Source organism: Magnolia sinica, chromosome 17 (genome assembly GCF_029962835.1).
Source record: "Magnolia sinica isolate HGM2019 chromosome 17, MsV1, whole genome shotgun sequence".
Classification (NCBI taxonomy): Eukaryota; Viridiplantae; Streptophyta; class Magnoliopsida; order Magnoliales; family Magnoliaceae; genus Magnolia; species Magnolia sinica.
Window position 1 is genome coordinate 9,012,549 of NC_080589.1, and position 72,089 is coordinate 9,084,637.

Below are 72,089 nucleotides of genomic sequence, written 5' to 3' on the forward strand. Positions count from 1 at the left end.
AAAAAGAAGCTAGGGGCAGTTTGTTTTCATATTTACCATTGTAAATGGTGCTAAATAGGTAATTATATCGTATTTCCATAGTTTGGAAGAGAGGAAATACAAAAGGTAACTCCACACTAATTTTTGGAATTTACTTTTTGAAAATATCGGTGGGATTCCCACCGAGTGAAATTTGCGGATCTCACCATGATGTATGTGATCGATCCACGCCATCTATCTATTTTATCGGATCATTTTAGGGCTTATGCTAAAACATTAGGTAGATTATAAGCTCAAGTGAACCGCATCGTAGCAAACAAGGGAATATTAACATCCATGGTTGAAATGTAAAGTCATTTGTGGGTCCCACACTGATTTATATCTGTGATCCAACCAATTCATATGATCACACGGACATGGATGAAGGGAGTACACAAATATCAGCGGGATACAAAACTCCCATGGACCACAAGAAGTTTTCAATGGTGTGTGTTTAATCCCCGAGTTTCTTGTGTTGTGGTCCACTTGCACTTTGGATTTTCCTTGATTTTCAGTTTATGCTCTAAAACGAGCTTTTAAAATGAATGGACAACTTGGATCAAACACATATCATGGTGGGCCCTGTAAAATTTGTAATTTTTCCTTGATATTAGTGTCAAGTAAAATCAAAGGTCACTGTGTATGGGCAGCTAATAATTGTTTATTTATTTTTATTTTCTATAATTTTCTGGATTTTCAGTATTTTGAATTTTCAGAAATCTTTGAGCTTATACATGGGTGGTATTAGTAAAGAACTGCATAAATTTGATTAATCAACTGTAGGAAGCCAATAAATTTGCCTGATCACTTAAACCTCAAGTCTAGCCTCATGAATTGTTCACATAGGGCCCAAATCTAGCTGACCTACCACTGACTAATCAAGTTGACCACAACTAAATTAAAGATCTACTCAAAGCCGAGGCAACTAGGGGTTAAATCTCAATTAATAGAACAAAGTGACACAATTATCCATTTAGCCTATGAACTAACAGTTTAGAGTGATTATGACTGAATTGTCCTTGTCACTAATCACAAATAGGCCAAATTATGAACATAGTTAATCTAAACTCTAATAATTGCACACAAGAAATTTTGATACCTAATTCATTCCAGAAATGCTCCGATTATCTGAACAAGTTATAGACCACTAGTTAGTGGGCTACTAGTTTCGAAACTATATAATAATATCTGTCTCACTGGGCTAGATGTCCATCATGGGATGGTGGGACACTTATCCTCTGGTACGGATGAGCCTGTGGGCCTCTGTTGAGGCCTTGTAAGTCTGAAACACCCTCCCCCAGGACAAGTCTAATGGAAAAAGGGGCACCGGGGCTATTCGTGCACATTCTAGCACTATAAATAGCCCTCAATTCTCACCATTTCACTCTCATACGAATTTTCATTTGCAACAAGAGAGAGAGGAGAAGAAGCATAAGAGAGGAGATGTTTGGAGAATTTTCCCACTATCGCTAGCCTGCAACGTAGCCGTAACCACCCCCCACCATAGAGAGTGGCCCGACGATGATAGAGAGGTAATCCCCTAGCCCCCTTTGAAATTTGAGCATTGTGGGCTATTGCATGCGCCCTTACAAGCTAACATATGCGACGCAGGGCGTCAATCTGTCAAATACTTGGCTTGAATCGTAGGAGTGATGTTAGGAAAATCAACGAGCTACTCCTAAGTGCGGACCATTACCTTTAAGTTATCAATTATCGAACCTATGTCACAAATAATGATTGTGTAGTGAAAATTGTGAATTGCATGCTGACTAGTAACTAATCCTTAAGCTTATTGTCCTCCATGAAGTGAAATTTTTGTTTATGGCTGCCTATTATTGATTGCATGCTAGAATAGACCGGATTCACAGAAATTCCATGCCCACATGTTCCATATTTTCCCCCTAATACATGCACCTAATTAGATGATTGTGGTAAATGTGCAATGATTGAATAATGCACTTGTATGCCTATTTGTTTGGCCATATTAGCTAAAATATCCTGAAATATTGTTGAGTTGATTGCCTATTCCTAAATAGAATTGTTTGTGGCATGCTGTAGAATTTTAGTCTATTGGTAATTGGGTTGGTTAGCAAACAGGAAAAATTCACAAGGGCAACCTTACTGGATCGGCTTCCCTAGGCCAATCCAACTGATTTAGGCCGAAGACGGACAACCCACGGTAGTTGGACTACACGGGATGCTTGCGCCTAATGCCGGTTGCGTCGTAGTTTGCATAAGTTAGCCGAATTAGTTCACTAGTTGGCCAACCATAGGTGTTCACCATATATGATTACTCCTGTTTAAACCTGAGACACCCTATGCCCCTGGAACACCTACTTACAACCGTTATAATATAATCCACAAGTCTTGTAAGTCGAGCATGGTGGTATGGGATACTATGCTCGAGCTGTTGGCCTGTGCTGGGGTGATGAGCTTCTCCGTAGTGATCACGAGCAATCAAGTTTACAAACCCGCCTTTCGTATGAGTTCAGTTGGGAGTGACGAACCCAAACGGATTAAGGATCGCAGGCACGAGGCCGCTATGGCCACCCTGGGCCCCATGATCGGATTACGGCCTTTATTTCGTGGAGTGCCTCAGTTTCCTCAATCTTGCTGGACCAACGAACATAACTAAACACTTGGCTAACATAATCACTGTCACATTGCATTAGTTAATTAGGTTAGCGACTCAGCAGTTGAGGTCGCATTGAGGGAGGGTTGGTCATATGCGAACGTTTAGACGGAGTCGCTTGAGAGAGTATTGGATGGCGAGGGCATGCATCATATAATAATACCATGTACATGCATTAACAAAAGTATTTATGGTCTGTATGTTTAAAATTATTTTTCATTAATTGTGCACGTAGATTTGATAGCTTATGTAACTTGTTGTTAATGGAACCACTAAGTTGATTACTCACTCCTACTCTATGACGGTGTTTTAAAATACCAACCAGACCCTATTTTAGATATAGGTATCACAGAGTTTGACGCACTGGATGAGGCGTCCATAGACTCGGAGGAAGAACTCTTGTATTTTCAGCTCCTGGGCGGGCCATTGTAGTTGCCCTATGGCCAGTGATGGGACCGTAGGGTAGGGCTATTATGTACATTTTTTAGACTATATGTATTTTGCCGGGACGCGGTCCAGTACACTATGCATATGCACATCATTTTGTTAGTCATGCTCTAATTCAATTAGTTAGTTTCAGTTTACGCCGCATGATCCATTTATTTTTTTTCAAATGCTCATACACCAATCAAATGAAACACAAATTAGTTAAATCTGCAAAACATAAGCGGCACCCGAAAATTTGGGAGTCGGGTATTACTTGACCCTCGAAATTCAGGACATTACAGGTTGATATCAGAGCAATAGTTTGGAATTAAACTGGGTCGTGGGCTGTGGAATCATCATAACGCATTCATTAACATAGATGGGGGCATTAAAACTTAGCGACGTTAAACCCTAAGACCGAACCCTTAGTCATCTTGAGTAATCGGGCTTTAGCTTTCAGGGATTTGAACTTGGAAAGGATTAAATTGAAGGAGAGTAGCTACAATAGTATTAGAGGCAGGGTCTTGGAACACTAAAATGTGTTTCGACCCGCAATCGGGCAAGAATTCGCAAATCTAGTGTGCGCAACCCGGTGTAGCGGGTTTAGGTGGCTAAAGTAGCTCGCCCTACCCTAAAATCATATTTGATGCGTTCGATAACCCATCCCGGGATACGAGTTATGTGCGTTTTAAAATCCGAAGGCCCGGATCACCTACGCCTTGAAGTGGGCCCCGTCGGTCCATCTTAGCCTTAGAATCACCCACTCCCTGCCCTACACCCATCCCCGAAGAAGAACGGTGCCACCGCCAAATAAAATAAAAATTCAACGTAGATAATAAGATCAAATTTACAATCCTTTAAATAGCAATACCAAACCTTGTAAGAAGTTTCAAAATCCAACTCTAACTCAAACTCCCTAAATTTCGTAACTTAATATAAATAGCGAATTTTTATTTATAGTAAATGTCCTATCTGGCTTGACCATGTTATGCTCCTAATTTTTATAAGCACTTTTCATTTTGGACACAACTCATAAAGCTCAAAGGATGAAAAGTTATAATCAAATTAAAACTTACTATAAATAGTAAAAATAGATTTTCGACCGTCAACCTGATGGAATCTCACCAAATGACTAGGTTTGTTGGCTAAAGTAGCTTCTCCTACCCGAAAATCATATATGGTATGTCGAGTAACTCATTCTAGTTTGCGAGATACACCTATTGTAAGGTTCTGACGGTCCGGATCGCCAAAATGGCGTGCCCACACTGAAAAATCGGTAGTGCCCGGCATCTGTCCAGGGGGTGTGGCCACACCAAAATGGGCATAGACCGGTGCCTCCATGGCCAAAATGACGTGGACATGCCCCAGGAATCCCCACCGAGCAACAACTCCTGGCATATAACCGCAGTTGATCGGTGGTCCAAGAATAAAGAGTGAATTGCAATATCCAGAATCTGGGAGGGAGCTGAGCATGCATGATGTCAGAAGTGAATGACGACTTAGTTTCCACCAACATAGCCTCTATTGAAGTTGGAGTATATACGTGGTAGGCCTGCTGCATGTCACCGATCTGATCTTATAGTTTGTTGAGCTCAACCTCCCAGGAGTCTTCGTTCTCGGCTATTGTCTTGGACTCGACTTCGGCAGCTTTACCACGCCTCTTCTTCCCCAACTCATAGCGTAAGTCGGAGGCAGCCAACGTGGCTGTGCCCGAAGCGAGGGAGGGTGCTCGTCCTGGTGCTTCGTCGACTTATCTATTCCTCTAGGAGCCGGCAGGTGTCTGAGATGGTGGAGAAACTTCAGTGGTTTCTCGAGCGACAACTTCCTCAGTCCCCTGGTCGAGGGGAGAAATTTGTCGTTCTAGCATTCGCCTTATCTGATCGAGGTTACTAGTCAAGACTTTAACTCGATGTTCAAGAGAGAAGAGCTGACCTCCCCAATTTTGAGATTGTTGTGCTGGGCCCATGAGCGTAGAATCAGCCTAAGGTTGGGAAGATTAGTCTTGGTGATCCACAGACTGTTCTGACAGCATAGGGTTGGGCATTGCGGTGGTGGGTTGGACTTTCTTCCTCCCCTTCGCCATTGTTAAACCCCTGTAGGTGATGAGAATGACTTTCTATGTCGTTTCCATAGATGACGCTAAAATGTTGATGCAGAAATTTGCTCGTCCTTCTTAAATCACTTGAGACCTGCAAAAAGGGACAAGAATGGAGACTCTGTCTGCTGCAGGGGACCCTTCGATGCCAAAGTCAGATAGGCAAGATAGGTCTAGTAGAATAAGGTTTTGGGATATTTTCTGGGTTGAATTGTGCATACCTTTCACCATTAGGGATGCTCCTATTTATACGTGAGAGAAGGTGGTCGTATGAAGGGAGATCTCCCTAATTTGTAAGAACATATTATAGAGGGATTCGGATCCTCGACGTATCGCAATGATCTTCCGAGATCTTCGACGGAGATCTTGGACATACCCATGTTGCAGTCGTCTCCCTAAATCCTCGGTTAGGATCTCGGATGGGTAAGTCGAGTAAGACCTGGATTGTCAGCCCCTGGTCGGAGCTAGTAGAAGCGCGCAGTGGGAGACCGAGATAAAGAATTGTTCCGAGGAGGAGCTCAACTGACCTGGGTCCTTCTGTCGAGTAACTACCGAGCTCCTTTTGGTGTCGGGTAGATTAGTGATCTACCAACCTGCCTCTGGAGACCTTGTTGGAAGGCCGAGGCCGATCTCCTTTCTTGCTCAGATTGGGGATGGAGCTGAGCTCTTCGTCGTATCAGTTGTTGGCCAACCTCATGATGCATACGGATGTCCGACTTGACCTTATCTCATTAGTTAGTCCATTTTTACCCATAACAATTACTACTAATAATAATACTAATAAAAATAACTAATAATTAACAAATCTAAGTTTTGCAAAACATGGAAGCCGACGCTGGAGGTGGTGGAATGACTAGACTCAGCAAGTCGACTCAGGTCCAACAATGGATGTCAGACCTGACGTTCTTCTTGGTTCGTTATCTAATGAGCATACTGGATATCGAATCGGGACCCGGAAGGAATGCACGGTTACAAGTTTTCGGTGAGGAAGACGACAAATCTTGGTTCGTTAGTCGTTTCTTCGATCTAAGACGGTCCAGATTCATCAAGAGATGTAGGCACTGTCTTTCGGAGCTTCAATGACGTTCGATCGGTGGGTTCGAACTTGGAAACTCTCGGCTTCTGCTGTTGCAACTAGCCAAGATTCTTGGCGGAATACTAGTCGAATTCAGTCTCTTGCTCCTTCTTACGCTGTAAGATTTCAAAACGAGCGGTCTGGATGAATCTAGGATGGTTCCTTGGATTTGTGGCTGTGTTGGGTTTCTAAAATGGGAAAAATGGAAAATAATTGCGGCGATTTCTTATTGAATTCCATCTCTGCATGAAAACAGAAGTTTCGGTTTCTGTTTACGCAGATTGCGCGTGGGAAGATGATGTCTCGGTTTTTTACATACATACATATATGTTAAAAAATTTACAGAATAATATTTTTTCTGTAAAATATGGAATCCGAAAAAATCCAAGATATGAAATAAGGACAAGCTGAAGTACGTCTAGGACATTGTCCTTAAAGCGTCATTTGTCCCTACTCAAGTGAATTGAGTATGCTGATAGGTTACAAGCAAACCACTGCTAGGATACAATGAGCCTGATGTGGGTCTGCGTTCAGCAAACACGAAGGCCCACTAATGGAACTCTGTTACACACGGTCAGGCAAAACTACAATAAAAGAAAAATCCCAAAAAGAGAAGAGAAGAGAAGAGAATTTGTGATTTAGACCACTGCACTGGTCTGTTCTTCAGCTACTAGTTCAGTTGAATCGTTCTACACCATATGGCTGGTCTGTTCTTCAAGCAATAGTTCAACCTTGTTGTCTTGTTGGAGTTACTAGAGTATATGAGAGGAGTGGTTGTCTCAGTTCGTATGGGTCTGCTGGAGTGGGTTGAGAGATGATTTGGAAACCCACCCAGGCCCTGTTTATATAGGAAGCGGATTGCGTACTGAGTAAACTCTGTGGGGTCCACCCTGATTTATGTATTTTATCCAGTCTGTCCATCCATTTTACAAGATAATTTTAGGGCCATAGATCAAAATCGAAGGATATATAAGGCTAAAATGGACCATACCACAGGAAATAATGTGAATTGAAGTTATACCGTTGAAAAATTCTTGGGGGCCATAGAAGTTTTGGATTAAGATTATATTTGTTTTTTCCTTTCATCCATGTTTGTTTGATCTTATGAACAGTTTGGATGACAAATAAACATCAATGTGGGGCATAGAAAGGTTTCAACAGTGGAAATCATTATTTCCACTGTTTCCTGTGGTATGGTCCACTTGAGATTTGTATAAGCTTCAATTTTGGGATCAACGCCTAAAATGAGATGAAAAAAATGGATGGAAGGTGTAGAAAAACCACATAAATTCACAGTGGGCCCAACTGAGTTTACTTAGTACGATAAGAGCGTACTATGTAACTTAGTACGTAATCTGATTTCGTTTATATAGGGGCTGGATGGGTTGAGAGATGAGAGGAGTGGCTGTCTCAGTTCGTATGGGTCTGTTGGAGTGGGTCGAGAGATGATTTGGAAACCCATCAAGGCCCTGTTTATATAGGCTGTGGTGGCTAGGGGTTATGGTCCAGGGAAATAAATCTCATTGACTGTTTTCTAGCCGTCGGAGAAAACTAGCCATTTATGGCCATTTTCTGACTGTTGTGCATGGGTCATTAAGCTGCTGCATACTGACTGTTGTGAGACAATGGCTAACCATTTATAGCTGTTGGGCTAGCCACATGCAACAGTTTCTGCATTGTCTGTAATGAATTGCAGGAGTTACACCTCTGCTGCAACAGCTCCATTCCAGCCTTTATGTACACTGAGAGACCCTCATTCGGTCTTTTAGTCTTTCTTCCAACCGGCCACAAGTGCGCCACTAGCGCCTCTACAGCCACACTGCCTCACATGCCCACGCCCTCGCACCGAGCCTGTGACCGAGCACGTATGCACTAGAACACGCAAGTCATATGGTCCATAGACTATGTGGGCAAATAATAAGGTACTCCACACTTTTCATTTAAACCTCAAAATCTTCTCTTCCCTTTCCCATATGTGACTATTCAAAAACCCCATAAAAATACTTTTTACAAACATTTTTAATATATATTATTATATTTTATTTAAAATATATATTTTATAACAATATACACGTGCGGATTTAGTGGCACATGATCGGTTTGATGGATCCCACAATATGGACAGTTCAGATCGATTAAAGGTGGGCTCCTCTGATCATAGTTGGATCAATCTCGGACTCCATACCGCTCCTGCGATGAAGAAGACGGGCTCGAGTCAGGCCGTTTTTCGCAGGGGTCGGGATTTTAAAATCCCCTGTCTAGTGCCACATGGGTGCATGTGCATTAGTGCACACGCACACTATTCAGCTATGAACTCTGGGCCGATCAACGATCAAGACACTTCATTGCCCACAGTGGATGGGTTGATGGCCAATCTCTCCGTTAGATTGGTTAAAATTCTAAATCAACTGTTGATTTTAAGATCCAATGGATAATCTCGAATTTCAAAGGCTAGATTACTTCAGAACCGATCATCAACCGTCCTAGGCTTCAGGACTGTTCGTCAGCGGTCCTAGGAGTCCTTTTTAGAGTGTCTGAATAGATTTTATATGTTGATCTTACAATCGCATTGTCAAATTCATGCTTAGTATTGGATCATCCAACTGTATATTGTGGACACGATGAATAGTGGATTTTACTATTCAGGTCCCGACATCGATACCGTACGGCCCAATTCACTCTTAGAATGGTTCAGGTCCTGCCACGAGATTTTCTAAGATTCGGAGTTATATCGAGATGTGTACACATAAAAAAATTATGGATGATGAACGTTGTATTTCCAACCCTTCGAATTTGATTTCAACCGTACAAATCATTCAGGATCATGATGTAATACTTGAATCCATTGATGATCGGGTCAAAGTGCTTAAATTGCATATAGGATTGATTTTTGATGATGTGATGGTCCATTCTAAGAATCAATGGTCGAATGGTTTTCTCTATTGATGAAAAGTACCATTGACGGTTAGATTTATGTTAGAGGCTAGATGAACGGTTAAAATTAGCTAGATTGATAGACTTACACACATATGATTGTAAGCGTGTATACACGCACCAAACTACCCTGTCATTACATTCTAAATTAAATTCAAACGGTAATATCATGGGACTTTTAATACTTGAGTATTTAATTGTAAAGCTGTGATTATCCATTCATGCTTATTTTTGTGTCAGATGAAAATAACGGCGGATTCATAGTATCCAACAATATAGGCCCATCAAAGGTGGGCCCAAATACAAAATTTGTACGGTAATAAGGGACAACTGATACCCTGCCCGTACGTAGTGGGATGCCTTGCTCAATAGAAGGGCTTTGGTTCATCTCGATTGATGATTAATGTAGATCGCAAAGGCTATCAATGAATCCAGACCGTCAATTCAAAGATCTTAATGTGGATCATAGTTGCCGAGTTGTACTTGGCTTGGAACACGCTGGGTCACCAGGTGGATTAAAAATCAAATATTTTATTATTTTTATTGTAAAATAAATTAATAAAAATACAAAATAGGAGGTTTGCTCATGTTTAAAAGGAAAATGCACGAGAGAAGGAAATTTAGGACTACAGCATTCAAAGGGTTGCATTCGTTTATATATATATATATATATATATATATATATATATATATATATATATAATAATAATAATAATAAATGAAAAATAAAAACCCTTTATACGCGGAGTAACTCATCCCGGTTGTGAGATATGCCTATTTTAAGGTGGTAAGATATGTCTCTTTTAAGTTTCTCACGGTCTTGATGACTTCCACCTTGGCTCGAGCCTTCCCTGGTCCATCTAGAAAATGAAATTGTCTGCAACCCACTCTATATCATAACCATTAATAACCATCAGCTTAATCCAAAACTTTTATGGCCCATAAAAGGTTTTTAATGACTAATAACCATTATTTCCTATGGTGTGGTCCACTTGAAATTTGTATCTAATTCAATTTTGGAAACATGTCCTAAAATAATATGAAAAAGCGGAAGAACAGCATTGATACACAATGCATGCATCGAGGTGGGTCCCACGGTCTGGGTCCCATTGTTCCCTTAAAAATATTAGCCATGCAAAATAAATAAAGATATATATATATATATGTTCACCTAGTTGTGCAATAAATGTCAATGAGAAATTTAGTTGCCTCATTTAAGGAGAATTTAATGTCAGTAAATGCCCCAATTAAAGTTATTTCAAGGAGAAAATTGAATCATTGGCTTAGATGAGCCTGCAATGACATTAATGTGAAATCCACCCAAGCATCTGATGCGTCACCCCATGATAAACCTATGGTTTGAAAATCAGCCACATCAGTGGACCACACGACTGGAAATAGTATATGGAAAAAAAAAAAACAAACAAACAAAATAAATACATAAAAATTACCCACCAAGCTATTTCCCTTGGTGTGGCCTAGTTTGAATCATGTTTGGGCCTGATTTTTGGGTGTTGGGCCAATGTTTTGATGCAGCATCTAATGGTTCAAATGGATTTCACATTATCATAATGATGGGCCACGTGAAAATCAAGGGTGGACGTCTCTCCCTATTGTTTTCAATAGTATGACCTACTTCAACCACATATCAGCGTGATTTTTTTGGTTCTCTCATAAAATGAAGGGCGGACCACAGCACAGCGGATGTTAGTTCCCGTAAAAGTGTCACCTTCCCGAGGATAATGGAGAGGATCAGGTTTTAATTGGGTGCACCCTATTGAAAGTTTCTCTAACTGTGAGGCCCACCTTAATGTATGTGAAGCATATTCACTCCCTTCATCCACTCAACGAGTTCACGAGGTCACACAGCCGGAAATGAAGGGAAAACACAAATATCAGTTTGATTCAAAACTTCTATTGCACCCAAAATATTTTCAATGGTAAGCGTTAAATCCTCATTAATGTGGTGTGGCACATTTGAGCTTTGGATCTTTCTAGTTTTTGGGCTCATGCCCTAAAATGATGTTAACAAGATAGGCAGCATGAATGTAACACATATATTATAATGGGGCTCACAACAGTTAGCTACGTTAACACAGGACCCTGCATCCCGGAGACTCTTTTTTTAAACACCAAACATGCTCAACGATCAGAGTCCCTAGATTTTCTGGGATTCTATCATGGACAGAAGGAAGGCTCCTTTTATTTTTAACAAGGATCGTATTGTGGACGTGAGATCTACTCCAACCATTAAATGTGGAACTCTTTACTTGTCCTAGTGGGAAAAAATTTCAGTTTGATCCGTTATTCAAGTGGGCCATACCCGTGGAAACGGTTGAAAGAGAGACATCCACCATTGATTTCTACTAGGCTCACCGTAATGAACATGTGAAATCCACTCTAACTATTAAATTCTAAACAAAAAATCTATGCCTAAGGCCCAAAACGTAGGTCCATACATGATTTAATGGGCCACATCATAAGAAATAATTTGAAGGGTGTGCTTTCTATGTATATTGTGTTTAATCTTGTAATCTACCTGAGGGCTGATATTTGGACCCTAGGGCTAAAATGTAGTTCCACACTTGATGGTTGGGGTGGATTAAACATTAACACCATAATGGGGGCTACTCAAGTGGAAAACTCATTTTCTTTTGAAATATCTATTGCCTAGGCAACATATACTATTATTAAGTGGCATTGAAATTAGGTTGGTAGTGGGACCTCCAACTAGTTATGTATGAGCGAACTCTTAGAAATCTATTTCAAAATTAAATGTGTGCCTCTAATAGTAATAACCATTTACTAATTTTTAGTACATCAAATTTTATTGATAGGCCTTATTTGATGAAGGAATTGGATGTGTCACATAATTCCGATCGTACTTATATGAGAATCAATGTCACATTTCTTACACGTGGTACATCATATACTGATAAAAGTAAAAATCCTTCACATTTAACGCACAGCTAGTTGGGCTAATTTAAGTGGTCCAACTACTTGTGTGTGGGCATCTCTCTCTCTCTATATATATATATATATAATGGAAAAGGTACTATGCGCTTGACCTCACGAGTCGATCCCATGAGGTCTAGCTGTGTGGGCCCCACCGTGATGCGTTTCAAACATCTACCCCATCAATTAGATGCACCATTCCATCGTGGGCCTCGGTCTCAAAAATCAAGTCAATTCGTGACTTGTTGGGCCACACCACATATAGAAGTGGAGAGGGGCTGTGCATCATTAAAACATTCATAATCATTTTTTGAGCCCACCGAGATGTGGTTTGCAAATCCAGCCCATCCTTTATGTGTGTCCCACTTGGATGAGGGTTCAGACCAAGTTTTAGCAGTATTCAAAACTGAGGTAGGCCCCACCAAGTGCTTTTATATGTTTTGACGGTGTCTTCACATGATTTTAGATGGTATGGCCCACCTAAGTTCTGTATATGGCTGATTTTTGGTATCTCATAATTTAGAGGGAACCCATCAAATGCACGGTGTTGATGGTTGACACGCATCACGGTGGGGCTCACACAGCTCGACCTCACACAGCTCGACCTCACGGGAGCTTACCGGGAGGTCGAGCACATAGTACCTTTTCCTTATATATATATATATATATATATATATATACCTGCTTTAAAAATTCCAAAAGAATACTAGACGGACCCAAAACTTCTACATCCCTGCTCTTTTTTCGTGTGATCCATTTTGAGCTTTGATCTCCCACTTTTTGGCTGGCGAATGGATGGCTGGAGTGGATATGACCGAAAAATAAAAAATCAAAGTGGACCCACAGAGCTTGGGGTAACGTGGGATACTGGGAAACCGGGTCACATGCAAGTCGCATGCGTTCCGAGCCATTTACCAGGTGGGCCCGCTCGACGTAACATACACTGTCCAAGAAGCCTGGCTAATCCCCTCATGAGATGGGCGCACGCTACCGTTTGAACACGTGCATTAGGTTTCTTTCTTTCTGACAATCACTTTTCTCATACAAGTGTGGCCCACCTGATGGATGGATTGCCCTGATCTGGCACACGTATTCCACGCTCGCACGCGTGCAGCGATTCACCTCTTCACACGAATCACACTCATGAGATTTGGGGAAAGCATTTTCCAACTTCCGACTCAATCAACCGAGTCAAAATCATCGGGTTACATCCAGTTAAAAACTCAAACCCGATTACAAACCCGAAAACAGAAAAATACAAAATCACTACAAGAAGATCCTAAATTTCAAACGAAACTATCCGAAAATGCCATCTTTCTCTTTCAAATCTCAGAAAGGAGGCAAAATAAAAAACCTACATCAGAAAAATCTAAGTAACCAAGTAAATGGGCATCGAAGAAATCGAAATCCGCTGATGATGATGCTCCAGATTCAGTTCTCTCAAGCTCAGATAAGGGATATCAACATCCCCATTCCGAGTCGGAGTCAAAGTCCCAGCGAGTGGGCCCGAAGTCGGCCGACTCCGACTCGGCGTACCCAAGCCGCTCTCTCCAACAACATACACGGGGCTGGAAATCGCCCTGTAACATGACTCGCTCGCTCGACTCGTTTCAAAATGGTTGCGATTTTGCTGCCTTTCGTTGTCTTCTCTCGACTTGGATCTCCAGAACAGAAGCGCGTTTTTCCACCATTTTCGCTTCTTCGTCTTCTTTGAATCTTCCTTCGAGATGGGTTTTTGGAGCTTGAAATGGAGTGCGTCAATTGATCGGGACTCGCGCTTGTGCTTCCGTGCTTCTTCCAGGATCTGGAAGATGGAGAGAAAGGGTAGAATGGAAATATGAAAAGGAGAAGAGGGAAAAATGGGTATATGATATCATACCTGGAAATAGTCGATTTGAGGGTCGAAGCCGTAGTCGCTGAAATGCTGCGGTTCTGGCATTGGAAATATGGGAGATCTGCTCGTCATTGTTGAGAAGTTTTGAGTCTGTTTTCCCGTTTTGCCCCTCTCGCTGCTGTAGTTACTGCTCAGAGAGAGAGAGAGAGAGTCTCTGTTTTCCCCTTTTGCCCCTCAATGCTGTAGTTGCTGCAGAGTGAGAGAGTCTCTCTTTTCCCCTTTTGCCCCTCTCGATGCTGTAGTTGCTGCAGAGAGATAGAGAGTCTCTGTTTTCCTCTTTTGTCCTTCTCGCTGCTGTCGTTGCTGCAGTGAATAGAAGAAGAGAGCGGCAGAGAGAGGTGAGGGAGAAAAGGGTGCCTCTGTACTCCTGGGAGAAAATGAAATCCCTAAAATGCCCTTTTATTGCGGGGTTCCAATCCAGTGCTTCTGGAGGCATGGGAGGTAGCGTGCTTCCGTGTCTTTTCTACACATGTCGATTGTATTGACTGGATCGGAACCGTTCATCTTATCTATTAAATATTTTATGTGCGAATAGAGAAAATAATCCTACCGTTTATTTAATTTTAGAATATAAATCAACACCAAAATATTTAAATAATCTATGGGTCACATGATAGAAGATACCAATTTATTAGATGAATAGGATAATTTTGTTATATAAAATTCGTGTTATGAGCCATCGGTAGCTGAAGAAAGAGGATGGATGGCTCGGATTATCGTAAAAATATGTCAAGTATGTTATATATGATCAAACAGCACGAAAGTTCCGTAGTCCCGACGCGGTGGATCAGCTTCGCTTTCTCACCTGCCTAATAAAGGGTACTCGCAAGTGTGCGACTCCCGATACTACGCGCCGTATATAGAGATTTGGCATGTGCGTACAGTATCCGTGCCGTTTAGCACGTGGGTTACGCTCTTTACTTTATCTAGAAATTAGAATAGTTTGGTTATGTTATATGGATGTGAAAAATTAAGTGCGGGTCACGTTTCCTGATCGTCCATTTGATTTTCCTACAACGTCTCTCGCCATATGATACACTGATGAACGGACAGGATAAAATTATCTAGGAATGGTATAGATATGGGTCCCCACTATTACCGGCCCAGATCTCTCACTTACAGTAACGAGGATCTACCCTCGCGAGTAGCCTTCGCAAAACTCGTTTCGATGAGTTCTGAATCCCATGTTGCGCTGCGGGTCAGGTTGGTTTCTAGGGTTAATGAAGGAGTTAATTTTGCCTCTGTCGCGACTGACAAATCGTCACGAACCGGGGCCCACGCACTCAAATGGTCCAATCTTTCGAACCGTCCATACTCATGTACTCCAATGGTAAATAATGTTTTTGAATACTTCCGTATTCTATTGATGATTCTAACCTTTGATTTTTTTTAGTTAAATGCGAGCCATTGAAAATTCTCTGTTCATTGTTCGAAATTCATCTACAAATGGTTATGGTCTAAATCATCCTCTCACTGTAAGTTTCTTACCGTATGTCTTGTAGCATAGATTCCACTATATGGACAATTATGATCGTCGGATCACTCAGCATGTGGACCCCATTGTGGGCGACATACGCACAAAATTTCAATCGCGACGTACGCGAAACGAACGCTTAATTACAGGTGCAGAGCTTTGAGTTCGTGGGACCCACCCTGACTCGTTTTTTGATCCGTTGGAAATGCGCTGTTGACTGTCACGTGGTGTTCTCGTCGAAGCAGGTGACACGCGGGCCTCCATATCGCACTATCGCACGTGGCCTTATAACTGATGGTAACCTTTCATTTGGTGGCCCATCGAGTTCGTCTGAGCCGAAGACGTTGGTTGGTGAGAATTACACATCACGGCTAACATTGATACTCTGGAAGAGCATGACCGTCTATACGCTGCTCATATTCAACGGACATATGGCGGCATATATTTACCAATCGCTCATAATTCCTGTCTGGGTGGAAACTGGAGAGTTACAGCCACAGGTGTTTTGGCTAATTCCAAAGGCCACCATTTTCAAGCCGCCCAATACAAACCAAATCAGATTGCGTAATGAGTACTGAATGTGCTTTCATCGCACTGAGTAAACTCTGTTGGGCCTACCATGAATATATGTGTTTATGCATGCCAATCATCCATCATGCTATCTCATTTTAGGGGTTGAGGCCAAAATTCCTGGACCCCACTGCAGGAAACAGTGTGAATAATGATTGTAATGATTTCCACCGTTGAAATCATCTTAAGGCCCACCCATTGATAAGATCACACAGACATCGATAAAGGTTAAACACAAATATCAACTTCATATGTAATTCACACCATTTTTTGTGGTGTAGTCTACTTGAAATTTGGATATACTTAGTTTTTGAGCTCGAGTCCTAAAATTATCCAGTAAAATGGATGGATGAAATGGATAAAATACCGTGAATGAAACACATACATCATGGTGGGGCCCAAGAGCGCCGCTGGTGGGAGGGAGAGTAGCAATCTGTTTCCTGCCCAAATGGGCTACTCGGATAGCTGATGCCTGAAGCTATTCAAGGGACACTTTTGTCATCTTATGCTTAAGAAGGTTATTTTGTTTTGATGAAGATGTTTTTATAATAAAAGTAAATATTAATAGGGAAAAGGAGTGAACTTCTATTTTATATAAGCATTTTGACGGTTTTGTCCTAACTTTTATTCGACCGTTGCAACAATTAAAGGAAGAAGAAGAGGAATGCAGTTGTACACACGCATGCATGGACACACGTGGCAGAAGAGTGTAGGATATAGGCTGATCATCTGATGGGCCGCTCCATTTATGAATCATAGTTCAAAAATCAGGATTGTCAGATGAATTTATGGAATTGATTGAAAAATGGAGTTAATGTGGGCCGTGATATTTTATTTGATCCAATTGAGTAGTTACAGTTGTCCTACAATCCTGATTTTTGGCCATAACCCCAGAAGTAGTGGATTTGGTTAGATTAACGGTCTGGATCTTATATAGAGGTGCTGGCATTCTCACGTAACTCGTGTATGAAATAAGTCCTGTGAAAGAGGTGGTCGCGTACAGGAACTTATTCGAACACGGGCCGAAGAACAAGGACGTGGATTGCCCGTACAGAGAAGTTTCTGCTGTTAGAAGGTAGGTGGGCCCACTGCAATGTTCGGGAGAAATCCACAGGATCGATCTGTTTTTTCTATGTCCCAAAAAATGAAGGAGGTCCAAAATGTTGTGAAAAATATTGATTAAAAATATTTTAAAATAAAAAATATATATATTTATGGTAAAAGATTTTATTTGGAAGAAAATTTCTTACTGCTTTCACGTTTTCCAGAATAGTCCCATTCACCGGGAAGAATAGAAGGAAAAAAATTGTGTTTATATGTGAGGGTGTGAAGTACCTTATCATTTGCTTGGTAGATTCGAGGATTATTGGGACTTGCTTTTTGCACTGGAACACTCACGCCGGGTTCAGTATGAAGGCATGGGCATGTGAGGCAGTGTGAATGTAGAGACACTAGTGATATACTTTGCACTTCGCACGTGCACATTGTGTCGTAAATGAGTCGCTCGTTCGTGAACCGGTACGATATGGAATATGAGTTAGGTGACTGGAATGAGCAAGTGGTCTACAGCCATAAAATGACTAGCCAATGAATCTAAACGGCTAACATGCAGTAGTAATTATCCTACATGCATAACGGGCAGAAACTGCCAATAACAACTAGTTTCTCACCAACAGCCATACAATAGTTCTATTGAGTTATGACATTGGACCAAAACCATCAACACTGACTTATATAAACAATGCCTGAATAGTTCAACAAACCATCACCAACATCGAACCACTCTCACTTGCAACCCAACAAGTAGAGCAACTACAAAGGTGGCATGACAAGAAACATTGAGGATTAGATGTTGAATGTTTTGTATGGTGACAAGGAACAGGCTAATGTTTTTGTATTTTCAGTTCATCCTATTAGAATGACCTTATGACAATTAATTAGAAGAGTATATTTCTCAAAAACATCATAGTAGGCCTCACCTAGGTTCTGAAGCTCCTGCCATAAGTCTTGTGGGGTCCACCATGTGTATGAGTTTTATCCACACCGTGGATCCATTTTTACAGATCCTTTTTAAGGCATGAAACCAACATGAGGAAGTTCCAAGGCTCAAGTCGACCACGTGGTGGAGATTGAACACCCACCATTAAAAACTTTTCAGAAGCTGTAGAAGTTTCGATCAACTTATATTTTTGTTTTAACTTGCTTCAAGTCTATGTGGACTTATGGATGGCAAATAAACATCACGTATCATTATAACCTCTACTTCCTTGGTGTGGTCCACAAATCTACTAAGCATATATATATATATATTTCCATGGCCTTAATAAGGTTTCAATAGTAAGTTTTCAATCCCCACTGCTTCTTATGGTGTGGCCTATTTGAAATTTGAATTTGCCTCATTTTTTATTTCATGCATTATGTAATATGAAAAAATAATAATAATAATAAAATAAATTGAATGGACAGCATGGATAAAGCACGTACATCATTGTTTGGCCCACGTAATTTTGCCACGCATACACAATACTAACATCCGAGCTGTGGTGTATTCTACGGTCCTCAATCCGAGTCCAGCTTCGTTGTAGTTTCGGATTTGTCACCAGGAGCGGATTTGGTGTTACCCGGCACTTATCATGTGAGTTCCACCTTGATAAATGTCATGTATATCCACATTGTACATCTTGTTTTTGAAGTTCACCACGGCTTTGAGATCAAGACCATCCAGTTCGTGGGGCAGATTGTGGATGAAGCACATCTTAAAAATAAAACTCAGCAAATGATTTTAACCATCCAATATCGGAGGATTATGAAATCAACGGTTGAAAGTAAGATAGTGGGTGGCCCAAATTTTAAGGGCAGAACAGCCGCTACGTATCATCTTTTCGGTGTAGTTTTTAGCTTACGCACATTTTCATACAAGTTATAACGACACCGTGTGTGCTGTGGAAGAGTCGTCACCATTTCTAAAATGGTAGTAAACTAAGAGCGTAACCGTGAGACTGAGCTGTTGAAAGGGAAATCTGATTGTGTACTGAGATAATCAGTACGCTCTCATCGTATCCTTAAATGTATGCGGTCTATCCACGCCGTCCATCCGTTTTTCCAGTTCATTTTAGTGGTTGAGACCAAAAAAACTCATATCCAAATCTCAAGTGGACCATAACACATGAAACAGTGAGAATAATGATTTCTACCGTTGGACCTTGCTAGGCCCCACAGTGATGTTTATTTGTCATCCAACCTATTCATGCGATCACACAGGCATGAATGAAAGGGAAAACACAAATATAAGCTTGATCCAAAACTTCTGTACCCCTGAGAATTTTTCAACGGTAGAAATTCAATCCACATTATTTCATGTGGTGTGGTCCATTTAAGCTTTGGAGTTTGGATACGCTTCATTTTTGTGCTCAGGCCCTAAAATACATAAATAAGGGTGGACCCTACAGTTTTACTCAGTACTAACTCAGTACGCAATCTGCTTCCGTTGAAAGGAAGTGTAATCAAGGGACCGGAATCGCAGCGCGTAAAACACCCAAGCTCCGTGGGGTCCTTCATGTTGTATGTATAGTATCCACTCCATCCATCAGTGGGGTCCATCATTTTATATATGTAATATCCACTCCATCCATCAGTGGGGTCCATCATGTTATATATGTAATATCCACTCCATCCATCAGGTGAGACGTCTTATATTAACTGTACATACAATAGATCAGCCCGATGGTGAACTCAGGTGGACCACATCATACGACACCTGTATCAGGTTGATTTTTGTTTCTACTCTTTTTATTACTGTTTTGAACATTGTCTGAAAACTCGACGAGTCAACCAGGGACTCGCCCGAGTTGACTCGGGTCAGCCAAACTGGCCGATCCGGTGTATGATCATTTTGCTACAAAACTGAACCGAGTTGATCCATCTCGGAATTATTTTTTTTTAAAAAAAAAACCTAAATTAAGTAATCAATATTCAAATAGTATAATCTTTGATTGATTTTATTTTCTTTAATTGTAATATTACTCCATGGTCGACTGAGCACATTTCCTTGTTTTTAGAGAGAGTAAATGAGCTTGTAAATGAAATTCTCCCTAAATTTTGGAAGTAAATTGGATGAAATGCCTTTTTTAACTACTTTGGAGAGTGTTGTGGGTAAACAAAGGTGACGTTGCGCACGTGTCCACCATACACATGATATGTTAGTGATGCTCCAAAATCATTCAAATACTTGCTGCATCACTAAAATCACACCAATAAAATGATCTAAACCATCTAAAGAGTGTTCATCTAACTAGTCGGTTAAAACACATTGGCAAATTGCTTGTTTTGTATTCCTTATGTTTATAGCCCACTTGTGGCTCAAGATTTTTATTTTTATTTTTGGCTAAATTATATATTACAATGAGCTTATTATAGTGAATGCAGTGATCATAATAACGAGAGACAACAAAGCACATCCAAGATCAAGTGTAGATTACCAATAGTTGGGTCCCACCTCTATTGCGCTTAACATAAAAATACAATTTGTTTCAATCCGAACAGGCAACCGTTGGAAATAAATCAACAATTGATCTACATTGATGTTTTTGTGGTATGTACAACCGAAAACTTGAATAAATACAATTGAGAGGGATTTGATAAAGGGTAGTTTGCCTCCAAGTGCAAAAGTTCGTAAGTAATATCCAGTGAATATAGTGTCGATCCCACAGGGAGATGAATTGCGAGAAGGAGAAAATCAAATACAAAACAAACTAAATAATAAAAACTAAACTGATGATTTGATTTTGAAAATTTTGAATGGATGTAATTCAATTGAATTAAAATAACACCCAAGCTTCAAAGTTCCACACATAGGTTAATCTTCCAAAATTATGATGACTTGGATAACACAACTAGGATCTGAGTACTAAGGTCAGCCTAATCGGAAAATAAAACAGTTTAAATATTTTAATAAGTGATATAAAATATTAGAAAATCATGGATTTGCACCATTAATATATATTCTCAAGTGCCAGTGATTTTAAACATTCAATATTCGTGAGATAATGAATCAAAGAAATAAAGCAGGTTCATAACCTCTCCCATCTAGAAAATCTAATTGATCCAGGGTAAGCCTATCCATCAATGTGGATCTCATATGATGGAAACATATGGATCTCACGTTAGGATAAAAAACTAAACCTAAACAATAAATAACATGTATACACAATTCTTCTCATTATTAAAATAATCAATCATCATAACTTAAAGAATTATTAAACTCATGTGCTTCCTTTTTAGCTTGGGCTAGAGGAAACTAGAAAAACATAACTAGAATAGAGAAAGAAAGCAACAAGAAAGAATAAATATCTAAAAGCTTGTAAAGAAAACAAATTAAAACTATAAAACTCTTTAAAAATCCTAGATCTTGCTTTAGGATGTCTTGAATGATGCTTAGGAATGCCCTGGGAAACCTTATTTATAAGTGGGGAACTCCAATTTTTGTACAAAGTTGGAAAACTCTAGAAACCGCTTCAAATTTACGCAGTTTTTCAAAATAGACTTCACGCCACGCAGTTTTTCAAAATAGACATCAGAGTTTCAGAATACACACACCCATGTCAGTACACATACTCCATGTTAGCCACCCCCGCTAGGGATCGATACCAAGATCTTAAGTGTTGAAACGAGGTATCTCCACTTAGTCTGCATTATCTGGTTGAGGTTGATCGCTTGCTCTCCGGCTTAAATGCTTCTTCCGGTATCTCCATGCTAGTTGAATGCAAGTTGCTGCAATTGCTCTCCAATATGGAGATTCGTTCTTGCAAAAGAGGCATAACAATCATTACAGATTATTCATATGTTAGACCCCACAGATGATGATCCTAACTGCCTGATTGGCCCCTATTAAGTGTGGATTGTTGGTTGTAATTGTCAATTTTCTTTGGATGGCTAGGATTATCTGATAGCGGATAATGTACAACCCTTCAACTCAACTGCTTATTGAAAGGTGGCCCACCTTGATCCTGTAAGGCTGTAATTGGTCTTTTAGGTCCATCATGGCCCCAAAACAATCCTCATAAGCATGGCCTACTATTGGCTACATGATTTTCTAGTGCTATCCTAAAACTATATGAGATGATGTTATGTATAACCTTATGGTCCCTTGAACACATGGGCTCCGCAAGAACCGTGCAAAAGTGGCAGTGATATCTTCCAGATCATCGGCTCGCAGCACAAACGCTTCCACATTTGTTAAACACTTCACAGTCCTGTTAGAAATTAACTGCTGTCCCGATGACCTGATTTGCTTTCCATCTGGAAAAAAAAAAAAAAAAGAATAAATAAAGATAATGTTTTCAACCTCGAAACAACAAGAACTTGATTGGTGAATTCATAGTTATGAAAAGCAATTTATGGCCACAGTGTCAAGTTCCTTGATATCCATTGATAAACCTTCCTCTGACTGCTCGAGCTTTTAGAGAAAGTGGTTGTTTGACATTGTATCAGAGCAGAAGGTCTTGTGTTCGAATCTCGACAGCACCAAATATGCCTTAGTGGTAATATATTCACCATCCTTTTACGACAACCATGAGTCGGGCAATGTAACTGCTATTTAATACCATGCTCTAATTATCTTAACAAGGTCCTAGTCATTGGATTGGGCTCCATCAAAATGTGGTAATTGTCCGTTCCCATCAGATGGCTGGGATCATTTGTAGGACAGATGATACCATGCGAGTAACTCCTCCCCACAAATGTCACCTGCTGATAAGGGGATTGGATTTCCATATCCTCCAACACTCTCCATTGTTCCCCAAGTAATGAAAACGATCTTGTCAATTGGATGTTGTCATGCCCCAAACTCGGAAACCGGGTTGACAAAATTTTCGATCGTCGAATCCAGTGCCGACAGCCTTTGTAGTACCCCATTCTCGGCTCCTAGCGCGCATACGCCAGATTCCGATCCTGGGATCCTACAAGGAGGATTTTCCAACATGCATTTGTCTCGTAAGAAGCATAACCACAAGTTTACCAAAATCACAAAAGAAATATCATCATCATATATCCACTAATAAAAACTTTAAATACAATGTTGAAAGGGAAATACATATACATCGAAATCAAAGATCCAGAGGTCTACTGCATGTCTAAGCTCAACGCTGCTGCAACTTAACGCCACTTGCACGCATCTATCATGCATAAGCTTATAAAAAGCTTAATGGGTGGTGAAAGTGTGTGAGCAGTATATGCATGCTTAGAATGTAATATCAGAGTAAAAAGAAATACTGGTGAGTTCATAAAATATCATCAATCTCATCCAACATATGCGATGAAAAGACATAGCAAGACAATGTCATATACTAAGAAATACTGACAAGCAATATCAGAGTGATCAGAGTAAGCGAAAATACTGACAAGTCCTATAAAAGTATCATCAACCTAATCCAAGCTACACGATGCAAAAATATAATCAAAATCAATATCATATACTGATGAAGCAATGTAGATCAGCTATGCAATGTGGAGACAGTAAGCCAAATATCAGATGCTGATGATGCAATGCAATATGCGGTGCGAATGAAATGACCAAGCTGGAGTGAAGTTGGGATGATAGTACGTAGTATCGCAGGCTATGGGGTCCATCACAAGGGGCTTCTATCCAAACCAGTCACATACCTAAATTTGGATAGCCAGACTTAATATAGTAGACTCTTAATCTCAGGTTAGTTGCGCGCCCAACCGAAATCCTTGCCATTACGAAGGTACACAATAATTAGTTGCAACCACCAACGCGAGTGGATAGTAAATGAATGAATATGCAACTCCTACTCGATAAGTCCACATATCACTACGGTTTCTCTCTGGTATCATCACCGAGGTCTAGTACACTCTACATGCAAGTCGTCTCCCACTAACGCGCGACCATGCAAGTGGAAGATGCCTCACTATCTGCCTGGCCAGTAGTCAGCCAATATCTACCCGGCACGTCGATAGCGGACCCATTCATTAGCTGGTCAAACTCAGCCTAGCAATGCCCCCACCCTCGGGCAGGTAAGGCCACACCCCCTCCCAATCGACTACGACACAGTGGAAGACCAACCTCCTGGTATTCGGCACTCAGCACTCATGTATCCACTTGGTCTCAACGTTGGGGCGTCCTCTGGTACCAAGAAGGTTTAGAAATTTTCTCCCAGGGCCATCTATGGCAGCTCGATACTAGTAACAGATTTTCGGTGTCCCATCTGGCCATCCACGATATACCTGTAGAGGCTACGGCCCTGATGTCGCTACGGTGTACATTTAATCACAATGCAAGATGCATGAGTCATGTAATCCAGTCATGCATCAATCCTACGCATACCGTGTGCTCATGTGAGATAACTTCTGTCTATCCGGGAGTCTCATAACAACCTGGTCAAAGACATGCAATGATCAACCACATCTCATAACAAGCATGCAGATGATGCGTATGGGTATGTATCATGATGCTATGCTATCATATCTCATAATCGGTATCAATAACCGGCATCGACAATCGACCTCGACAATGTAGACATTTAACCAACATTGCCTCCAAGAAATGGCCCACATAGAGCTTAACATAAGTGGACCCATGACCTCACACAATGGCTAAATATCCACACCATGTGCCTCACTCAAGAGCTTGATACACATCACTATAGGCCTCTCACATGGGCCTAATAAACATCACAATGGACTCCATCGCCTGGCCCTCAAATGCACCACAATGGGCCTAATCACATAGACCTCATATTCATCACATTAGGCCTTAAACACGGGCTGAATGCACATCACAATGGGTCTCAAATATTGGCCGCATATACATTACATAGGTCTTGAAATCGGCCTCAGTAATCAAAATCTGCCTCGACAATCGAAATCGGCCTCAACAATCGGAATCGACACTCGGAATCGGTCTCGATACTTAGCCTTGACAACCAGAATCGACTTATATAATCGGCCTCGACAAATCGGAATCGGCCTATATAATCGGCCTCGACAATCGGAATCGGCCTATACAATCGGCCACGATACTCGGCCTCGATAATCGGTACCGATAATCAACATCGATAATCGGCACCGATAATCGGTCTATAAGCAAGGCGAGGTCTATATATGAACAGCCGATCGAACCATAATATAAAGATCGTCCCTCGGCCGTGGTTATATTAAACCCGATAGCGTGAAACCATCTGTCTATGGCGAGTGGGGCCCACTGATTAGGGTTAACCCACGAGAGAATGATGAGGAAGGGCCTAACAAGGCCTAAGGGAAGGTCACAATGTGGGCGCTCAACCATCAATGCCTATCAATGTGGACCTTTAACCAACATCGCTCCTAAGGAGTGGCCCACGTAAACATCATTACATACATCATGACAAAATCACACATCACATCAGGCCTTGAAAAAGAATAGGTGGGCCCTGCACCTGGGCCTCAAAGACACAACAGGTGGACCCCGCACATAAGCCTCAAATACATCACGCGGGCCCCAATTACAAAACAGGCGGGCCTCATTATAGCAGCAAATGGGCCCCATATACATCATGATAGGCCTCATGGATGGGCCGCACCAATGGGCCTCAAGTGGGCTTGGACCACACCCAAAAATTATTTCAATAGTAGATGTAACATGTGTATCGCAGTACACATCATTCCATGGGGCACATGGCCCACTAATGATAATCGTCACTGACCAAATATTGTCCAAGGAAATCAACACCATCCAAACATTGTCTAGGTAAATCAGCACTGTTCAAACGTTGTCCAGCACTATCTAAACATTGTCCAGCACTGTCTAAACATCTGGACAGTGCGGATGAAACAAATACATCACTGTGTGGCCCATATAGCAAAACAGGTGGATGGCTTGGGGATTACATGCATCAAAGTGTGGCCCACCGTCCAGATCTACTGGACGATGCAAATACACCATGTACATGGAGGTGTGGCTCACCAGAACTTGCTGACGTCAATTACACCAACCTTATAGTTGGTGTATGTTAAACTAGCCAATCAGCGTCCCAGATAGGTGGGTCCCACGTAGGGCCCACCATATAACATTATTTTATAATATATAAATTATATTATTAGTATATTATATATATATATATATATATATATATATATATATATATATATATATATATAAAACAAAGAAACAGCGTCCAGGCCACCTGGACGGCATGGATTGCAAACACATATAATCATGGTGGCGTCCCACTCCACCTGGTCTGATGGACAGTTCGGATATATTACATACATCAAGTGGCTGCTCAAAGCTCCCGCCCGTCCCAACTAAATGAATGGACGGTGTAGATAAAACCATACATCACAATGGTGGTCCCCACCGTCAAAATAGTTGGACGATGTGGATGATACCTACGACAAGGCCCCACCGTCCATTGCTATACGGTGGGATACAATACATCATTCAAGGTGGGCCACGAGAGTGGGGTCCACATGCTGGATATAGCACACGTGCGGATAGGGTGGACCCAGCAAATGGGTGGCGTGGATGCAATAGACGAGGGGGTGCAGGTAGAATACTCACATCTTGAGGGCCCCACGTGTGGAAGGCCGTGTATACAACACTTACAAGTAGGTCCCACATGTCACGTGCAGCATGCCCAACACATGCAGCACCGTCCCAGCTAGACGGTGCAGACATACACATCACGGTGGGGTCCGCACGGACGGCTAAATGATGCACATCGTCATGTTGGCCGACGGAACTGTAAACGTCAATACCACAGTAGCCTTGCAGTTGTTGGGCCCCACCGTTCCTATTAATGGACGGTGTGGATACAACCTTCATCATGGTAGATCCCCTGCACGGATAGTGCAAATAAAACCCATACACCTTGGTGGCTCCACGTTCCTAAACGGATGGACGGTGGATGATCAGACCCCACTGCTGATGTTACGGCAGCAGCAGCTGCATGCTGCGTGGGGTCCACATAGATGGACAGTGTGGATCAATGCATACAGCAGAGAGATCCACCGTCCAACCATCAGGACGGCTGGAATAAAACGCATACACCGCGGTGTTTCAAAGAGCATTGTTGATAAAACCCATACGTCAGCGATCGGCCCTACCCAGCACGTCCAGATGGACGGCTGGATGGCATGGATCATAGATCAGGTGGGCCACATCATTACCAAAAAAAGAAGGAGAGAGAGAGAGAGCGAGAGAGAGAGAGAGAGACAGAGAGACAGACGGTGGGAAGGGGAGGGACCCCGCCACTATGGGCCCTCCCCAAACAATGCATACATCAAGATGGGTCCCACCATATGTGGGCCCTTAATCCATCAAAATCACACAAATCAATTTTAGAAGACACCCACCGTTAGATCTTAGACCCTTATTTCCCCCGCCAAAGCATGCTAGAGCTCCAATGGATGGACTTCAACTGTTGAGATCGATCATAGAGGGTGGGGATGGGAGATAGGAAGTGGGCTACATAGGAAGTGGGCTACATCTAGCTTCTCCATGGAAGCTTGGACGATCGCTTCCATGGGAGTTGCTTGAAAATGAGAGAGAGGGGTGATGGGAGAGAAGTGATGGGAGAGAGAGATGGTGAGTGATGGGGAGAGTTGACTTTTGGGGATGAGTGTGAGTAATGGGAGTGATGGGTTGTACTTTAATTGATTGATGGGATTGATTTGATATTGGGTAGAGATTCTCTTGCGTGGCATTTTTCCTCGAACTAAACGTGGGCCCACATCTCCTGGCCTGGGTATCGCCTCAGCGCGAGAGACACGGCAGCGAAATCGCGGCGATGATGTGGTCACTAGGGTGCAAGTGTAACGTCTCAAGAAAATCTGTACAAGGACCCGAGTACCACCTCAAGCAGAAATTATATAGGACCAAAACTTTTAGAAATTAGGTTAATATTAGTAAGTGTTAAACTAGAGTGCTTATGAAATTAGCACTAATCACTTTAAATATGATCTGCAAGACCCAAAACGTGCAGAATCATTGACGCTGCATTACCCAGAAATTTAGAATCCATCCCTAAACCCGGTTGCTCTCGGGAGTATCTTGAAACTTCGTATTGGACCTGGACCGCACGTCGAAAGTCCGATGACCACAAAACTATACAGTTATGACCGCATTACTGGACTTGACAACCCCCTCAAAAATCAAGTCTTAATTGTGTATAAAAATACACAACTTGAGCCCGGAGCGAAGTGTGTGAGAAACGTAAAAATATTTAGAAATAAAATCCGAATTTAAGTAATCTGAGTCGTGTCGCTTGCAGGTCAAATATAAGGATTTAGACCGTCAGAATTTGACCCAAATACACCCTCGGATCAGGAAAAATGTCTCACACATGTCGGTGTACTTGTGACCCTGATCCCGTGACCGTGACCGTGACCGTTAAACTAAAACGGGTCAGCCACGGTCGATCTGTAAACCCGATCAGAACGAAACTCAGCATGACCTAGATCCATGGTCAGGGAGCTTAAGTCCGACTACATGTGGAAAATGGGCCACCAGAAGTGCTCCGTTGGACCGGAACAGTCCGTTTTTGGATATAACCTAAGTATACCTTGGCCCTAGGGTCATTCCCATCAAACCTGGGCCTATATAAAGACCTTAAACACTCTCTCCCACATTCCATACGAATTTTAGAAACCCTAGGAGAGAAGAAGAGAAAAGAGAAAGGAAAAGAGAGAAAGTGATAGTGAGAGTTGGAGATTCTTCCTGGGATTCGATCCCGCTACTCCACGCACTCAACTGCCATTCCTGTATCGCTATACAGGCGATTCTAACTCCGTACTTGGGTAAAAAAACCTAACCCTAACTTGTCTTAGGGTTTTCGACTAGCATAATAGATGAATTAACTAACCTATTCCCTATTATAAGTTATTGTGGTGCCGTAGATAAGACTTAACTTTTAAAACTGAATTCGCTACGAGTCTACCAGCAAAAGGTGCGGATTATAAATGTTTAGGTTATGGTTTCAAGGCTTTCAATGTCAGTTAATGGTTTATTACTGATGTGGGTGCTATTTCACATGCCAAATGCGATGTTTGTTTCGCGTTTCAGATATATATGAACTATATGGAGTTTAGTGTATTCCATGTATTTGTAGAAAAGATCGTATACGTATGGAATTTGAAAATGTGTTTGTCATGATTAATCGTCGTGTGTTTATACTAGTTGTATGTGTAACAACTCCTTGGCGAAAGGATTTACTCTAATACGTGCTATCACCAACATACGCCATGTATGTTGGAATATGTAGTCTAAGTGTTTGTAAAAATGCCTGAATGAGTAAGTACTTAGCATCAGGTACTTTATATGAGTGTTGAGATAAGATTCTCAACTAACTTGACTATGTGTATGATTTCTTCCATGCAACTTATATTATATTGTCTGTTTTACTTATCAAATGCGCATGTGTGAAATCCTGTGTATGTTGTACTTCATAACATGCTCAAATGGTGTAGGATTGGAATTATGTGTTTATTACTGCTTTAACTATTTCATACGAATACTTGTTAGAATTGGATATGTTTGGGAGTATGATTTAATCCAGGCAATCGGTATCAGATCTCGAATAGGTGGCTGAGGTTGTTTTCACCACACAAGATGCGATCGATGAACCCGAGTCGTACTTTGATTGTCGGTAGTGGTTAGGCCACACGAAGTGCTTACGCACTTCATGTCGATCAACTCGAGGTACGCTCGTACTAGTCGAGCTCGACAAGTAACCCGATTGGCCCGACGTATATTCACCATGTATGGACACTACTGCTTGAATCTAAGGTACTAAACTCACCAGTGAAAACTCCTTTAACCTTGGTACCTCGATCCGCTAAGACTCATGAGCCGGGCATGGTGGTATGAGACACCGTAGTCGAGCTGTCGGCCTATGATGGGGTGACGAGCCTCCCCGTAGTGTCCAGTGAGTAATACAGTCTCATGAGCCGAATACGGTGGTATGGAACACTATATTTGAGCTGTCGGCCTACACTGATAAGGTGACGAGCCCTTTGTAGTGACCTCGAGTGTACGCTAAGACTGCGTAGAGGCGACGAGCCCTTACGTAGCAACAAGAGTACACTAGGCTTGCACTGATAAGGTGACGAGCCCTTTGCGGTGACCTAGAACCGTATCTTCGTATGAGATTTACTAGGACTGACGACCCTAAAATGGATCATCGTTTGAGAATTGATACAAGGGAGGTACCTTAGCTTCATAATCCTGCTGTATGAAAGGGACTAATAAGAATTTGGTAATCATAATCATGCAACACATTGCATGTGCCGTTTGGCGATGTATAGAGAGCACAAGGAAGTGACTGACATGCGCGACCGTTAGATGAAGATCGCTGAGGGAGTGCAGGCGAGGGCATGCATCATTTATTCATACTATTCCTGCATTAATCAGAGTATTTAGGGATGTTGGATTATATTGCTTTATCATTTACTGCTTAACTGAATTGATAACATGTTAACCTTTGCTTTATTGTTCCACTGAGTTGATCATTCACTCCCACGTTACAGGACGGTGTCTTAAACACCAACCAGACCCTATTATAGGTTTAGATGATGGCGTAGCCTACGAGACAGAGCCGGACTTTGAAGACGATAAGGAGGCATTCTCATATATGCAGTATTCAGGCGGGTTCTCGTAGACCGTTCTGAATCGACGGGGCTTCAGGGTTATACTTGTAGTGGACTATTACATTTTGATATTTTGAAATTTGAAACAATACATGTAATTATTGACCTGGAAATTGCATACATACTTTGGAGACCTATACTGAGTTATAACGCTATACATACTTGAGTAAGTCTTTCGCTTGCGTATTACAACTGTCCCTGGATTATGTATTGTTGATTTGGATTAATCTTATTTATGTTTTATGCACTAATACAGACAACATTAAATCATCATTAATTATGTTGCATAAGTGATGCGTTGGAACTCGGGAGTTGGACTTCTACTCGACCCCCGATTTTCAGGGTGTTACAACAAGTTTCAGGTCAAGCCGACTTTAGAATACGGGACACGATTCAGGGTCACGCGCAAATGCTGATTATAAGTAGCGAGTTGCCGAAATTCGACCAGGAAGACCGCGGAAGCCTACGGAACGGTACGGTCTAGGACACGGGCCTTACAGATGTCCTTGATCCAGTATTTTGCTTCGTCTTGGATACAACTTTTGCTTCGATCTTTCACAGATAGCATTTAAGATGTGAGGCTTCATCTCTCTGAAAATATGCACCTACGAATCAATATGGTTTTAGGTTCTTTAACAAGTAACTAGGATTGGAATGAATGCCACCAAATAGCTGCAGATACTGAATTTGTGATGCATGAGTTGTAAAAGAACATATCCGATCCCATTTAACATGATTTGTTTCCATATTCATGGTTTTGGACTGATACAAACTTGCTAGGAAACTGTGCAACCTCATGCACATGAACTATCACTCATGAATATCTAACAAGCAATGAGTAGAAACGAAAAACGAAGGCATAAACCTCAAAGATATTAGTGAGTTGGGATATCGGTATTGCTATAAGTTTTGCGGCTAGGGATACGGAAACAATATTTTTATTGCCAGTAATATTGCTAATAACCGGAAATGCAGGGAAGGGAAAATGGTGGAATTTTTTAGCGAAACTCTAGGAAATGCTAAAGTACACATATTTGCGTATTTAGGAATTTTTTTTAAAAAAAATTACTAAAAGAATACATACACAATAAGTTTCCATTTAATGAGGGCCAAAAAGCCTGTGCTATCGTAAAATAGCAATCGAATAGTAGCCAAAATAAGTTTATATAATACAAATGCAGGTATCATACAATAACTAAGACATGTAAAAGTAAATGAACTCAAACATGCATTCATCGATGATCTATATAATACAAATGCAAGTACCATCCATCGATCATTGATCTATCCATCCATCTATGCATGCATGCACATATACATATACAAACATGCATTTCATCATGCAACCATATGCCCATAAAAATTTTGAAATTGAATTTTTTAGCAATCAGATTTTTGGCAATACTGATACATTAATATCACCAATACACTGGCGATATAAGTAACACTTGGAATCTAAACAGTTGAAAATATCGGCGATCCATTGGTGATTCAAGCAACACCTGGAATTTATAGCAACACATTGGCAATACTTAACAATATATCTTCAATACCTGGAATTTATGATTCTACCAGTGTTACGGTGTCGCCTGGATGGAGATAAGGATAATATCGGGGATACTCCAGACAATGGTTGGGAGCACCCATACACGTATGCCGCGTATCGAATTTGCATTATTTATTTCTAATCTCATTCAATGGGGTCTTGTCATATAATGCGAATTGGTCTGTCTGATAAACATCTTGTTTTTATAGAGACAAGCCACATTCCAAAGACAAAAGGATTTAGTTATTCCAGCCTTCAAGGATGATAAACTATGCAAAACTAACAAATCTATTGTTTCCAGTTTTATAATAAATGTTGCAATGAAATGCTCTAAAGTTCCCTTCTTGAAAAATTTAGAGAGATGGCAATGTATGACTCCTTATTGGTAGTTCGGTAAACTCCCCCATGGAACTACAGTATTAGATAACAGAGTTTCGTTAAGCTCACATGCACCTCTCTATGGCATCCTCCCATGCATCGTGAAACCCTCTATGTAGATAAACCGGCCACCCAACTGTTGTGCAGGATGTGTACAATAAATTTTCAATAAACAATGCAATAGTATAAGATTATATTTTTTTTTTCAAATCAAGTTTGGAATAAATGGTAACCTTCTCGGTAACCATGTATTACCATTAATCAAAGCTCTTACAGTAAAATTATTTGCCTCAGCTTGGCTACTAATAACATGATACCCGCTCCATTTGACTCTCTTTGCAGTATCTGCACCCGCCCAGTATTCTTAAACTCTCCATAATACAATTTTTTTTAGGGCTAAGCTTCTGTCGCAATCAACCAACTGGCGGGGTTGATCAGATCACCCAATGATGATTGGATGATCACGACCATCAAATACACTTGCCATGGCCGACCAAGGTACGCTTTCAACTGCATTCTCATGAGTGCAGGATCCAGTGCAGCTGCAATTTTGCAGTTATGGATTGAAAACCCAGAATTTGCATTTGATTTACTCAGGCAGCTACTTCCCTGGGCAATAATTGAGATGCTCTGCCCATCAGGCCGACTCCGAGCATATATCTTGCAATTCTGGAACACTACAACCGCACTTCCAAATATGAAGTCGATGGTACCATAAGATATCGCAATCCCAGTAGAATTGTCCGTGCCACCTTGCGTAGAGGGTAGCTTGGTAGCCGAGAAAGCTGCACATGTAAAATGTTGAGTGGTCCGACTCGCTGACAAGCACCACAGCCTCTCCTCTGTTGGGCCCAGCCGAGTTTTCAAAGGTCATGTTCTGGGCTACAAACCCAAATCCTCTCACCATTGCAGTAAACAAAAATATCATGTTGTATCTATGATTATTTCAGGTTTATGCAACAAAATTTTACTGTTAAGTAAAATATTACATGATTAGACAATACTTTCAAATAAATGAACAATTACAAATGCTATGCAATCCAATTATGTATAACCTTATGGCCCCTAAGACGTGGGCTCCGCAAGAATGGTGCAAAAGTGGCGGCGACTTCTTTCAGATCATCATCTTGCAGCACAAAAGCTACCACATTTGTTAAACATTTCACAGTCCTATTAGAAAGTAACTGCTGTCCTGATGACCTGATTTTCTTTCCATCTGAAATAAATAAATAAATAAAGATCATGTTTTCAACCTCAACACAGCAAGAACTTGATTGGTAAATTCATAGTTATGAAAAGCAATTTATGGGCACAAGCTGACAAAGCAATACAACATGAAGACTCTAAATCATGGTTCTAAATATCTTCCAAAATTGAGTCGACTCAACCAAGTTGTCTCGGTTTAGATGGGCAATGAAGCAAGTCACCAAACCGAAACGGACCGAAGCAGTCCGAAACAATAAAATGGGGAAGTAGGTATGGTTGCAGTTTCCAAGCAAGCTGCACATTGAAACCACTATTTAAAACTATAAATATCTTGGCAAAGGCCTAGTTAACAAAAATTTCAACATTTGGTTACCTATTTTCCACCAACCAAAATGAACAATGAATTGGTTACAAGCAAAGGGAGCCATACATTTAGAGGAAATATACAACACTCAATTGAGCATTTCCTTGGCTAAGTGAACTGTATCAATGGGGTCTGACCATGATCCAATCATTGATATGGTGGACCCCATGATTTTCCATACCTCATAACCTTCCCGATTTGGGCAATCCTAACTGCTGGATTGAGCCCCATCAAAATGGACCTTTGTGGTAATTTTCCAATCCCATCAGACGACTAGGATCATCTATAGGATAGATATTTAGGATAGTCCATTGGTCAATCAGTTAGGTAACTGAAGGTGGGCCCCAGATGTACCAGTATTGGGTAGAACAAATATTGCAGTTTCACTCGATCGAGCATCATATATCTCATATGCTAATTAATGAATCACAAACACTTGCCAAGTCTCCAAAAACTTTCGGATCACTGATTCGGAGTTGGAGTTGGTATTAGTTTTAAATTTCAAGGTCTAAAGCTGTGCAATAAAAGAACGAATAAGATGGGCATTGAGCACATACTTCCGCTCACTGAAGAATGCTCAAGACACCATGTGAGTAGCTCCTGCCCACAAACGTCACCTTCTGACAAGGGGGTTGGATTTTCATCTCTAACACTCCCCATTTTTCCTCGGATAATGAAAACCATCTTGTCAATTGGAGCTCCTTGATACAGTACCTTGCTTCCTTGTATATACAGTTTTTGCTTCAATCTTTCATAGATAGCATCTAAGATGGGATCCTCAATTTCTGTGAAAATACGCACCTGCAAATCAATATGGTTTTAGGTTCTTTGAACAAGTAGGAGGGATTGGAAAAATGCCACCAAACAGCTGCACATTCTGATTTTGTGATGCATGACTTGTACAAGAACATATTACATATCCAGTCGCATTTAACTTGTTTTGTTTCCATATTCATTGTTTATAATACTTCTAGTGTATAGGTGGTCAAAGTTTAAATTTGATTCCTTTTTTCAATAAGCACTGTTGGTTGTTTATAAGAAGCAAGGTGTAGGTAGGACCTGAATCTAGAGGGAGAGCAACTACTTAAACATGTCGAGAAAAAGATGGATGTGATCTGCCCATGCACTGAAACATCTTGCTTTTATAAAGACAGGCTACATTAAGAAAACAAGGATTTAGTTATTCCAACATCAAGAATGACAAACCATGCAAAACCAACAGATTCGCAACAGCATGCTCTAAAGTTCCCTTTCTTGAAAAATTTAAAGAGATGGCGGTGTATGATTCTTTGTTGGTACCTCGGTATGGAGCTACAGAACTAGAAAAACAGAGTTTTGGCAAGTTCATATGTACCTCTAAACAGCATCTTCCCATGCATCAAGTGGAACCATCCTATGTTTCTATTTAGATAATATATTATTTTTAATTTTTAATTTTAATTCTTATATATATATATATATATATATATATATATATATATATATATATATATATATATATATATATATATATATATATATATATATCATGTTGTGGGTTAGGTTATTAGGACCATCTATATCATGCTTTTTATATTATCATATATCTAACTATTATTATTATTATTATTATTGTTACCTATACATTATTATTTATTTACCCTTTTTATCATAGCTATATGTAAGATGTGGGACTACTCATGATGAGTCTTTTAACTGCATGTCCAAATATTAGGGTTACTTTACATTATAGTGGGTCGCTCCAAGTGGACGTCTAATTTCCAATTTTGACATCGGTTGATTTGTTTGATTCAATGGTAGGATCACTTGATTTAAGGGTGGAGATTCCTACCAATGGTGCTAAGGTCCTAAGGTTTGTTTAGATGAAGATCCATGGTTTGGTGGTCTGATGGTTTGATTGTGATGGCCAAGTAGCAGTTCTATAAGTTGGACGTTGTTGATCCAATGAATGGTGGATCTGACGATCTAAGGCCTGCGATTGATAATGTATGGCTCAATCTGTCTAATAAGGTAGGGCTACGCTTCCGTCGCCATTTGAATCCTAATAACACAGTGGGTTCCTAAAGATAAATGTCACTTTTGGGATGAGATGATTGTCCGTTCTTGAGAACCAACGGTTAGATGACTCGATATATGAATGAAGATCGTCCTAATCGGTCCAGACGGATAGATTGAGGACCACTGGATGCTGATGTGTAAGGTAAGTCATGCGTGACCCCATGCACATGTGATTAATTTGGATTTTCAAGGTAACACCCGAGTACTGAAAAGTACGAGGTGTTACACCGAGTCCGTGCCCGAGTCCAAGCCCACACGTGGGCACGAGAACACGCAAGCCCGATTCTCCCCAGACTAGTTGGTAAACATTATAATATTCCACCATTCTCATTTAAACCGAAAACTTTTCTTCTCGTTTTTCCAATGTAAGACTATTCCCAAAACTGATGAATATATTACAACAGAGTAGTTATTCCTTGATGACAGTGATGATCGAACTCATCACGTCCCCTGCACCAACATCACCCAAATGAAGCGGAAATGTATTGACGGTTGTGATCAGCCTAGTAGGATCATCAACTCTCCCAACGTGAAATGCCTCTCTCATTTGGAAAATGTTTATCCTCTTCTTGAACACGTGCAATTTAATCGGTTAAAAATAGATTTAAAAATAAATAATAGTAATACAGAATCAAACCGATTAAAAACTTGATTAACAAGTCTATGTTTGAATCACTTCGAATCTCCACCATGAATCGATAGGATCAAGAGGATCTCAGGGCCATTGATCCAACACACCAAAATACAAGGAGCCCATCCATCCACTAGGGCTGATGATCATCCAAAATGATGATCGCTACCCTTGAATACAGTGGCCCCGATGGACCAATGGTAAGGATTTTACCAGGATTGGGCCTATGAATAGATATTTTGCAGTTTTGAAGTATGGTGGGCCATCTCCAGCCTGTGTCCTTTTGTGGGTCCTGCGGTGGATATGGCACGTGCAATGCACGTGGAAGAGATTAAGTGTTTTGCACACGTTTGGGATCAAGTGGTTTATAAATGGCAGTAAATAAGTTAATTAACAACAGCTACATTAGTAAACAAATTAGAAGAAGATGTTACTTTGAGACATGATCCATCCACATTAGATCAACGGTCTGGATCGCTTAATCTTGAACCTATTAAAAATGGTATGGTCACGTGCCTTTGAACTGAATTACCATTTGTTTGATCTGTGTGGGGCCACGAGTTGCGTGTGTGAAATCTAAACCGTGCATTTGGTGCCCCCTCATGGGCATCGTACATTGAATCATCCCCTATCCAAATGTTTGGTGGGACACAATGCAGGGAGCAATGTACAATAATGCTTAAAACTTGTGTATATTCATTTGTTGTGGCCCACCTAAATTTTGGAATGTCTTAAGATTCGATTTATCATCTCATTCTCTTAAGATGCACCTTGTGAATGGATTGGATGACATGCACACAACACAGTGGACCACTCATTGTTCCCTTTACTTTGGCCCACCTGACTTAGGTCAATCTAAATTATGATATCTAATGTAAAGTGGTTCGCGGAAGCATTTTCGACAAAGATGGACTAGAGAAGGCTCGGTCAAAGGTGGAAATGATTAGGATCCTCATAATATTAAAATAGTTGTAACTCAAGCCAAGATAAGTTTTTGGACATATTATATATGATTTTTGGCAGGAGAAGTTACTTTAGCCACCCAACCTTGATTTTGGCAGGAGAAGTTACTTTAGCCACCCAACCTTGATATGTCTGGTTGGCATTGCTGAATTTGTGAGATTTCATCGCATTGCCGATCAAAACTTTATTTTATTTTTATTTTTACTATAAATAATAATTTTTAGTTTTATTATAACTTTTGATTCTTTGAATTGTAGGAGTCATGCCCAACCTAAAAAGGGCTTAGAAAAATTAGGAGAATAATGTAATTAGGCCAAATTTCTTACTAATTTTGGCCGAAAACTATGAAGTCCAGCAGAAATGATGACCATCTATAAATAGTAAGTTTACTATTTATAATAAGTCATGTATTTAAGTTGTTTGAGTCTAAAACTTAGTCATAGGTTTGACTTCATCATTTAAAGAATTGTAATTTTTTATTATTATTATTTTTATCATCAATCAACTTATTATAAACTATTTATATTTTCATCTACTGTGAATTGGAGAAATTTCTATGAGGAGTCTAGAAGCTCCATGAATTTAGAATAGTTATCCTTGAGGAAGATGGTGATCAATCTCATCATGTCCACCCCTGTGTCAATATAGGCCTATGATTGAAGCACATTTAATGAACAGGTTGGATTTCACTCATACATGATGGTGGGCCCCATGCAGCTGGAACATTTGGTGATTAACATGCATTTGAATCGCATGCCACCGTTCCCAAAAGATAATATTGCAGAGATGTGATTTTCGGGCGTTTACATCAGGACTAAGCCCTACCTAAATTTTCAAAAACCTATCTCCATTTGACACTAAAAGCCAATACCTACTGGCCCAAAAGCCCATTGGATAACCTGGCCATCCTCTACAATAAATCACCCATCTCTGCAAGTAAATGTTGTATATAAAAAATCCATTCGGTCCATCAGATTCTATCCTCAATTCTAGGTCTTGGTAGAAAAAATCAGCCACATCCACAGATCAAATGGGCTACACCTAGGTACGATGTGGATGGGACTCCAACCATAGGTTTGTCTGTGGGGCCACTATGTTGTGTATCTTTTATCAAAACCATTCGTGTAAAATTCATCCTGATTAAAAACTATAGGTGGGCCACACCCCATAAAATTAAAGGTTTTAGGACCGATTTTACATTCTCCCATTAGTGTGGCCCACTGGAGTTTTCTATGGAGTTGATCTTTTGTACATACAGTTCAAATAACCGTTATCACCTAATATACGGATTGGATTTACATATATAAGAAACGATCTGCGTAAAACAGGTGCTGTAGAGGATTCTGGTCTTAACAAACTACACCACGTGGCAGCACCCCAGTTCAGTATTCTTCCATGACAGAGTCTTACGTTTAACACCCCGACTATTCTCATGGGTCCATCCATCTAACAACAGCAGAGACACAAAAAGGTTCCTACAACACCATATTCCAGACTTTCAACTAATCCTAGCCCTTCAATACCAACAACCAATCTCCACCCTTCATTTGCCCATTTAAACAACTCACAACAACATCCTCTTTCCAACTTCCTTTTATTCAAGAATAGAATACCCAAAAAACCACCCTCAACAAAATCTCCTCTATAAGAATATCACCCTCTCCAAACACTCACCACCCACATCTCAAATCTCCACCTTTCATCAAGTTAGAAATGGCCCACTTGCACTTCTTCCTTCTACTATCTCTCACATTCTCCTTCGTGGGACCCACATTCGGTGACACTGAACTGATACAAAACACTTGCAAGCAGACATTATACAACGATCTCTGCGTCTCATCTCTCACCTCAGATCCTGCCAGCAGTACAGCAGACCTTCCCAGTCTGGCCATCATCGCACTCAAGCTAGCTTATGCTAGCGCGTTGAACATGGAGAAAGTTATTGAAGATCAGAGCAAGGTCACCACCGACCCGTTCATGCAGCAATGTCTGAGCGATTGCACTGAGAACTTTCTTGATGCGATTGACCAGGTCGAGGATTCAATCTCAGCCCTTGATTCGAAGGGTTACAGTGATGTGAACACGTGGGTGACAGCTGCAATGGCAGACTCGGAGTCTTGTGAGGAAGAATTCAAAGACCAGCCCGGCTATCAATCACCATTCACAGCTCAGAATGAAGAATTCCAGAAGCTATGCAGCAATGCTCTGGCCATTACAAATCTCTTGTCTGGATGATTCTGTTTTAGATTGCTGCTTGTTTGGATTTCTTATTTCATGTTGTTTTATTCGTAACAAGAAACGCGATGCACTGAACGACTCTGTCTGAAGTATGCAATGAGACGTTGGATTTGAATTCTTACATTGTTTCGAACATTCATGCACTTTGATGAAAGCAGTTTTTAACTCGTAATTTTATAGCAGAAATATCCTGATATTAATGGGGAAATTATTTTAAGTTTTAACTAATTAAAATTTTATTTTTGGCAAGATTTTCCGGATATAATGTTCTGAGAATAATCTTGAATTTTGAAAATATCCCAAGAAGGAGATTTTGTTAGTTGTTTATGAGGCGATTGATGGACAGGCCATAGATTAGAAATGTGGGCTACATGTGTTGAATTTGGAGCGTTGGTGTTCGAGTAGCTTATTGGATTAGTGGAGAGGTTGGATATTTGGATGGATGGGAACCTTGGATGTGGGACCCACCTGGTGAATGGTCCAAACATTCGTCAGCTTGTGTTTTAGCGGCTGCAAATAAAGAATCCCATATATCATCAAACAGTAGGGATTGGTCTTTTATAGTGGGATACATCGGTGGGGAATGGGTAGTTTTGTGTGGCTAATGAGGCTGTAAATAGGGCGGTCGGACCATCAATATCCATATTGGGAGCGGATTGGGTGGTGATCCCACCGAGTGTTGGCCGATGTGGGGTCCACTGTAATGTGTGTGTGTGTGTATATATATATTATCCATGCTGTCTATCTTTTTTGCCAAATTATTTTAGGTCATGAGCCCAATAATGAAGTAGATCGATCCAAAGCTCAAGTGGACCACACCACAGGAAACAGTGGGGATAGGGAAACCAGCCGTTGAAATCTTCCTAGCGTCCACCCGAAATATTTATTTGCCATCAAACCTGTTGATAAGTTCACACAGATCTGGATGAAGGGAAAACATAAATATCAGTCCGCGTTGAATCCCCACTATTTCATGTGGTATTGTCCACTTGAACTTTTGGTCTACTTTATTTTTTGGGCACATGTCTTAAAATGAGCTGACGAAACTAATGGACAATGTGGATAAAATACATACATCGCGGTGGAACCCACAACGCACCTAATCAGCTTCACACATTGGATGTTCATTCTGCAAATATCTTGCAATTTGCGTTCCAAACAATTGGCGGCGTTTCGAGATTTCTCATAAGCTATAAGAGTGCGCAGAAGAGACGAATTTGCAACAACTGAGAGCGCTCGCAACAAAAATTAAAATTAAAACTAAAAAACTTTGGGGTCCACCGTGATTTGTATGTGTGATCTCATCATTTCTGTGAGCGCATATCACAATATCATTCAAAACTCAAGTAGGCTACACCACATGGAACATTAGGGATGGGGACCATCACCACTAGAGTTGTACACGAACGGAGTTAGCTTGGTTAGCTCGCTCGACTTGATTCGAAAAAGCTCAATTTAACTCAGTTTGAAACTGAAACTGAGTTCAAAGCCAAGTTGAGCTGATTTTTTGAGCTCGAAAAATTTCGAGCCAAGTTCAAGCTTGCTCAAGCTCGACTTGTCTCGGATTGAACCTCAACTTGAATCGAACTGGTTTGATGACTCAGTTATTTTTATATTGATGTTGTTCAACAAGTGTTTGATGAAATGACTCAAGGAAGTGTTGGCGTGTGGCAAGGAAGGTATAGATACGAAACAAATATCCTTGCATCTTGATTTTTATGTTGCATACTGAGTGTTTGATGAAATACCTATAAACTGATGTTGTTGTTTTACATTCCGTGAGAAATTGAAGGTAGACTCTATGTGTTTGAGAAAATACCGTAGAGGATCGATCTTGGCTCGAACTGGCCCAATCTACTGACTGAACCGAGCTGAGCTGGCCGGTTAGGCTTGAGGACCGAGCTGAGCCGAGTTCAAGCTGGGGTCAACTAGTGGCCATGCCGAGTTGAGCTGTGCCAAGCTCGACTCAATTTGACTCGTGTACACCTCTAATCACCACAGAAACCTTTCTGAGGCCCACGTTCAGATATTTATATGACATTCAATCAATTCATAAAATGATCCTCCACGAATTGGAAAAACAAAATTTGAACAGTTCACGTGCGAAAGCCTTTAACTGGTAGTTCGTGTGCTGGAAACCTAGGTAGGGCCAACCGTTGTGTTTTTGAGAAATGCACCCCATCCATCTATTTAGTGAGATTATTCTAATACTTGAGAGAAAAATTGAACAGGATCCAAGATTCAAGTGGGCTGCACTAAAGGAAGATATGGGTAGGGAAATTCTTACCGTTGAAACCTTCCTAGGTTCGATAGTGATGTTTATATGCCATCCATACCATTCATAACGCCATTCGTACTGGGATGAACTGAGAACACAAATATTAGCCTGATTCAAAACTTCTATTGCACCACGAATATTTAAACTATGGAAGTTCAATCCTCACATTCTTAGCCCACCTAAAACCTTCCTAGGATCTACCTTGTTATCTATCTGCTATCCAAACCGATTATAACATCATTCCCACTAGGATGATGTGAAAATACCAAAAACATTACCTAATAAGAAACTTTGTGGCTATACTAATATTACAAACGATAGTCACTAAATATACACTGTTTCCTCTCATACAAACCACTTCAGTTTTGGATACACTTCATTTTTGGTCGCATGTTATAAAATCACCTACCAAAATGGATGAACAGTGTAGATTTATCACCAACATCTTGGTGGGACCCACCTAGTATCCTATGGCAAGAACTTCCTGCAAAAGGCTTCCACTGAATCTGCTCGAGAATTAGATAATAAGGAGAAGAGGCATGCCAGAGACGAATACTTGATCTCTCGAACTCGTGTGTAAGAACACTTTCATGACCGCCCGCTTGATCTGATGGTTGATAGCAAGGTGTGCACATAATGACGTGCGAACCCGTGCACAGCTTAGTGTTTATATATATATAATATTTTTTATTCAAAACATTTTCCATAACAATGGGATCGCCTTTGTTTTTTTGTCATGTCCCTAAATGAGCTGGGGCAAACGATGAAAGGAGTAGATGTTACCAGATGCCACATATGGTGGGCCTCACAAAAAGATTTGTTGCAGTCTCTGTTTGCTTTGTGTTTGGGGGACACGCGAGCCTAAACACATCATCTTCACAGCAAATTGTCCTGCCCTCACCTCGGTCATACACACGTGGGACCAGTACATCTAGTGGTCCCAACATGGATATGCTCCCTTGTGAAATGGCACTAATCAGACGGTACAACTGCCCCATCGGCGTCCAAAAGGGCTATATTAAGTGGCCAAGACAACAAACAAAAGCAAGTCTCCTGTACCACTGTTACAGGGAGTTACTGTAACCCCAAGATCTCAATGCCTGTAACATTCACTCCGTCTGCCAGTTCCACCAAACTCATTTTAGGACGTGAGCCCAAAAATGAGGCAGATTCAAAAATCAAGTGGGCCACACGACAGGAAACAGTGGAGATGGAAACGCCCACCGTCAAAGTGGATGAACAGCATGGCATGGCTAAAACACACACATCACGGTGTGGCCCACAGTCGGGTTCTTGGGGCTGAGAATACATCCTGTGCCATTCCAATCTGCGAGACTTTTGGACATTGGATCAATGGTCTGACCACCAAACCAGAGGCCCCACTAGTAGAGACTTGAGGAGATTAAATACCTCGCCCATAATGGAAATCATTCTTATTAAGGGCTCAGCTGGATAAAGAATGGTTGACGACGCAGAACCCATGGAACAGAAGAAGAAAATCATGGTCCCCAGAAGTAATGATGGTTGATAAAAATGGCAGCCGGAATGATGTGTGATCACTTGGTTGTTCGACCTAGCGCAAGATGAAAATCGTCTGCTGAAAAAACAGCAGCAGGTGGATAGCTGAAACACATCATACACAACAGAATTTGAAGAACATAGCAAACATGTTTTGTAAATTCACCAGAAATTTCAAGGATGTCTGGGTGACAGTTGCATGGACCCTGCACTGTAGCACCAAATCAACAGTCCGGATCACCATAAACAAATCTCGTGTGCAATGGTAGTGATGCTTCTTTTTTTTTTTTTTAATGCCCACTTATCCATTTGATTGTAAAACAACATACCTAAATTCACAAGCATTGAAAATCGCAAATGCATTCTGCCGAATCATTCATCATTGATGGAATACAAGATGTGTGAATACGCAGATGACAATTAGTTCCAAATCAAAATCAAAGAGAAAAGTTCTGCAGTTTCTAAGGCATAATGCCTAAGCATCATCTGCAGCAGCTGGCTTGACTTTATGGACTGTTACAACAACTCCAACAACTGAAACAGCCCAAGATCCCGTCCAAATGAGAAACACAACCATCCACACAAATCAATCATAACTAGCATTCAAGAACTTCAGCAATTCGTTCCGGTTGTTTTCTGCCAACTTATCCTCCTTTGATTTCTCAAGCTTCAATTGAATCTAAAAAGGAAAAGAAAAGACCAAATACTGGCATTCATTCCATGCTATCTTCAGTGATGTTATGAACATAAACCTAATTGACGAAGTTCTTACTAACCTTTTTACCAGATACAGCACTGCGGCGAACACCGTCTTCTTTGTCGCGCCCCAAGAACTGAAATGGATGGACCATGAAAGGTGGGCCATAAGTCATATGGCTGTGGGGTAGGATAAGCTGGTGTTACTGAACTAAGTTGTGGCAACAAACCTTGGAAAGCTGAACAGGGCTGCTACTCCTCTCAGTCTGCTCCTTCTATATATGGCTCCCATTGCCAAGAGAAGCCCGAGCCAGAAACGTCAGCGAGCCAGCCAATCCAGTGCCCAGTTACCAGGTTACAGACCCCAGCTCCAATGTCAAAGAGCCAATCCCAAAACAGGCAGCAAGTAACATAAGCACCTCAGATGTTAACGAAACTCATTTCCAACCAAATAAAAGCTTTGGTTCTCAGAAACAGGGTTTTGATTATTGGTATTGGTTGGTGTATTGACCAGGCCCAAAAACGATGCGATACTGGGCATATTGGACCGAATTAGATGATACAGGCTCGTATAGGCTGATTTTTTAGATGGGGGCCTAAACAATTTTGAAAAATTATCAGGAAAATAGGAAAAATATAAAACACCGATACAGACCATTCTTTGATAAAAATGTTTTCTGCTGGCTTGACCTACCAGAAATCAACTAAATAACCCTAATCAAACACATATAAAGCATTATTTGAAAATTTAGGGCTCTTCAACAAGAAGAAGATTAAAATTAAAAAGAAAAACGTGATAGTTTTCCCCTACTAATTTTTCTGTACAGGGTTCGAGATGCTTCAGATCATCAACTATCACTCAAATGTTGAGTTTGATCCAAAAAATAGGCCTATATCTAGTATAAAATAAGTTTTTAAACCTCCTCTATGATTGAAATTAAGAGAAGTGAAAAAAATAGAGAAAAGTTGGATTAATAAAAGAGTGAAAAGGGCCCATCATGGTGGTATCAGATTGTACAGATGTATCAGTTGATACAGCCCTTGGGTGTGCCAATACAGCCATATAGTAACGGATACTTAAAACCATGCAAAGAAATGTTTAGGGTAATGACATCTACATGACATGATGCTGACACTAGTACAAGATACTTCAAAGGACAGTTGTAGGAAAATGGTTTAGCAATATCCTGTTTTAATTAGGTTTGTTATTTTTAGAATTACTATCAATTTTCTCTTGGTGGCAACATGTCCAATGGCATAGTCCTCTGTGGGTATCCATGTATTGGATTTTGAAACATGCTTCCCTCAGAAGCAATAACGGCTATTAGTGCCACGAGATGTAGCTCATGCTGGGAGACGACTACAACATTGACATTTGAGCAAGCCAATCTAATGTACATTGTTGAGTTCTGGCAATTAGTTCTTCATAAGTCAAAGAACTTTCTTACAGTATCTATCTTGCTGTTGAATGTAATTTGTTTCCTCTAAACTGATATTTGGGCATAAAAATCAAACAATAGTTCCTTGCCACAAAGAAGGCTCATTGCAGAATGTTTAACATGCTCCAAACTCTGAAAAGAAAAGGTATAGACAGGATAGTGGTCTACCTCTTTAAGTTTGTGTTTCTGATGTTTGTGGCGGTGAGCCTTGCCTCTATCTTTTTCCTTGATCTAAAGGAGACAGAAATAAATCAAAACAGAAAGATAATGCGAAGCAGTGAAAGAGTGATTAAATTCAGAAAACAGCCTCCACCTTCTTTGACCTTTCATGCTGTTTGCGCTTCCTTGGATGATTAGACACCTCATATTCACTGTCAGAAGAGCTCTCACTAGTGCTGTAAACAACAAAACCAGCATATGATATCAAGAATGCAGCTAACCACAGAGTTTCTATTTCTTCCATGATTTTTTTATTTTTTATTTTTTAAATGGAGGCTAACCCTTTTGACACATGGATCAACAACAGTCATGCAGAAAACATAGAAAAGAACTTCCTGGAGCACATTCTCATGGTGCCAAGAGTTGAGAGATCCAAGCCAATATATTGACCTTTGACAGTACAAAAGGATATAGATATCCTGTTCTGAACCACACGTCCTAGCTGTGTAATAGGTAGCCTTTATATGTATCACTATGGCACTTAAGCACTCCAACAGGTATATTTTTTGTTGGTTGATTAGTGGACGAAAAAATTCTTTTTATTTTAAATTTAACACACACACACACACACACACACACACACACAGAGAGAGAGAGAGAGAGAGAGAGAGAGCCCTATGTTGAGGCAAGGTTCTGAATATCGGTATTAAGGGACGTAATGGTTGGAACCAAATAGAATACAGTAAGGGCATGTTTCTGAAAGGTTACAGTAAGGGCCATATTGGACCGTATTGGACCCATATAAGACAATATGGGCATGTCTCAACCCCCGCCAAAAAAGAAGAAGAAAAAAATCATGTAAATAGGAAAATATGTACGAAACCAGAATGTCTTTTTGGTGTTTTACATGTACTCAATGGTGAATCAAACCATTCTTTGATAAGAATGTTTTTTTAATTGGGTTGACCCATTAAAATTTGAAAGTCAACTAAATAAGCCCTAATTGAAACAAATCAAGCATAATTTGGAGGATTAGGGCCCACTGCATTAAAATACAATAAAAAGAAGAAGAAAAAAAAAAGTGATATTTATCCCTTCTTCCGATTTTATCCATACTGGCACATTACTCTTCAATTTGTTGAATCCCACTCAAATCTTTTGTATTGATCCACAAACAGGCATACATCTAGTTTGAAATGAGTTTCTAAGCTCTCTCCATAGTTGAAGCAAAGAAAGAAGTTAACAAACGATGGAAATTTGGAAAAGGAATTTGAAAGGAAGCCTTTATAACTGTATCAGCCTTGTATCAGTGCCAATACAGTCCTTTTCTTGTAACAGACCAGTTCAACCCCATATCACGTAATAGGGATGACAAATACAGTTATGATACATCAATAGAGCCGTATCGTAAGTGATCTTTTAAACCTTGGCTTTAGGTTGCGCTTGGATACATCAGTTAATTGAAACATCTATAGTTAGTTCTAAAAAGTGGAAATGACAAAATCGTGAAACAGGCCAAGACAACATTCTTTAGCAAAGAGTGGGCCGTTACCCCATTAAACTTGTCCAAAACCACAAAAGAATACATATTTGGAATCCTCTCAATATTTCAGATTTTTATTTTTAATTTTTTCTTTAAAACAACAGCCATTATGGAGGCATAACCGTAACATTAACGGTTTTCGGCTAGGCCGTTATGCACATAATAGCTCAAGAAGCATCTCTCTCTCTCTCTCTCTCTCTCTCTCTCTCTCTACGATTAGGGTAAGGGTTTCTCCACTTCCCTCTCCTCTCCTCTCCTCACCATCAATGCACTCGCTGCCCCATGTTACCATTATGGAATACCTTCCCCATGACCCATAATCAGATTACCATGCCTAAGAAAAAGAACAACTTATCAAACCCAAACCTGGCTTAACCCGACCAATTTGTAAAAAGCAGTGTCTTAAAACTTAGCAAGACGACAAGCGGATCAGCCGATTATGGATTATGAAGGACTTGAAATCCCTCAAAAGAGCCTTTTTAGCATTCCCAACTCAAAGCTGATTTGCAAAATCAACAGGACACGGCCAACCTAAGCCCTATCCATTTCAAACCAGATATGTGACCAGGTCCGGTCAGGCCACGGCCAACCGAAGCCCTATCCGTTCAACCGACCCAATCCAGATAGATACAGAGCGAGCCTGGCTTTTAAGTGGGCAGGCGTGGTTGGCCCAAAGATCAATCTTTTTTGGTAATCCCACGAAATGAAACCCTAATCTCTTAGAAAGTGACCCAGCTATAAGCAGTCGTAGACTACCAGCAGTTTGCCCTTGAAAATATCCAACATTTCCAAGGGCAAAATTGTAAACAAAATTTAGGGATTGGGCTTGTACCATACGTAATTGGTTCTATTAATCAATTACAGAAATAAATACATATATAAAAATCCGCATGTTTTACAACCCATATGAAAACTTCCAAAACCCTAACCCTAGAAGGAAAAAGCTGATATATTTACCCCTGATAAAAATAAATTTAAAAAAAAAAATTAAAATTAAAAAGCATGTAGATTGAGAATGATTATGAGAAATTTTCAGATGCTAGTGTTAGATTGACGGACCTGAAGCTTTCGGTAGAGGAAGAGGCGCTACCGTCAGAGGCATGGTGCTTTCGCTTCTTCCTCGATCGTGTACGGTTCTTCTTACGGATCTTGAGAGAGTCTCCGTCTCTGCGGCGACGACGACGATTTCGACGAGAAGACCGGGAAGAAGATGAGGAGGACGAAGACGACGAAGAAGACGGAGATGAGGGCGCCATGAGAGAGAGAGAGAGAGAGAGAGAGAGAGATGAAATCGTTCGGTCGAGTTTTCTTCTTTTTCGACCTTATGTTATGTTGGGAGGCGGATTGCACGCAGCGCCGGCTCCAGGAATATTCCTACAGCCTAGGCTTTGTGGGGCCCACCGTGATATATATCTACACCGGCTGTATGTTTCGCCAGCTCATTTTGAAATCGGATTGCGTACTGAGTTACTCAGTACGCTCTTATCGTACTGAGCAAACTCTGTTGGGCCCACTGTGAATTCATGTGGTTTATCCACACCGTCCATACGTTTTTCCAGATCATTTTAGGGGTTGAACCCAAAACTGAAGTATATCAAAAGCTCAACTAGACTATACACTGGAAGTATTGACTTCCACCGTTGAAACATTTCTAAGGCCCCCAGTGATGTTTATTTGTCATCCAAACTGTTCATAAGATCACGCAGACATAGATGAATGGAAAAAACAAATATCATCTTGATCTAAAACTTCTGTGGGCCCCCAAGAACTTTTCAACGGTAGACTTAAATTCACACTATTTCAGGTGGTGTGGTCCATTTAAACTTTGGATATGATTGATTTTTTGTTAAAAGCCCTAAAATTATATGATAAAGAGGGTGTACGGAGTTGATACAATGCATGAATGACGGTGGGCTCCACAGAAGAGTTACTCAGTACGCAATCCGCTTCCGCTCATTTTAGGGCATGATAAAGAGGGTGTACGGAGTTGATACAATGAATGAATGACGGTGGGCTCCACAGAAGAGTTACTCAGTACGCAATCCGCTTCCGCTCATTTTAGGGCATGAAATCAAATACGAGGTAGATCCAAATCTCAAGTGGAACGCATCACTGGAAATGGGGGAAAATGACGCCCGCCGTTGAAACGTTTCTGGGGCCCACCATGATATTTATTTTCCATCCAACCCGTCCATGAGGTGACTCGAAATTGGTTGATGGGAAAGTTAAAATATCAGCTTGATCCAGGGGTTATCTGGTCCAGAAAAGTTTTGAACGGTGGACGTTCCTTTCCCACTTTTCCTGAGGTGTGGTCCACTTGAGCTTTGCATTAATTTTCACATATATGTATGGAAAAGTAGAAGAGAACACAAGGTCTTACTTTGCAAAGTGGAGGCAAAATCACATTTGGATCAAGATGACACAGGTGAAGATAAGGAGAATCAGCATCTCCATCGTAATTGCAATGTTACTTAGATATCCTTCTACAATAGCGTGACCTATGGTCATATCATTATGGTGAAGAATCAAGATAACACTTGGATCCCATATTCATCTGAAGAGAAGTGTATATTTTACCATTATAAGATTAAATGCAGACATACTCACATTGAAAACCTTCCCATAATCATGGCTATCACTATTGTGTACGGTGAACTGCCAGTCAGGAACGTATGTCCCATTAATCGCTGCAAGGTAAACAACAAGAACACATGCTGCAACTAGCCTGAAATTTGAAAATGGAAATGGAGGTTTCTGAAAATTGTATTGGTTAATGAAAGACATTACGTTGAAGAAACAAGGGTGTTGAATTGCTTACCTGAATATAGATCACCGAACAGGTGAAAGAAATTCAGCCCCTAAATTCTTTGTGAACATCTCCAACAACGCTACCACCATATAAGCAAAAGCAATTCGTTAGAAAATGCAAAACCATGTCATGTCCAGTTGTACGGCAACCATTTTCTTAAGATAACATGCAGTCTCAATTTACAACCATGCATTTGCCTCACCTGAAGGATCCTACACCACCTTATGCGTTTCATGTCAACACCATATATGCTAGGTTGTCGGGAGCATGTGAGTATTCTCCTTCATGATATTATGGAAGCCAAAGATTTAACAACAAAGCATCAGAACACTAGAGACCTCAACATTGTATTGCACTTGCTTCTAAATGGGAAAAATCTCCATGTGAACACCTGAAATTTGTTGGATTCTGATGCTTCATGGATTCAAGTGCAATTTATTTTTTCTTTTTTCTTTTTTTCTTTTTCGTTCGCAATATAAGTTTGCATTAACCATGGGTTTTGAGTTCTACCCTTGTCATGGAAAGCTTTTATGCGGAAAGAACTACGTTGCATGCACATAACCAATCACGCATTCCATTTTCATACTCACTGGTCAATACAGTCTTATCAGATGAAAAAACTTTGACACACTGGCAAAGTGTCACAGTTTATATGAATGCACTCAAAAGTTGTACATGTGACTCAAATTAAACCATCCAGACCATGGTTAGATGGATGGGTCACTTTGCATCAAAGTGGTCTACGCCACATGAATCTCTAGTTACCAAATGACGGTTTAGTGAGCATTCAAATAATCCAACAATTGGATTGACCAACATTAAATTTTCAATAACCATCAGGATCGTTTAGGTGTGATCTGGGAGTTAGATATGAGACTAGATAATCTAATCTATGATGAATCGTCCTACGAGACATTGTAAACTTGGTGAATGGTGGATTTCGTGTTTCAGGATTGTAAACCCAGAAAGATCAGGTAGATTTGCCCATCAATGGAATTGGAATTCTAAAGACAGGTCTCTCTAGCGATGTGATGGTGCATCCTGTATGACAACGGATGGATAGCTTAGTATATGGAGGAGGATTGTTTTCAACAATTGGATTTAGGCCAGAATGTACGTGAACGTTCACTTAAGCTATGCTTGTATTTATATTAAATTGGATTACATGGTAATACTCGAATGTTGGAAAGTACGGGGTGTTACAAGAACAACTAGAAAACATCTCTCCGGATGCAGAACTTAATCTAGCATGCGAGCCTACACTCAAATTATAGCTAATATTATCACCTACTTGATTAACGTCATGGATTAGACTACGAAATATAAATGGCAAGCTAAGAGTAAAGAATTACAGTAAGAAATGTAATTTACTTGTCAGGAAAAGTAAAAGATTACACTAAGGAATGTAATTGACTAGTAATGAACAATTAGTCTATAAGAGATAGTGAGCTTATGTGTGCTTACAAGTTAAGTGTCTAATATACAACCCAATTCAAGCATTCTACCACTTAACTAATCAAACACATAATCATGAATATAAGTGTGTTCAAATGACAATCACAAATATAAGTATGTATAGTATTCAGTTTTCTTACTCCACTCCTGGCGGATGCATTATCCTCAAGTGTTTGGATTTGAAGCTGTGAGAGAAAGAATAACAAGCATAGATCAATGACGTGATCAAGTCATACAATATAAACATGTTGCACGACCTCGCAATAGGGATGCATTGTGCACCCGCACAACCATACCTTGTTGAGTAGATCTAAAGTTTCATACGTGCGAAAGCCTATAAATAACCACTCTCCCTCTTATTTGATAATCAAAGAAACTTTAGAGAACTTTAGTTGTATTACAAGAATTAAGAGCGGCATAATTTAGGTATCTCGTGGATCATAACGTGGGAAGACGGTTGAAGGAAGGAGTCAGATGAAGAAAGCTGCAAGAAAAGCCTATTGTGAGATTGCACAACAGATTTTAGTTGTGTGACCGCGCAATAGAAGTCACACATGACCAATATGCTATGCATTTCATGCAGATTTGTCATGGATTCGCCATCCTATGCGTATCTTATGCATACTGACATGAAGCAAGGTTTTAAACCCCCACACTTCTTTTGCCATTGTAATGGATGAATGTTGTCGAAATCATCATTGAATTACTTTTAATTATATTAACTAAGTGTACTTTGTTTTATAATCAAGGACAATATGAGGAATATAATAAGAATTCAGATTGATAGAATAAAATGATGATGAGTATTGTTTGATTGAATTTATTTTGTTATTATTAAATATAGATATTCCAATCTCCAAAATATGTATATGATCGAAACATGTACTGTCCATTATGTAGGGCTGACCCTTGATGTTGGTCACCCATCATGCGGAGCCCACCTTTGATGTTAGTCACCCATCATGTGTAGCCCACCTTTGATGTTGGTCACCCATCAAATAATAAGGCGATACACCATCACTCGGGTTTTAAGTTCTGAAAGCTAACATGTTGGGTTGAGTCCTAAGGTGAAAGTCCTTAAAGTTAACATATTGGGCTAAGTCCTTATATTGAAAATCCCTAAAGTCAATATATTGAGCTGAGACTAAGTGAAAAGCTTCTAAAGTCAATATTGGGTTTAGTCCTTGGGTTGAAGTCCCTAAGGGGGGTGTTTGGCACATGGGAGTAAGAGGGTTTCAATGGGAGTGAGATTTTCGAATCATAGGTCTAAAATAAAGTCCTATTTGGGAAGACATGAGTTGTTGGGTTTTACTGTTTTGGATTTTCAAAAAAAATTTTAAATTTTTTGTGTGTAAATTAACATATAATGTCACTTAATGACCATTAGTACTCAATGGTAGTTTAAACACAGGTGAAACCAGTAAAGAACCACACAAGTCCGTTTAATCAATTGTATGAAGCCAACGAATCCGCCCGATCACTTGAACATCAAGTTTAACCCCATGATTCACTCATGGGCGGCCCAAATCTAATTGATCCATCGCTAATAAATCAAGACAATCATAACTAAATTAAAGATCCAACCGAAGCCGAGTCAAACAAGGTCCGGATCTTGGCTAATGGACCAAAGGAACCCCATTACTCTTTTAGCCTAAAACCGACAGTTTAGAGTGATCATGACTAAATCTCCACTTCCACTAGTTATAAATAGGTCACCCTATAAATATAGTTAATTTAAACCCTATTATTGTTTATGAGAAATCTCAATACCTAATTCATTCCAAAAATACCCGATTCTCCAAACAAACTCTAGATCGCTCGTTGGTGGGCCACTAATTTCAAAACTATAGAATAATATCCATCTTACTGGGCTTGACGCCCATCGCGGGAGTTGGACCGGATTACTGTCCAGAACCGCTCAACTTGAGTCGAATGATGAGTGCATAAGAAGTGCAAATACCTTAAAGGAAGAAGCTGAAACTTAAGTGAATTGGGTCGTCCACTCTTATGCAAAGTTGAGGATTTCGGACCGTCGGTTTACGACTAAAATTTACCCATGGAGTAAGGATATTTCCTTTCTCATATCCGTATAGCCGCGGCCCCGATTGACTATCGGTGACTGTTGAACAAACTTCTAATCATATCTGTCGATCGGCGCATCCAAATGGCGGGCCGATCATGTTTATACATAAATCATCATTAGGGCTAACTTTCCTACGGTGTATATCAATATGTACACCCCATAGTGGGCTCTAGAGCTTAAAAAGACCCTCCCATGGGTCTAGTATAGTAAAAACCCAACACTTAGGGCCATTTCTACCAAATCTGGCATTATAAAAAGGCCTCATTTGGGCACCCCCTCTCCCCATACGATTTTGCCCTAGAAGAGAGATGAGAGAAATGGGAGAAGAGAAAGAGGAGAAAGAGAGAGGAAGAAGAGAATGAAGGAGGGTGTTGTTGATGGTGGGGCCCAAGGAAGCTCAACCCCACAACTCCCTACATCTTCTCCAAGAAGAATCCCTCATTCACGACCGCCCTTTTCACTCTGTTAATCATCTAAGTAAGATCCATCACCCATTTTCGTTGAAACCCACGTGATTGAGAAGGGATTTGCTTGGGTTTCTAACATGTAAATGTTGTTTTAGGGATTCCGGTTGATTGACCCAAAATTCCTCATTTCTAGGTCGTTTTCCAAGTCTTCAACGATCCATAGGTGTGGACTATTGTTCTTAGGTGGCTTAGCACCAATTTTAGTATGAGTTTAATGATTTTGATTGCTCGGATGCTATATTTGAAGAATCTAGAGAAACCCTAGGAATTGTATGTTTGTTGGGATTGTATGGAATTGTATGTTTGGCTCTCATATGATGTTGTTCTTGCCTCTCACATGATTTTATGTATGGATGATTACATGCTCATGCCTTGTTTGATTTTCTCATATGATGTGTCTTATAACATGTATGATTCATTAATTTTTGTGCATTTTGGTTCTAAAGGAGGTATGAAGTGCTTAAGTTCCTCACCAACCCACACAACACACACGCACCTTGTTCATGATATTATTAGCTTTACTTGTTAGTAGAAATTTAGAATTGAATGTTAAAAAGTATGAGAACATGATGTTGTTTATGCTAGATGATACATCGATAGTTGGCATACTATGAATCACCACCCAAACCCTTGGGTTGGTCAGGAATACGAGGAGAGTGAAGGCGGCCTCGTTGGTAGGACCGCCTTGTAGCTAAACCCATGGATGTAGGTGAGTGCGTGTGGGTGACAGTAGTTAGACTACATGGGTCGCTTGCACCCGATGCCGTTCCGCCACGTACTTGCCTGGACTCATGTGGTCTAGTCTACAGTCTGACCAACCCTGTTTGCTCACATATGTATGGAACCTGGAATACCCTACAACTGTTGTAACCATCAATAACCAAATTGAAACTGGTCCACCGCCTCGTGAGCCAGACATGGTGGAATGAGACACTGTGTCCGAACTGTTGGCCTACGTTGGGGTGTCGCGCCTCCCCATAGTGGCTGCGAGCGATCACTTTCTTTCGGCACTCCCCATATGCTTGAAGTCAGGGATAGGGAACCCGACGGGATCAAGGACCGTGGGGTCTCGGCCTCACATGTTAGGGGGCCTTGGCCTCGCAACCAGCTCAGGGCATTAATATATGAGGTGTATCAGTTTTCTCAACCTACTGGATGAATGGATTTAACTAAGAACTTGGCTAACATTATCATTGCATCACACTAGCTAGGTTGCCGACTTAGCAGTCGAGGTCGCTCTAGGGGAGTGTTGGTCATACGCGATCGTTAGATGGAGTCGCTCGAGGGAGTATTGTGGTAAGGGCATGCATCATATCATCCGTCATGCATGTGCATTAATAAGATTAGTTAGGTATTTATAAATGATTGTCTTTCATTAAATTCATAATAGAATTGATATCTGTTATAACTTAAGACTTATAGTACCCATTGAGTTGATCACTCACTCCCACTCTAGGACGGTGTTTTAAAACACTAACCAGACCCTTTTCTAAATGTAGGTAAGGTGGAGCTCGATGAGACGAGCAAGGTGAGCAAGGATAGGGAAAAGGAGCTTCTCTGCTTCCAGACTTTCGACGGATCCGTTTAGTTGAGTTCGGGCTACCGCGGGGTATGGTCCAGGGCCCTAGTTGCTTTAGGTCGTATATGGGTGGGACTAGTTCCCTATTTAGATGACTTTGGATTCATTGTCTAGATATTTTTATAATTAGCAGCAATTGATACTACTTATGATGTACTTTTGTTTCATGCCTTGCTAAATCCTTCATTGTTTATGAGATCATCCAAATATAATTAAAATATGAAGCACATTAGGGCACCCATAACACCTGAGAATTCGGAAGCCGAGTTCTTATACGGTCCCTGAAAACCCGGGGTGTTACAGATGGTATCAAAGCAATGGTTTGAAATTAATTAGGCTGTGGATTATGAACTCACCATAACACATTCGCTGACGTAGGAGGGAGCGAACAAACTTAGAAACATTTATAGGATCCCGGGATTATGTCATTTGACAAGTCCAAAGACTAGAACGTTAGGGTTTACGAATAGAAATACTTAGATTGTGCTAAGTGATCTAAATCACTTCTAATTGGAAGGTTGGACGACTTGAGTCGACCCGACCAAAATGCGATAGGTTCAAGCTGCTGAAGTAGCTTGTGAGATCCCAAAATCTAGTGTATCCTGACCTGACGAATAGGTGGGGCCCTCCCACACGTGGGGACCCCCTTCTGGCCTCTCCAAGCTCCTTAAAGGCCCTAGAGGCTTCTCCCTATGGTCATTTCTAGCCAATCCTACCTCTTTCACCCTCAATCATCACCCTATTTTCTTCTCAAGTTCTCAAAACTTGACCCCTAAGTCTCAGCTCCTCCTTCCAACCCATTTTTTTCAAACAAAATCTCACTTCCCACTACTTTATCCCTCTAATTTCTCTAAGTACTTTCAAATTTGATATAATTACAAAGCTCATAGGATGAAAAGCTATAATCAAACAAACTATAAATAGTAAAAATATAAATAAAATATATTTTTATCATTAACTTGATGAAATATTACTAAATAACTAGGTCCATTGCGTAGAGTAGCTTCTCCTACCCCAAATTCATATATGGCATGTCGTGTAACTCATTCTGGTTTGCGAGATATGGGAGTTGTAAGGTCCACGTGTCAAGAAGCCCGGTGCCACAGCGCCCAACCCGGCGCCGCTAGCGCCCGCTGTCCAGAGCCCCGGCGCCACAGCACCCACTATCAGCCCGGCGCCGTAGCGCTCGACCGGCGCAGCCGATACCGAAAATTCATACAAATTTGGGTCAACTTTAAAAATTCAAATCTCCTTCGTTACAACTCCAATTTAGGTGATTCAAAATCTAGATTGAATATTAACAAGTTTAGTTTCATATAAAAATAAAATAAAAATTATAATATAGTTATATTTGAAGTGAATTGACAACTGTCCAAAAATCATTAGTTTTAGATGGTGGTTACTTCTAGAATTTTTATAATTTATTTACAACTCCAAATGATATGAAATTTGGTGGGATGACTTAAAACTTGATGGTAAATCATCATAAAAATTTTAAAAATAATCCAGTTACTAAAAGTATAAGAAACGTTACAAGATAGGTCCCCTCCTCCCTTTCAATGTACACACGAGTGGGGCCCATTTCCCTTGCTATTTAGGACTATCTAGAGTCCATAAAACCTATCTCTACTACTCCCATTACCCTCCACCATCCCTTCTAAACCCTAGAGAAAACTCTCCCACTCCCAATCTCAAAACCCAATCCCCAAACCCACCATCTTCTTCTTCACTCTAACCCATCTCAATCCTCATTCTCTCAAACCCTTTCCAAACTTTTCTCAATATCATTTCTTCAACTCATTCCTAATCACTTCTCAACTTCCATCCCTCAAATCCATTTTCTTAAACTCATCTCCAGATTCATCCCACTCAACATCTCCAAACCTCCCGAATACCTTAGAACCTCGACTATTCCTTCATTCTTGAAATTTATGAAACCAAAGTGTAGTCTGCGATTAACCCACTAGCCATAGGATTGAAACGGTAATTCATATAAAATTTTGTGCCTTTAGAAACTTGTTAGGATGATCTTTGACCATAGGCATATCGAGAGATTTATTAACCCCCAATTTGGATATAAATTAAAATGAGGACTCTCGTAGATCAAGATCCAAAGGACAACCTCATAAATAAGAGATTTAAACTTTCCAATGATGGCTAAACATTTAGATTGATCGGACTACGGAATTACGGAAGTATACACCTGCGAAGCATTCGCGGCTTGACCCAATTCTCAATCCTGGGCGACTACCAATGGACTCACTGCTTTGACCGAGCAGAAGACCAGGATCCACTAGGACGAAGAAATACGATGAGCCTTTTACCTTGGTCAGGTAGATGATCGACGTATCGGGTTCAAGCCCACTACAACCGTCTCTCTGTATTAGTCTAACATTGAAAATAAATATTTTTACTCTATATAGAGGGAAATCGTCGTCATGAATCCAAATCTTTAAAAATAAATAGATAATTAAATAAATTGTAGTAAACCATCAGAGTAAAAAAAAAGTTTTAAGGGGGGTAGATAAAAATGAGCCAAACTAGTATAGATAACATGCACCCTACCAGGCATATAAACTTGAAATCAATAAATCTTAGGTAAATGAAATAATAAAATATTTGCTTATTACCCTTGGGCAATTTCAGGGATGAAATTATTTTTAAGGGGGGTAGATTATAACATCCTGGATTTTCACTATTTTAGATTTCTAAAAATTCTTGAAATTTTTTATTATTAATTAACTTATAATATCACTTAATGACCATTAGCACTCAATGATAGTTTAAACATGGGTGGAACCAGTAAAGAACCGCACAAGTCCGTTTAATCAACCGTATGAAGCCAACGAATCCGCCCGATCACCTGAACATCAAGTTTAACCCCATGATTCACTCACAGGGGGCCCAAATCTAACCGACCCATCGCTAATAAATCAAGACAATCATAACTAAATTAAAGATCCAACCGAAGCCGAGTCAGACAAGGCCCGGATCTTGGCTAATAGACCAAATGAACCCCATTACTCTTTTAGCCTAAAACCGATGGTTTAGAGTGATCATGACCAAATCTCCACTTCCACTAGTTATAAATAGGCCACCCTATAAATATAGTTAATCCAAACCTTAATCAGTGCCCATAAAAAATCTCAATACCTAATTTATTCCAGAAATGTCCAGATTCTCCAAATAAGTCCTAGACCGCTCGTTAGTGGGCCACTAGTTCCAAAACTATAGAATAATGTCCATCTTATTGGGCTCGATGCCCATCGCGAGAGTTGGACCAGGGTACTGTCCAGAACCACTTAACTTAAGCAGAAGGATGAGTGCATGAGAAGTGCAAATACCCTAAAGGAAGAAGCTGAAACTTAAGTGAATTGGGTCGTCCACTCTTATGCAAATTTGAGGATTTCGGACCATCGGTTTATGACCAAAATTTACCTATGGAATAAGGATATTTCCCTTCTCATATCCGTATAGCCATGGTCCCGATCGACTATGATCGTTAAACAGACTTCTAATCATATCTGTCGATCAGCGCATCCAAATGGTGGGCTGATCACGTTCATACGTAGATCATCATTAGGGCTAACTATCCTACGGTGTATATCAATATGTACACCCCATAATGGGCCCTAGAGCTTAGAAAGACCGTTTCATAGGTCTAGTATAATAAAAATCCAACACTTGGGCCATTTCTACCAAATCTGGCATTATAAAAGGGCCTCATTTAGGCACCCCCTCTCCTCATACGATTTTGCCCTAGAAGAGAGAGAAGAGAGAAAGGGGAGAAGAGGAGGAGAAAGAGTGAGGAAGAAGAGAGTGAAGGAGGGTGTTGTTGATGGTGGGGCCCAAGGAAGCTCAACCCCACAACTCCCTACATCTTCTCCAAAAAGAATCCCTCATTCACGACCACTCTTTTCACTCCGTTAATCATCTAGGTAAGATCCATCACCCATTTTCGTTGAAACCCACGTGATTAAGAAGGGATTTGCTTGGGTTTCTAACATGTAAATGTTGTTTTAGGGATTCCGGTCGTTCAACCCCAAAAATCCATCTTCTCAGGTCGTCTTCCAAGCCTTTAATAATCCGGAGGTGTGGACTATTGTTCTTAGGTGGCCTAGCACCAATTTTAGTATGAGTTTAATGATTTTGATTGCTTGGATGCTATATTTGAAGAATCTAGAGAAACCCTAGGAATTGTATGTTTATTGGGATTGTATAGAGTTGTATGTTTAATTCTCATATGATGTTGTTCTTGCCTCTCACATGATTTTGTGTATGGATGATTACATGCTCATGCCTTACTTAATTTTCTCATATGATGTGCCCTATAACATGTATGATTCATTGATTTTTGTGCATTTTGGTTCTAAGGGAGGTAGGAGGTGATTAACTTCCTCACCAACCCACACAACACACATGCACTTTCTTCATGATATTATTAGCTTTACTTGTTAGTAGAAACTTGAAATTGAATGTTAAGGAGTATGAGAATATGATGTTGTTTATGCTAGATGATACATGGATAGTTGACATGTTATGAATCACCACCCAAACCCTTGGGTTGGTCAGGAATACGAGGAGAGTGAAGGCGGTCCCGTTGGTAGGACCGTCTTAAGAGCAAGGAGAGTAAGAAGAGAAAGAGAGAGTGAAGAAGTGTGTGGGTGGACCTTAGATTGTGCTTGAAGTCAGGGATGGGGAACCCGACGGGATCAAAGATCGCGGTGCCCTGGCCTTGCATGTTGAGGGGAGTGGCATTGCAACCAATTGAGGGCATTGATACGTGAGGTGTATCAGATTCCCCAATCTGCTGGATGAATAGACTTAACTAAGAACTTGGCTAACACGATCACATTGCATCGCACTAGTTAGGGTGGTGACTCGGCAGTCGAGGTCGATCTATATGCTTGAAGTCGGGGATGGAGAACCAGACGGGACAAGGATCGCGTGGTCTCGGCCTCACACGTTGGGGGCTCTTGGTCTCGCAACCAGCTCAGGGCATTAATACGTGGGGTGTATTGTAAGTGCTATGGTTTCTATCCCTCTTTGTTGTCAAATTTGTAGTGCCAAAATCACTATTATACTCTTTTATATAACTTGCATAAGTGAAGCTCTCTCAAGGATCAACATTCATAAACAAGCTAAGCTCACAACAAGCAAAGCTCTCAAGTACAAGACTCAAGATCTTGAATGAAAGAACTGCTCACAAGACAAGACTCTTGAATACAAGAACTGCTCACAAGACAAGACTCAAGCTGAACTCAAGACTCAAGCCGAAACTCAAGCCACTTTCAAGATTGAGTTACATGAAGAGTTCAACTACATCAAGACTTCAAGATTGATACTTCAAGGTCACTTGTTCCTAATGCTTCAATGTCCATACTTCATGATTGAGGTTTGTTTGACCATAGGTTGACCTTAGAAGTAGGTCATTTCGGATACATAAGTTGAATGTTATTTTTCATGTGATTGGTCTGTTTCTTCGACTAATCCTAGGCCTTCTTCGACTAGTCCTAGACTTGCTTCACCGATCTAAGAAATTCCTCGATCGATCGTAAGTTTGTTACAAATTCGGATAAAATCATAGCCTTCGACTAGTCACGGAATGCTCCGACTCGTAGAACAGTGTCGATCGATCTTCGACCGTCGTACAACCTTCGACTCGAAGTCCTGATGGTTTACAGGACCTACGACCAATCGTAGAACGGTCGAGCATATCCCGCCGGATTTTTAAATATTCTGTTGTTGCTTCGACTAGTCGAAGAGCACTCTGGACATCGAAGACCCGATCTTCTCACCTATAAATAGTGCACGAATCTCGAAGAAATTATCGATTTAATTAAAGTATTCAAGCCAATCTTCGTCGAACTTCCGAGAGATAATTGTGCTCCATCTAAGCTAAGTGTGCTTATTTAATATTCTCTTTCCTTAGCTTTATTTAATTGATTTTGTTTCTTATATTCCAATCGATTTGATAAAGAGGAATTATTATTCCCTTTCTTTGGAATCAAAATCAATTAAGGCAAGCCCTATTTGGTTTAATTTAAAATCTATTAGAACTAGAACCATTGTAATCGAGTCGGACATTGAACTTGGACATTCAATCATCTACTTTGATTTGGTTCTACCGGCCGCTACAACGAAGGAGATTTTCGTATTTTACATATTGTAAATTCCTTTCTATTATTTTGGTTTCTTTCAAGATTTGCGAAAAATCTTGTTATTTTGGTTATCCGAGGAAAGCCAGAAAACTCGAAGTGGGGTTTTTAATTGTGTAAGCCCACATACAAAGAAACAATTGTAAGGGTTTTGGGTGAACCCGGGAAAACCTATTTTTAGTGAACGCTAATATACCTGTGTGAGGATATTAGGAGTGGAGTAGCATTTTGTGTGGTCATTGTTTAACAGCTTAGTGAACACACAAAGAACCACTATAATCCTCTTGAGTTGTGGTTGATTGTTTTATTCTTCTAATTTTTATTCTTTTGTGGGATGTATGTATGGTGGTGAATGTTGTAATTATTTCAAGCTTTGTGAAAATGTTGTAATAGCTTAGAATTTACTTTCTGCTATTCCTTTATAAGCTTGATTTTCAATTTCATTTGAAAGTTGTTCCAGCAAGGTTGCCTGCCATTTTTATGGTGTATGGCTCTGTCCCTAGAACAATACATCTTTAATTACAAGTTATTTCAATTCAGTTTATATTTATTTTTGTATTCCTCTTCGATTTGAGACTTGATACAAAGACCTTTTTAGAAATAAGGTTGTCCTACCATAAACTCTGTTTTGGTGTAAGGTTGTCCTTAGAATAACGTTTGTATCAACCTCTCAAGATCTGAATTTTGAGGTTGTTTTTCTTTCTTACATTGTTATTTAATTTGGCTATCATTTTCTTTAGTATTCCCGTTATAAGTTTTTATTTGGCATTGTCCTATTCACTCCCCCTCTAGACATATAGCTTGGCCTTTTCATGTATTTCCCCCAACCTGCTGGATGAATGGATTTAACTAAGAACTCGACTAACATTGTCATCGCATCGCACTAGCTAGGGTGGCGACTCGGCAGTCGAGGTCGCTTTGAGAGAGTGTTGATATACGCGATCGTTAGACGAAGTCGCTCGAGGGAGAGTTGTGGCGAGGGCATACATCATATCATCCCCCATGCGTGTGCATTAATAAGATTAGTTAGGTGTTTGTGAATGTTTGCTTTTCATTAAATTCATAATATAACTGATGCTTGTTACAACTTAAGACTAATAACACCCACTGAGTTGATCACTCACTCCCACTTTGGGACGGTGTTTTAAAACACCAACCAGACTCTCCTTAAAGCATACCGGGCGATCAAAAATCTTAATTTCAATCTGACAACGCCGCTACGCAAACTCCAATTGAATGAACTTGAGGAAATCCGGAATGATGCGTACGATAATTCGAGAATTTACAAGGATAAGATGAAAGCATTTCATGACCAACACATTTTACAAAAATCATTCACACCTGGTCAGAAGGTCCTTTTGTACAATTCTCGATTACATCTCTTTCCGGGTAAGCTTCGATCTCGTTGGACCGGCCCTTACATTATTGTTACTGTTTTTCCTCATGGGGCCGTTGAGATAAGAGATCCCGACAATGGCAAGGAGTTTAAAGTCAATGGCCATCGATTGAAACCATTTGTCGAGAAATTTGATTCAGAGGACATGTCCATGCCTCTGACTGATCCTGTTTATCAGGATTGATCTCCTAGTCTGATGGAGGTATAGGTAGGTTTATCGCTTTCATAGGATTAGGGTAGTTGCTTTGGTCTGGCTGAAGACGTTAAACTTAGCGCTCCTGGGAGGCAACCCAGCTTTTCAACTTATTTCATTTTCCTAGCTAGTTCAATGTTTGTGGGTAACATTACTGCAAACCCTCACGAGACTACAACTCGTCCACTAGGGGTAACCTAGGGGTTTAAAGGCTTGTTGCATGCGCTAAATGCAATCGAGAGCACCTGCGAAAGTGGTATAGGTAGGATTTTATTTTTGTTAGTTTTGTGCTGACTGGATTCCATGCCGCGATCTCTTGGAATGTCTTTCACGATTCATCATCCAGGTACTATCTTCCCTTCACTTTTTCTTTACTTTTGTTGTCCTATGCGCATTCCATACTCATATCTTTTACATTGAGGACAATGTAGCTTTTAAGTTGGGGGTGGGAGATTAGGTTACCTAATCAGTATTTTCTTGAGCAAAAATTGTGAAAATTTTTAAATTTTCTCTGGACTTTCTGGTGAATTTAAAGTGATTGGACGACCATCTTTGATTTAGAATTACAGGATATGGAATGTTGGTGATTTACTGCTCTTGGATTCAGTTGCTCGTTAGGTTTCACAGTTAAGTTTAATCCATGATTAGAAGTTGTAAACATTGATTGAGTCATGATTTCACATGTCACATCTCGCTTACACATTAAGATTTCAGTTTGAAACTGAAGGGTTAATTTGGTGATCAGTAAACATAGAAGGAACCAACTGGAACAATTGCCCGTCAAGATCAATTAAAAGGAAGAGATACCGTTGAAAAAGGTTAGGCAAAGAATCTTCACTATAGGTTTGCTCCCTATAAGTGTGGACTTCATTCCCCTTCTTGGTTATTAGTCTTTAAAAAAAAAAAAAAAAAAACCTGAAGGAATGAAAAGATGATCTTTGAGGCAAGCTTTGGTTATTATGAATTCTCTTGTTGATTACCAACGATATCCTGAAATAAAGAATTGAATATTAATGCTGAAAGTTGGGATTACACTTTACATCTGTGGAACTCAATGTTTAGGATTATTTCTAATTAAGGGACTAATACTTTGAATGAAGTTTGCCGTGTGTTTGAGTCTAGGAGAGAGTAAAGCCCAACATTCATGAATTGTTGAATTCTGAATATCTAGATTGTTTTTCAAAATCACTCGAGTTCATAGAATTGTTCCGTAATTCTCAACTTATTTTTCGCATACTTTGCTCGGGACTAGCAAAATCTTTGGTTGGGGGTTGTGTTGAGGGTCAAATATTGCATATCGGACCCATTCATTTCATGGATTTACAAGCATGACAGGTTAATAGCCTAATTTAATTGAATTTGTGATGCGGGGCGTCTTCATGAGCTTGGATGAAAGGACACTAAAAAGCATGGATTTACCGATCCGATGACACTAAAGCAGGGGAGGGGATAAAGATCGAAGAAATTACACTCCAGGGATCCGAGAAATCGAGAAATTGAAGCTCAAGTGGCGTGAAAAGTGTCCGAATGCAAGATCACGGGGTTCCCACCATCCGTTCGTTCGAAACTCCATACGTGGCCCGAGGACCATAAATGAACCGTACACGTAAAATTTCATCCATTTTGGGAAGTGGCCCAACGGCCAAATCAGCCCACAAAACATCGATCTGGGGCCCACGATATCTGGACCTGCTTCAATTCTAATCTCAACTGTTTAAATCCGATGGCATAACAGATGGTCGGAGCGGATATTTCATATACCTCAAGGTGGGACCCACCTTAAGTGGTGTGTGTGCACAGCATACGTGCAGTGGATGAGCACCGAATCAGAGTGATAAAAGGATTTAAATCCTTCTCGCCGCCGCTGGGACGCCCGTAACAGAGCTTGCGGCTCTTTCTTGTGGGCCACCACCATGATTCGACGGACCAATCCGGACCGTCCATAAGACGTGCACGGCCCCCCTCACTCAAGCCTAGGTGGCAGAATTTTAAAAGAAGATCAAATATTGGATCTCAGCCGTCCAAACGGAGGACGGACGGTGAGAAGATCCGGTACAATGGGCCACGCCAAACTTGAAAAAAACCTACCTCTCCTGACCGGTTTTTCGAGCTGAGACTAGTGGACGGACTAGATTTCACCACTGATGCAGATCCCGGGCCCACCGATCTTCCCAGCGAAAGATCATGCGCAGGCTCTGCGTCCGTAAAAACCGGCCGCAGTAGGCCACTGAGCGATCAAGGGGATGATCAGATAGATGATCTGATCCGTCCAGAGGATGCCAAGGGGGGTCCTGATCCCGTTCATGAAGAAAAAAATTAAAAATTTGGGCTGTCATCTTCCACAATTTCGAGCCGACGCCAGTCGGTTTCCAAGAATTGCTGCGCCAGAACAGGGACGTGCGTTCCTGGCTGCGTAAACTAATTCACGCAAGGAGCTATGCACACCTACGGAAGGACTCTCTCCACCCCTCCAAGTCCTGATAAAAAGGAGATAGCTTGAGACAGGGAGCAAGAGGGGAGGTCGGCTTTGGGTTTGAAAAAGGATTCAAGGAAGAGTTTGGAAAAGAACAGGGGATTGGCAGCTGGCTGGACGTGGCTGCTGGCAGCGTAGGAAGAAAAAGAGAAACAAAGAGGAGAGAGTGGAGCTGCTGGGCGTGTAAGGCTGGACGGAGTTGCTGCTGCACATCAGGGAGGTGCTCGTTCTGGCACATGTGAAGGAAGGAAGGAAGAAAGGGAAGTGTTTGCCCGATTTTCTTTTCTTTTTCTTATTTTCCTGGGATGTTGATCTTTTCTATTCTTATGAACCCTAAGGATTTTTTCCTAATCATGGTTGGCTAAACCTCTTAGCTAGGGCTAAGAGGTGAAGCCTGTAGCGAGATGGGAGACTACTTTATGCTTTAAATATGAATGCATGAACTGAATTTGTTCTTTGATGATTATTATAAGGAAGATTTTTATTAGTCTTTAATGGTCTGTTGTGACTGAAATTACAATGGGTTTGCAATGGCTTTGAATATTTCTTTCATTTTTTATGTTTATGAAGTCAGGAAGCCCTGTTGTTCATCATTGTTCCATGGGCATGGTAGGATGACAGTACCCTTCCTGATCTTCATACGTTGTTGGATGATTGATAATTAGTTTGATTCTGTTGTTTACTTTGTCTCCTGGGCATGGTTAGATGATGGAATCCATTCTAATTCTATACTTTTCATCTCTTAAAAACTAGATCAAGTAACGTTCAGTTTAAATTTCATAATCATTGATGCAGGCATAAAGTCTCCCTGATCTCTACAAGTGGATCCTCTGAATCCCTAGTTTCCTTTCTCAGAATTTCTTAAAGTTTTAGATAATTATTCCACAATTATTTCTTAAATTCTCTTAGGTTTAAATCACATCTTAGTCTAGTTCTAGTTCTACTTGGTTTCAGATAACGTATAGGTATCAGTCCCTGTGGATTCGACCTCGGTCTTACCGAGTTTATTACTACATCACAACTTGGCGCCGTTGCCGGGGACTGTCGGTTACGTTTTTCTGAAATTAATTAGTTTTAGAATTAGGTTAGGATTTTACTTACTTTAGGATAGAAGTTTTTATTTTATTTATTTCTATTTGAGTTCAAAACTAACTTGTTTCCTATTTTATAGGATCTGGACATAAGTTTCTCAATTGGTAATTCCTTCCTAATCTCTCTACTTTTTCATATTTTTTAGGTTATTTCTTTCCCTTCTTAGAAATTAACTTTCTATTTTTGTTTTATTTTAGTAACTTTCTAATTCTAACACTTTTAGAAACTAATTTTGTTTCCTAATTTATTTTTAGAATATTTGTTTAGGAACTAACCTTCTTATTTTGTAGGCCCTTAAGATAGAAATCTCTAATTCGGTACACTCCTTCCCTACTTTCTATTTTTCAACTCTCTTTTAGTAATTTACTTTCTAGTATAAGACTTTCCTAGTTTATTTTAGAAGTTTCCACTTTCTGTTAGAATCTAACTTATTTTATTTTTATTTTGTAGGTCCTTAACTTAGGACTCCAATTTGGTAATTTCTTTCCAACTCTCTCTTTCTTTTTAGATTTTCATTTCCTTTCTTAGGATTAGGCTTTGAATTAGTTGAGGGCTGCGAGTGTTTCATGCCCAAGTGGGCCCGTGACGACACTCGACGTCTCTTGACTGAAGGAGGAGTGGTTGAGGGGTTGACTATCCATCGCAGGATTAGACACCGCTCGAAATCCCCTGAGTTAACTGAGGTTATGGCTGAAGACCAACCTCCTCTACTTCCACCCAGGGTGGAGGATAACCATGATGAGAATGAGGTGCAACAAGCACCCCCGCCTCGTACTTTACGAGATTTTCTACAACCGGCGGGAGTGAGTACGCCCTCATGCATGATTTTTCCTGAAAACACAGACAAATGGACATCAAGCCGGGAGTTATCCAACTCCTTCCCAAATTTCATGGATTTGAATCAAAGTCCATATTTACATTTGAAAGAGTTCGATGAGATAATAGCTACATTATGTTTTCCTAATGTATCCGAGGATACAATTAGGGAAACTCTTTCCTTTTTCCTTAAAAGAGAAAGCTAAGACGTGGTTACATTCATGCGTCCTAGATCCATTGGCACATGGAACGATATGCGAGGGAATTCATAAAAAATTTCCCACATCATAAAACGATTACCCTCGAAAAGCGATCATGAACTTTGCCCAAAAGGAAGATGAAACATTCTTTCAATGTTGGGAAAGGTTCAAAGATTTGGTCAGTTCATGCCCACAACACGGATTTGAAACGTGGCGCATTACAAATTTTTTCTATGAAGGAATGACATCTTCCATGCGCCAAATGGTAGAGACAATGTGTAATGGAGAGTTCATTAATAAAGATATCGACGAGGTATGGGACTACCTCGATAGTTTTGAAAAGACACAATCTTGGGACATTACCCAAAGTCGAACACCACGACTAGGCCGACTCAATTAAAGGAGAAAGGTGGATTATATCTCTTGAAAGAAGAGGATGATCTCAAGTGTAAAGTGACTAGCTCATAAGGAAAGTTGAGGCCATGGAAGGAAAGAAGGATAAGGTCAATGAAATTGCGGCATCTGTGATTGCAACATTCACACAACTGAAAACTGTCCTACAATACCTACCTTTCGAGGAGTGTTGAATGAACAAGCCAATGCCGTAAATAACTATCAAAGACCTTTTATTGGACCTAACTCCAACACATACAATCCTGGCTGGAAAAATCATCCAAACTTTAGTTGGAGGAATGGACAAACGGCGACTCCTCCCGGTTTCTTCAATCAAAATCCAAATCAAGTGAAACCTCAAGAGGAACCGGTTCAAAATCCCATACAAGAGCGGGCTCAGGCAATGCGGGGAATTACAGATTTTATGCAAAAGATAGATTCTCGTATGACGGTTATAGAAAAGGGATGCTTGCACAACCTCTCCCCAATCCTAAACCGCAGTACGAGAATAATGATCCCAGCTCTTCAAATCAGATGGGGCATGTTAAATCCATCACCACTCTTAGGAGTGGGAAGATCATTGATAAAACTCTTCCTGTTAGGCCCGAAAAGCCTCAAGAACCAAAAGAGGACAACAATGATGGATCCAGTGATGTCCCACAAAAAGTGGAACCGAAACTTCTAGAGAAGCCAGTTTGCTCCATTCCCCAACGGTTGGTTTCACCAAAACCTCTCTCTAACTCTCGGGATATCCTAGAGGTGTTGAAACAAGTGAAAGTCAACATTCCTCTACTTGATGTCGTTAAACAGATACCTTCATATGCCAAATTCCTAAAAGACTTATGCACGACCAAGCGACGGAAAATTATTCAAAAGAAAATCTTCTTGACTGAGAAAGTGAGTGCCATCCTGAAGCAAGACGTGCCGCAAAAATTCAAGGATCCCGGTAGCCCAACCATATCATGTGTAATCGGGAACCATCGAATTGATCACGCACTTCTTGACTTAGGAGCGAGCGTCAATCTAATTCCCTACTCGGTATACAAACAGTTAGGTTTGGGTGAATTAAAACCCACCCTAACCACACTACAACTTACTGATCACTCTGTTCGTGTACCAAGAGGGATAATTGAGGATGTGTTGGTCCAAGTTGATAGATTTTACTACCCTGTAGACTTTATCATCCTGGACACCGAACCCATCAATAACATGAGCACTCAGATTCCCGTCATTCTTGGTCGCCCATTCCTTGCCACGTCAAATGCAATTATCAATTGTAGGAATGGTATCATGACTATGTCTTTTGGAAATTTGACATTGGAGTCAAACATTTTTTTCAATAACGGCAGCAACTCAGAGGATGATGACGATTTCCACGACATTAACATGATTGACTCTTTCGTGGAAGATACGACACCTCCTGACCTTATCCTCCGACCATCTAGAGACGTGCCTGGCCCACTCCCATGATTTTGATGATGACATGATTAGGAAGACGTGCGCCTTGCTTGATACTGCACCGGTACTTGAAGTTAACCGATGGAGGCCACAATTTGAAGAATTACCACAAACCGATGTAGTGCCTCTACCGTCTAACCTCAAGCCGCCAAAGCTTGACCTAAAACCTTTGCCCTCTCTGATTTGAAATATGCATATTTGGGTCAAGATGAGACATACCCGGTGGTGATCTCGGCCCACCTGGAGAAAGAACAGGAGCGTATGCTTATATCTACTCTCATAGAGCATAAAGGAGCCCTGGGATGGACGATAGCGGACCTCAAGGGAATCGATCCCTCGATTTGTACTCACCGCATATATCTTGAGGATAATGCAAAAACCGCTCGGCAACCACAACGTAGACTAAATCCAAACATGAAGGAAGTGGTTAAGGCCGAGGTTCTTAAACTATTGGATGTGGGTATTATATACCCTATATCTGATAGTCAATGGGTGAGTCCAACTCAAGTGGTCCCTAAGAAGTCCGGAATCACCATCGTAGCCAATGCTAATAATGAACTCGTGCCAACTAGACTCACTACTGGTTGGAGAATGTGCATTGACTACAGGAAATTGAATACCGTCACGAGGAAAGACCACTTTCCTTTACCATTCATTGATCAGATCCTGAAAAGGTTAGCTGGTCATTCCTATTACAGTTTTCTTGACGGGTATTCGGGCTACAACCGGATAGAGATAGCTCCTGAAGACCAGGAAAAGACTACATTTACATGTCCTTACGGCACCTTTGCCTATCGAAGGATGCCATTCGAACTATGTAATGCCCCTGCCACCTTTCAGCGATGTATGCTTAGTATCTTTTCTGATATGATGGGGCAATATCTAGAGGTCTTCATGGACGATTTCTCTGTTTACAGTCCATCTTTCAGCAAGTGCTGAAAAGATGTGAAGAAAAGAACTTGGTACTTAATTGGGAGAAGTGCCATTTCATGGTTCAAAAGGGAATTGTCCTTGGGCATATCATCTCGTCCAAGGGAATCGAGGTAGATAAGGTAAAAATCGATCTTATCTCTAACCTACCTCCACCCAAGAACATCAGAGACGTGCGATCCTTCTTAGGACACGCAGGATTTTACAAGCGATTCATAAAGGACTTTAGTCTCCTCTCTCGTCCTTTATGTAATCTTCTTTAGAAGGATGTTCCGTACGAGTGGATCGAGCAATGCCAGGAAGCTTTCACCAAGCTTAAAGGCACGTTAACCATCGCACCTATCATGCACCACCCGATCGAGCCTTCCTTTTGAGCTTATGTGCGACGCTCGATTATGCTCTTGGGGCGGTCTTAGGCCAGAGGAAAGATAAGAAGCCCTACGTCATTCATTACGCGAGTAGGACTCTAAATCCCGCCATGTGAACTACTCGACTACGGAAAAGGAACTCTTAGCTGTAGTGTTCACCTTGGACAAATTTAGATCCTACTTGATCGGATCCAAGATCATTATCTATACAGATCATGCGACACTGAAGTATCTTCTTTCTAAGAATGATTCTAAGCCCCGCCTGATACGATGGATCCTTCTACTCCAAGAATTTGATTTGGAAATTAAAGATAAAAAGGAGTAGAGAACGTAGTGGCCGATCACCTTTCTCGCCTTAATACCTCTGATTCCCTTGAGGCGACCCATATCAATGATATGTTCCCTGATGAACAACTGTTCAGAGTCTCCCATTCTCCTTGGTTCGCTGATATTGCTAATTATCTTGGTACAAGTGCCATACTGACA

The 72,089-nt window shown here is 40.6% G+C and overlaps 4 protein-coding genes and 1 non-coding gene across 5 annotated transcripts; 1 reads left to right on the forward strand and 4 right to left on the reverse strand.

Annotated features, from left to right (window-relative positions):
• Positions 1–13,297: 13,297 nt before the first annotated feature.
• On the reverse strand, positions 13,298–14,389 carry LOC131230782 (uncharacterized). Its single transcript, XM_058226749.1, has 2 exons — positions 14,015–14,389; positions 13,298–13,939 (listed from the first exon to the last, which is right to left on the reverse strand). The coding sequence occupies exons 1-2, from the start codon at positions 14,099–14,101 to the stop codon at positions 13,505–13,507; spliced, it is 522 nt and encodes a 173-aa protein (XP_058082732.1). The 5' UTR covers positions 14,102–14,389; the 3' UTR covers positions 13,298–13,504.
• Positions 14,390–22,150: 7,761 nt separating this feature from the next.
• On the reverse strand, positions 22,151–35,107 carry LOC131230989 (probable cyclic nucleotide-gated ion channel 20, chloroplastic). The gene is made up of 3 exons (XM_058227032.1): positions 34,768–35,107; positions 33,841–33,856; positions 22,151–22,354 (listed from the first exon to the last, which is right to left on the reverse strand). Exons 1-3 carry the CDS (start codon positions 34,892–34,894, stop codon positions 22,171–22,173), a joined length of 327 nt encoding a protein of 108 aa, XP_058083015.1. The 5' UTR covers positions 34,895–35,107; the 3' UTR covers positions 22,151–22,170.
• Positions 35,108–39,467: 4,360 nt separating this feature from the next.
• On the forward strand, positions 39,468–40,140 carry LOC131231643 (pectinesterase inhibitor-like). The gene has a single exon (XM_058227907.1). The coding sequence runs from the start codon at positions 39,576–39,578 to the stop codon at positions 40,095–40,097; it is 522 nt and encodes a 173-aa protein (XP_058083890.1). The 5' UTR covers positions 39,468–39,575; the 3' UTR covers positions 40,098–40,140.
• A 4,100-nt stretch (positions 40,141–44,240) lies between these two features.
• On the reverse strand, positions 44,241–49,068 carry LOC131230954 (uncharacterized). The gene is made up of 6 exons (XM_058226975.1): positions 48,793–49,068; positions 46,345–46,426; positions 46,200–46,262; positions 44,823–44,867; positions 44,673–44,729; positions 44,241–44,575 (listed from the first exon to the last, which is right to left on the reverse strand). The coding sequence occupies exons 1-6, from the start codon at positions 48,987–48,989 to the stop codon at positions 44,483–44,485; spliced, it is 537 nt and encodes a 178-aa protein (XP_058082958.1). The 5' UTR covers positions 48,990–49,068; the 3' UTR covers positions 44,241–44,482.
• Positions 49,069–68,552: 19,484 nt separating this feature from the next.
• Positions 68,553–68,658, reverse strand: LOC131232026 (small nucleolar RNA R71). Its single transcript, XR_009164633.1, has one exon. It is a non-coding gene; the product is annotated as a small nucleolar RNA R71 (small nucleolar RNA).
• Positions 68,659–72,089: the final 3,431 nt, after the last annotated feature.

What these genes read in the sequence shown, in the direction of transcription:
- LOC131230782 (XM_058226749.1), bottom strand. Translation starts at nt 14,101, where the DNA reads ATGACGAGCAGATCTCCCATATTTCCAATGCCAGAACCGCAGCATTTC. An exon ending in CTCAAATCGACTATTTCCAG is followed by an intron (nt 13,940 to 14,014) that starts GTATGATATCAT and finishes TCCATCTTCCAG; the next exon opens with ATCCTGGAAGAAGCACGGAA.
- LOC131230989 (XM_058227032.1), bottom strand. Translation starts at nt 34,894, where the DNA reads ATGGTTTTCATTATCCGAGGAAAAATGGGGAGTGTTAGAGATGAAAAT.
- LOC131231643 (XM_058227907.1), top strand. Translation starts at nt 39,576, where the DNA reads ATGGCCCACTTGCACTTCTTCCTTCTACTATCTCTCACATTCTCCTTC.
- LOC131230954 (XM_058226975.1), bottom strand. Translation starts at nt 48,989, where the DNA reads ATGGCGCCCTCATCTCCGTCTTCTTCGTCGTCTTCGTCCTCCTCATCT. An exon ending in GCCCTGTTCAGCTTTCCAAG is followed by an intron (nt 44,730 to 44,822) that starts GTTTGTTGCCAC and finishes CATCCATTTCAG; the next exon opens with TTCTTGGGGCGCGACAAAGA. An exon ending in GTGCTGTATCTGGTAAAAAG is followed by an intron (nt 44,576 to 44,672) that starts GTTAGTAAGAAC and finishes TTTCCTTTTTAG; the next exon opens with ATTCAATTGAAGCTTGAGAA.